Source organism: Homarus americanus, unplaced genomic scaffold (genome assembly GCF_018991925.1).
Source record: "Homarus americanus isolate GMGI-L3 unplaced genomic scaffold, GMGI_Hamer_2.0 scaffold43186, whole genome shotgun sequence".
Classification (NCBI taxonomy): domain Eukaryota; kingdom Metazoa; phylum Arthropoda; class Malacostraca; order Decapoda; family Nephropidae; genus Homarus; species Homarus americanus.
This window is the reverse complement of record NW_024713409.1, coordinates 41,785-113,873: the sequence shown is the minus strand read 5'-3', so window position 1 is coordinate 113,873 and position 72,089 is coordinate 41,785. Positions and strand designations below refer to the sequence as shown.

The following is a 72,089-nucleotide window of genomic DNA, read 5'->3' as shown; positions in this document are numbered from 1 at the left end:
AGAGGGCACAGCAATAGGTGTTAATATCTTCGAATTTTAACATTTTCAATTTAGCAAAATGTTCGTAAGTGTGATCAGTTTTTTAAAGTAGGTCATTGTCCGCTAGGAAGGGAGGGAACATATGGTCGGGCCTAGTAGGGAGGGAGGGAACATATGGTCGGGCCTAGTAGGGAGGGAGGGAACATATGGTCGGGCCTAGTAGGGAGGGGGAGGGAAACATATGGTTGGGGCCTAGTAGGGAGGGAGGGAACATATGGTCGGGCCTAGGGGAGGGGAGGAACATATGGTCGGGCCTAGTAGGGAGGGAGGGAGGGAACATATGGTCGGGAGTGGGGAGGGGAGGGAGGGAACATATGGTCAGGCCTAGTGGGGAGGAGGGAGGGAACATAGGGTAGGGCCTAGTAGGGGAGGGGAGGGAGGGAGGGAGGGAGGAGGGAGGAACATAGGGTCGGGCCTAGTAGGGAGGCAGGAGGAACATATGGTCAGGCCTAGTGGGGGAGGAGGGAGGGAACATAGGGTAGGGGCCTAGTAGGGAGGGAGGGAGGAGGGGAACATATGGTCATGTAGGAGTCAGGCCTAGTAGGGAGGAGGGAACACATGGTCGGGCCTAGGAGGGAGGGAACATATGGTCGGGCCTAGTAGGGAGGGAGGGAATATATGGTCGGGGCCTAGTAGGGAGGGAGGGAACATAGTAGGGAGGGAGGGGCCTAGTAGGGAGGGAGGGAAACATATGGTCGGGCCTAGTAGGGAGGAGGAACATATGGTCGGGCCTAGTAGGGAGGGGAGGGAACATATGGTCGGGGCCTAGTAGGGAGGGGAGGGAACATATGGTCGGGCCTAGTAGGGAGGAGGAGGGAACATATGGTCGGGACTAGTAGGGAGGGAGGGAACATATAAGGGAACGGGGCCTAGTAGGGAGGAAGGGAGGAGGAAGGGGAGGAGGGAGGAGGGAGGGGCATAGTAGGGAGGGGAGGGTAGGGGGGCCTAGGGAGGAGGGAGGGAACATAGGGAGGAGGGGATAGTAGGGAGGGAGGGAGGGAAACATAGGTAGGCCTAGTAGGGGAGGGGAGGGAGGGTGGGGAACATAGGGTAGGGGCCTAGTAGGGAGGGGAGGGGGGAACATATGGTCGGGCCAAGTAGAGAGGGAGGGAGAACATAGGGGTAGGGGCCTAGTGGGGAGGGAGGAACATAGGGTCGGCTGGGGGAGGGAGGGAGGGAACATAGGGTAGGGGCCTAGTAGGGAGGGAGGGAGGAGGGAACATAGGGTAGGGCCTAGTAGGAGGGAGGGAGGGAACATATGGTCGGGGCCAAGTAGAGAGGGGAGGGAGAGAACATAGGGTAGGGCCTAGTAGGGAGGAGGGAGGAGGGGTAGGCCTATAGGGAGGGAGGGAGGGAGGAACATAAGGAGGCCTAGTAGGGAGGGGAGGAGGGACAGGGCCTAGTAGGGAGGGAGGAGGAGGAGGAACATAGGATAGGGCCTAGTAGGAGGAGGGAACATAGGGTAGGGCCTAGTAGGGAGGGAGGGAGGGAGGGAGGGAGGGAGGGAGGGAAACAGCCTGGGACTGCTGGTGGTGTCCCTAAAGGCTCTCCACTAGGCTCCTCCCTCTTTTATGGTGACGCCCAGTTGGCTCAGAAAGTTCCACTGACTTTCACCAACAAGTATTATCCTGGCGGCGTACACCTGTTGGGGGAACGAAACATCCCGCACACTTCACGGTCATGTTCACTGATAACTTTACCTGTGGGAGACAAAAACATGGGAAAAATACAAGAAAATAAGGCCAAACACGCATTCATATCCAGAGAGACGTGTCAGTGGGAGGGCGTGGAGTGAGCGAAGAGCTGTGAAACGAAGCGACCCAAAGCGGACAATAAGACCATGATTATCCCATTAAGTTTGACTCTGGGCATCCGATTCGTAAAGGGCGGGCATGGGTAGGATGGGCGCCAGTCTAGCCGTGGGCGGTGGGGGGCGAGCTGTGGCCAGTGCTGGAATACCCTGCACCACACCTCACTCACCGCCTCTGGGGAATCAGTTCTTCCTTCTGGTTAAAAATTATTGTAATATATTGGTCGATCACCATCCTGGCACACCTCTGGGGATGTTGGCGAGGACTTCTCAGGACATTGGTGAGGTTTACCACACGTCAACAACACCTGAAATATGTGTCTCGTAAATAAACAAAAAATATATACAGAATATATCGGTATATTTATAAAACACCGTCAGCACGAATATTGAGCAGCATCTGGCGTTCCCTTCCACCCGGCACTGACACATCCATGAAGGCTTGGCCCGTCTGCACCCTGCCTCCAGTGACACTTTTTGTCGGTATGAAACGCATGACGTAATCTTCCTGACCAGCAGGTGATGACAGCACACAGGTAAGTGACGTATATGTCTCAGCAACCAATTATAATCTAGTCTTCAGCTTGGCCTGTGATTGGCTGTATACTGATAACTCTGCGACCAATGAAAACAGTGTTTGTTCGACACTATAGTAAGATTGTCCACTGTACTGTAGCAGTGTTGAGCTGGTCTGATACTGTAGCAGTCACCAGTTTGGTCTGATACTGTAGCAATGTTGAGCTGGTCTGATGTAGAAGTGTTGAGCTGGTCTGATGTAGAAGTGTTGAGCTGGTCTGATACTGTAGCAGTGACCAGTTTGGTCTGATACTGTAGCAGTGACCAGTATGGTCTGATACTGTAGCAGTGACCAGTTTGGTCTGATACTGTAGCAGTGTTGAGCTGGTCTGATGTAGAAGTGTTGAGCTGGTCTGATACTGTAGAAGTGACCAGTTTGGTCTGATGCTGTAGCAGTGTTGGGCTGGTCTGATGCTGTAAAGTGACCAGTTTGGTCTGTTCTGTGGCGGTGACCAGTTTGGTCTGATGCTGTAGCAGTGACCAGTTTGATTGATGCTGTAGCAGTAGTGTTGGGCTGGTCTGAATGCGCAACCCAGCGGTGACCGAAGTTTGGTCTGTCTGTAGCAGTGTTGAGGCTGATCTGATGCTGTAGCGTGACCGAGTTTTGGTCTGATACTGTAGAAGTGACCAGTTTGGTCTGATACTGTAGCAGTGACCAATTTGGTCTGATACTGTAGCAGTGTTGAGCTGGTCTGATGTAGAAGTGTTGAGCTGGTCTGATACTGTAGAAGTGACCAGTTTGGTCTGATACTGTAGAAGTGTTGAGCTGGTCTGATGTAGAAGTGTTGAGCTGGTCTGATACTGTAGAAGTGACCAGTTTGGTCTGATACTGTAGCAGTGACCAATTTGGTCTGATACTGTAGCAGTGTTGAGCTGGTCTGATGTAGAAGTGTTGAGCTGGTCTGATACTGTAGAAGTGACCAGTTTGGTCTGATACTGTAGAAGTGACCAGTTTGGTCTGATACTGTAGCAGTGACCAGTTTGGTCTGATACTGTAGAAGTGACCAGCTTGGTCTGATACTGTAGCAGTGACCAGTTGGTCTGATACTGTAGCAGTGTTGAGCTGGTCTGATACTGTAGAAGTGACACAAGTGACCAGTTTGGTCTGATACTGTAGAAGTGATCAGTTGGTTTGATACTGTAGAAGTAGTGACCAGTTGGTCTGGAGGGAGAGTGCCGGAAAAAAAATCAGCCAGAACTTTGTGTTGGGCGACCACCCTGCAAATGACGGTCATTGTGAATCATCGTCCCAGACTGATTCGGGGAGGCCACAGTCATTTACTATAATAAATAAATAAATAGAAAAAATGATTTGATGAGATTAATTGAGATTTTCTATTTATTTCTAACTAATCAATTCGTTGTATTTTTTTTCTATATCTCAAGTGAAATTAGCTGCGTCTGGGAGTAAATAGGGGATGGGTGTTCTCTCTTCAGGAGTCCATACAATTATTCATAACAACAAGAACGTAAGAACATAGGAATGGAGGAAACTGCAGCGGGCCTATGGGCCAGTACTGGGCAGTCCCGTTTACACCCAACTCCTATTGCTCATATATCTGTCCAGCCTATATTTAAAGCTACTCAGCGTGTTCGAGTTAATGATGAAGTTTGGTAACTTGTTCCATTCATCCACTACTCTATTTCCAAACCAATGTTTACCTATCTCGCGCCTAAATCTAAATCTGTTTAATTTAAAACCATTGCTACGAGTTAGCTCCTGGTTGACTAGTTTAACTACTTTTGTAATGTCCCCTTTGTTTAGCCCTGACTTCCATTTATACACCTCGATCACATTGCCCCTCACTCTGCTTTTCTCGAGGGAGTGCAAATTAAGATGCTTTAACCTGTCTCTGTACACAAGGTTACTAATGCTCGGGATTAGTCTTGTCATTCTCCTCTGAATGCTTTCTATAGGGATTCTATATCCATTCTGTAGTACGGTGACCAGAACTGAACTGCGTAATCCAAGTGAGGTCTCACGAGCACAAGATATAATTTTAGGATGACCTCGCTAGTCTTGTAACTAACACTCCTTCTTATGAATCCAAGTACTTTGTTCGCCTTGTTTCGAGCAAATACACATTGTTTACTTGGTTCAAGATTCCTACTTATCATTACTCCAAAATATTTCTCAGTAACGCAGCCTCTTAACATATGTCTTGCACAGATCCAACGAAAACTTAGATTTTCGACCGTAAGTTGTCATAGTATTGTATATGAAGTAAGAAGGCATGTACTCTGTTGATCAGTTTTGTGAACTTTGTACTTAATAGTCTCTAAATGTTGAGATAGAAAGTACTTCTCGTACATTTTACTAAATAATACTGTACTGCCCCATCTGTAGACAATACCTTGCTACTAAACTCCAGTAGTGTTTGAAAGAGAACGGACTGCCTTTATAACAGTGCTGTGCCGTGCCGGGAAATGTTCACACCCACCTAGTTTACACTACAGGTGAACAAGTGGCGATATTATAGATGTTTATGAGCACCTCAGAGGACACAAGGGTCCGGATAATTATGCAGTTAAAAATGGCTAAATATGCAGCAATAGTTGGTGATAAATATACCTTTTGAAATACTCGTAAGTTAATATGTTACATTTCAGTCAATTTAGTGTCCCAGAGAGGATGTCGCCCGAAGTAGGATTCCTTAATGTAGGATTAAATACAAGAAACAATAGACTGGCATAAATTATTATTATTTTTTAGATTACTGACAAAATACTTTATTTTAAGAAATAGAAGAAAAAAGTTTTCTTACTTAAATAGTACTTAACATATTCACATATATTAACAAAATGCAACAATTATGCTACTTATTATTACGTATATGTTGAGAAAAAAAATAATTGTGTGAAAATTGAAATCATATTATTTTAATGAATAATGCGAATACTAAATAAATAAACATCATTAGCAATAAATAAACTATATTAACACCACGGCGTCACCAACACGTCTCTCAATATATAAAAATAGCAGGAATTTTTTTCACTACGTATGTTATAACCAGTTACTCATACACGTTCATTAACAATAACCAGTTACTCATACACGTTCATTATCAATAACCAGTTACTCATACACGTTCATTAACAATAACCAGTTACTCATACACGTTCATTAACAATAACCAGTTACTCATACACGTTCATTAACAATAACCAGTTACTCATACACGTTCATTAACAAATCAATCATATTATTAGATTATATTTAGTCACAATATAAAAATACGACCCAAATTAAGTGATCATTTTGTGAGGGAGGAGTTAGGTCAGGAGGTGGGAGTAGAGAATTGGGGGGGAGGTGGGGAGGTTGGGGGTGGTGGTGGTGTGGGGAGGTTGGGGGGGTTGGGAGGTGGGGTGGGGAGGTTGGGGGAGGGGTGGGGATAACTCACAACAGTACTGCCGGGTTGCGTCAGACACCCAAAAGGAAACTGATGGAGCTCGCGCCTCTGTTTAGCTGAACACGGACCTATCACTTTATTGAGTTTTATCCTCTTCATCACTGATCGGTTCGTTAGTTAGCCGCTTGGGCGGTCGGTCACGTCTCTGTTACGCACTGTTGCCAAGTACTGTTCTTGTCAATTGACCAACCAATCATGGTCTAGCCTGATCGCAGCCATACAGACTGAATTATCTTCCTTTTGGACTTTATGACTAAGTATCAGAGAAAGACGAATAATTTATTATAATGACTTAGTATTTTCCAAAAATAAGCCTTATAAAACATACTTTATATATGAGTATACACTTTAACTAAAAAATGGCTAAAATATGGATTTGCATATGTACTTATGCATAGCTAGAGTTAACAGATGCCAGCACCACTAGCGGTCACATCCACAATTTAAAGAAGCCACAAGTACAGATAAGTGGCAGAGCTAACTTCTCTGGAGTATGACTTGTGAACTCTTGGGATAATCTATGACGGCATCGAGTGTGATCTCCCTCAGGACCAGACTGACCAAGACTAGCTCAGGTTTGGGCGCCTTTAGGGATACAATACAGAGAGTATCAAGCATCAGACCAATCCCCCGAGCGGCTACTGAGCTCACCAAGGAAAGAGGATAAATGAATAACTATTTTATTAAACTATTGCCTTCAGACAACAGAGTGTCTGAGGACTTTATTGTGCATTAATATGCCATTATATTCCCAGAGAAGTTTCCCTCTTCCGTTAAAATAGAAAACGTAACTCTCACTCGTGTTTAAAAGAACACGGATCAATAATTATACTAAACGGGGACTAAGGTGAAATGGTAGTAGTTTGGGCGGTTGGTCCGTACTTTGTTATGAACTTTAATTGTCCAACGGCAGTACAAGAGGAAGCTGGAATACTTGAAGGAAACCTGTGATGTTTGGTAGTGAGGGTCACACTAGATAACCCACTTCTCATATCTCTTATAGGGTTCTCGGCTAGATATACTTTATCTCATCTTCGTCACTGATCTGCTCGTTAGCTGTTTGGGGGGTCGGTCACGTCTCTGTTACACACTGTTGACAATTACTGGACATGCACTGAATGTACCTGTACCTGTACTAGTGTTGGTCAAGTCTGGTCTTGAAACAGCTCACACTCGGTGCCATCACAACACTTTCTGACAGGTTGTCCCAAGAGTTCACAATTCTCACTTCGAAAAAGTTTACCCTCACAGTTTTCTTGACTTGTGGCTTCGACCTGAGTCTGCGACCTTTAGTGCGGCGGGCATCCACTAGGTATGATAACTCGACTGAATTGTCCTCTGAGGTGTCTATAAACTTCTATTAAGTCACCCCTTGCCTGCCTAGAGTATAAGTTTGCCAACTGCAGGCGCTCTAATCTTTCAGGATAACTGAGGTGCCGTAATGCAGGACACCAGTCTGGTGGCCGTCCTTTGGACATTTTCAGTCAACTGACAGTCTCAAGCATACAGTATCTCGGGACCAGACGGGATGACAAAGACGGGGAAGCACTTCACTCTTTAAGATTGTTACGAGGGACGCCGTCTAGATATATGAACGACCTTCTTATAAGACCTACTAGTCTAGTTGCTGGATTCACCTTCTCACAATGGCCCGAGAACTTCAGTTTGTGGTCAACATACACACCCAGGTCCTTTACCGGTGTACCATAGCCGTATAAGAACTGTGCAGTGATATGTGCAGCTTTATCAATAACTCAGATAAATAGAGTCCCTCCGCAGTGATGTCAGAAGTGTAGGAAAAGGTCAGTAAGGTCATGATGATGAAACATAGGAATTTAGTTCAAGTGTCGTTTATGCACTTCTCAAGATTTTCAATGTTCATGTTATTTACTTCATTCAAACAAAGAGAAGCATCATCACAAACACATACAAGGAGGAGACACTGGAATACAATACAAATGGAGTTTGAGCTTCCTGCTAGTGGTCACAAGGCGGTATGGGTGGGAGCAGACACTTAGTGGAGAAACACTTAAGTAAGAAGATACTGTAGATATCTGCAAATTGTGTACATGGTTTATCAACGTAATCATTTGCCGAGCTTTGGTAGAGTTAATTGGCAAGAAACACATTTAACCATCCGTGAAGCTAAAAGATTAAAAAAAAATGCAGCTTGTTAGGATTTGGACCATCTTCCGCGGGAGAGGGTCGGACACAGGCTAAACATATTCCATCATATAAATAAAACTAAAGTTTATTTAGAAATTGTTAAAAATTTCTTGGACCCATATCGGACACCTCAGCCTTTAGTCCATTTGCCATTATGGTGATCTATAAATTGTTACTAGTATAAAGATTTTTTAGGGAGGTTATTAAACTCTGATCCACGGATAATAATTTGTTATTCCTGGGCCAATCATAGCAGAGGTCTAAATCCAAAATGGCTGCCCTGACGACCAGCCAATATAAGGAGTCGGCGATAACTTTTGGTCGGAGTGTGTTAGAACCCTGTTTTGGGGGAAGCCAATGGATGTATTTGGAAATTCATCAAATGTTGATCATGTGACCAGATTTATTTGTGGATTAGAAATAAATGAAAGAAATGGTAGAGCAATAAAGCAAAACATTACAGGGGCAGTTTACTTATTTTCTCCATTTATCAACTTCATCATTTTCTCTCACCCAACTTCTGTTCGTCACCTTCGATTTCTTCCTCCCAAACTTCACCCTATCCTCCCCTTCAACCTGTTTAGTGAGAGTTGCAGCAATGAATTCTGTCAACACAAGAGGTAATAATACGTGCAGGATATTGCAGCCTATCGACAACTGCTTCCATGGCTACAGCATACTTTCCCCTCAGTTTTGTATCGATAGCTGATTACGTCAGTGAGTTCGGTTGGAGCACTAGGTCCTGATGCTGTACACGGTGACGGAACTCTGTCCACAGTTTCCCATAATTGGTGATATCAAAAGCTGGTGGGTTCTCCTATTCCGCGGCCTGCCATAGTATCACTGAGAGATGGGCGCGCAGCACAGCACATGAGACGAGAGGTTGGTGGAAGCGACTTTATCGACGGAGATTTACCCTTTGATTTCCTCGACTAGTTCTCATACTTGGCTGCACTCCTGCCTTCAGCTACACCACGGAGTGCAACAATGAATGCCTGCCCCGTCATCATGTCTTCAAGAATGGCACCCTCCTCTCTAAGAACAGTGTACAGGCCAAGGGGTGTCTCGTGACATTAGGGTCTTCAGAGCGCTAACTTATCCACGGTTGAATGGGTAGGACACGGTATTACATCCCGACAGTGCAGCGTCTAAAACAAACGAGGCTCCATTAGCTGATGCTCCTCTACGCTCAACCTATCGACCAGCACCGCCTTGTTTCCTCTCCGCAGACAACCTTACTCGTCCATGAAGGACGGTGGGACTACGCATAGTTCGTCCTCGACCCCCCGCCCCCCCACGTATGCACCCAAGTCGTACACAACTTGCCGTCCACCTTTACACAGCACTTGATGGATTCCTTGGTCTTCTCTCTGTGAGTGAGTTGGGAGTGGAAGCCATCTGACAATGAGGACTGAAAAGCTTCAGCCACTTCACTAGTCTGCACAGTGAGGTCAGTACTCGTGACCTTGTCATTTACGATGTGGTAAAGGTTGGAGCTCTCATCTATGAGAGGATGGGAATGTTGTGTCAACTCGTCTTGTATCCGCTTTCTGTCTTCCCTGTCAGGCTTCTTCCTCCTTTGACCCTCCTCTTTGTGTTCGTCTCCGTCTCTGCATCTTCTTCAGTTGAGTACATTGAGTCCATGGCCAGAGTAACGTGGCCACAGATGTGGTAGGTCTCAACCCAGAAGCCCACCTGATCAGCCGATAGCGATATACCTTTGAGCCCTCCATGAACCTCTGGATAAGCTTCTATCATACACAGATGCCGCCATTTTGGATTTGGGTCACGTGATCAACATGACGAATTTGTAAATAGATCCTTTAGAGTTCCCCAAAACAGGGTTCCAATACACTCCGATCAAAAGTTATGGCTGACTCCTTGTATTGGCTGGATGTCAGGGCAGCCATCTTGGATTTAGCCCGTCGTTATGGTTGGCCCAGGGACCCCAGGAAGTATCACCAATCAGCTATCAAATTTTATGCTACTAAAAGTTTCTAAGTTCACTGAAGACTACAGCAAGGGACCAGGCGTCATGTTCACTTCTTTGTCTCCAAAGGTGAACTTCTGTCCTTATCACCGTTATATATCCTTACATCACTCTGTATATATACAACATTTATCATTATTTTGATAAAAAGATAAAACAAATAGTTTAGCTCATAATAAATAACCTGAAGAGAAAAAGACCAACCTCCTTCACTCACACACAGACCACTCTTGAATATCTCATCACGAGGCATCGTCTCGGTCACCATATTGTACTGTGCAATTTTGGGGAGGCACTAGACGCTCTCCCACCTCACACTACCCTGGAGCTGACGATACGAGTTTATTTACCCCCAAAACACCTCTGGGTGATCTGATCAGGTTAGGTTAGGTTAGGTTAGTTTAGGTTAGGTTAGAATATTAAATGGCTTAGTGGTGAAGTTGGTGCTGGTGATGATGGTGCGATATGTGGTTACTTCATCTCAAAGTGATCCGTTTATGGAAGTATTACAACACTAAACCATTTATGGCGACGACACTGTATGCTGTTAGTTCACTTTATCGTAACTCTACACTCGTTTTGACCGTTGGTGATAATAAGTGGACACTGAATCTACCATATGAGGGAAGAAGGTTATTTATGCGACGGGTTTAGTTTTGTGTTATATTAAGAGCGACGGTCGGGTGAAAACAGTACTCGTCTTATGTCATTGGTTCACGACTAGTATATCCCAAGTTGGGTAAAGTATGAATAGGATAGCCCAAGTTCGGTCAGGTATGAATAAGATATCCCCAATTTCGGTCAGGTATGCATGGTAACCTTCCCATACTGCTGGGAAAGTGAAGTCGGTCGAGAACAGTCCTACAAAGCCTGTAACGGGTCGTCAGGCTCACTGGATCCACTGTCATTGCCAGTTAATCCCCTACATTCATTGGTAGCCAAAATTTTCACCATCACGGACCAACAGAACGAAAAAAACCTAAGGACCGGTAACTGTAAATATCTTCGAATTATAATCTACATAGTCCATACACAGTAGTTGACCCTTGGTGTTTTCGGAAACTGAGACGGTTTGGTACGTTTCCTATGGGTACCAAGTTTTAGTCCACAACGCGATGTGGTAAGCGTTATGTTGCCCAACACAACAGCCTTACAGTAAGGGTCACATCAGGGGCTCCCAGTTGGTGTGACATACACACACTGGGCGGTGTTTGGCTCTATAGTGAGAGTGGCTCTTGCCCAGGGCAGGGAGGTGCTCCACATGACCAGGGCAGGGAGGTGCTCCACATGACCAGGGCAGGGAGGTGCTCCACATGACCAGGGCAGGGAGGTGCTCCACATGACCAGGGCAGGGAGGTGCTCCACATGACCAGGGCAGGGAGGTGCTTCACATGGTAACATTCACTTTACAATCAGTTAATGGGAGACTCAACAAGTTTGGTTGATATATACGAGTACAGTTACCCACTAAAGTCTTCGCCTCCTGAACTACGAACCCCGAGATTCAAATTCGTGAACCTGAAGCAGTAGACATTGATGCATTATTCTGTCCATAAATACTTTGGATTCACGAGACTGAATCTTAGGATTCGTGATTCAAGAGGAGAGGCGACAGGACTTTTGTGGGTGACGATGCTGTACAGTTGTTATTGTCAGGTGCGTGTTGGTATAGATGTCTCTCAATACACTGTGCATGTTACTGTGCTCTCCTAAACAATGTCTCTACTCGTCGCAACTTTGAGGCTCGTCCAATGCTTAAGTGATCTTCTTGCATACTTCGGTAATTATTAACGACTGACCCGCCGGCAATTTAGCGTAGTATTTTATAGAGGACACTGTCGTAGATCCTGCAAATGTTTTTTTTTTACAACCCAACCCAAGCCAAGCCAAGCCCACCCAAGCCAACCCAACCCAAGCCAACCGTAACATAAAACCGCCAAGAAAACAAAGTAGTGCGCACTTTAGGCGCCTAAATATCTACCAAACGAAGCATTTGCACAAGAAATTATTATCTAACCAGAACTCACTGACGAAAATAAAGTAAGAAATTAAACACCAGAACAAATAAATTATCGTTGGGTTAATCGTCAATATTAACTCTCACTTCATTACCCTGTGCTTGTTGGACTGCCACGAGATCTTCTTCTGTGGAGTTCTTACACAGTCTTATTCATGACCCTGAGAATATGTGTGTGTGTGACAGCCTCTCTCTCTCTCTCTCTCTCTCTCTCTCTCTCTCTCTCTCTCTCTCTCTCTCTCTCTCTCTCTCTCTCTCTTTCTCTCTCTCTCCTCCCTGGCAGAGATCTCCAGCATTTTCTTCACCTGTCTATATATTTTTTGTTTCATTATCTCATGTATAAAGTCCATCACTCCCCATATCCCCATGGTTGACTCTGCCACTCTTCAACACTCATCTCAGTTTTTTTTACTGTTTTTTTACCGTTTTCGCCGTTTTATACCGTTTTTACATTTTATTTTGTTATTTTTACCGTCTTTACCCCTTTTAACCGTTTTACCGTATTTTATCATATTCTTGTCGCTTCCTCCATATTTCTACGTCACAAGTCTCCAGGAAGTATACACAAATATCAAGAAATCTTTTTCATTCTCCTTGTTCCTATGACAGCCACTACAGGTACAGTCACCTCAAAAAGTCCCTGTCCTCGGTAATCAGAATAAACCGCTGGAGCGAACCCTGTGAGTCCTCTGGTTCAGTTTGGATTTTCTACAGCACGAGTCAAACAACACGGCGTCTAGTACAGTTGCCGGGAGTGTCCCAACAGGTGAAGCTGGTCACGCCCAGAGACTTTATACATGAATAACTAATGTTGGCGCAAGGTTAAATAATAAAAAAAAAGTCAATTTATCATAGTAGCCAGGTTTCGACTATTCCATAAAAAACCCGTATTTTCGAGTATTTTAATAGATAAAATTACCAACAAACAATATTACTTGTTCAAAGTGGGCAAGGCTTTGAAGTAGAGGGAAAATGTGAGGTAAAATACTAAAAGTAACACCAAACAAACCTTGGAAAACATTACCTAATGTTTCCTAACTTGTAAAAATGTTAAGAATCACTTGAGTTTATGGATCACTCCTCAACTGAACACCGAAAACAGCACCATCACCTACTTAACACCGAAAACATGAAGAAGATAAACCTTTTAAAGTTTTATGATTTTTAAGGGATCGGAAATATTAGGTCAGGTTAAAAGGTTTGAGACTAATACTGTAGAAAACAATATTTATCGTGAATGTACAGAGAAATGTTACCACGCAAGCTACCACATTATGTCGGGTCACTGTTTGGCATTACATATTGAGTGTAGCTTTTTTTTTTTTTACATGTCAGACTTGTCATTAAGTTATGTTGTAATGTATCAATATTTTATCACATTTTCCATCATTATTAAGTGAGCAAAACCTGATGACTGTCGTATCTTTAAGTTCGTAACTTGGGAACTAGCAATTATGAAATGTTTACCTAACAATGACCAGGTTAATATTGTATGCTTCGAGTCTCACATTCTTGAGGTGTTATGATGTCTCATGCATTATCTGGTGACGTTAAGCTACACCAGGACATTGTATGGGGCCCCATCCCCCCTCGAGAGTATGTAATAATTATATAACACAATTACATAACCAAGGGCACATAATATAATCACTAGAGCAGTACTGATATACAAAACCTGAGTAAATGTTCCCCAAGTTCAACAAATGTATGTCTGCCTTACTGGAAGTCCCGACCATGTCTGTTTTAGTCCCCAGCAGCCCGACTGAGGATCCCAGGCTTACCCACAAACAGTAACATTACACTTTACAGTATATAAACAACAACAGAAGCAATATCATCTTATATCAGTATAATTTACATTCAGAAACATTTAGAAAAGCTAACATTAAACCCAACCACCAAATCGAACACGTATACCAACGCACACGCACTGTAGGTAACCGCTCAACTTCAGTATTTGTAACAATTATTAACCAACGTTTGTGAAATATTACCCAGTTCATGAACTGGTCAATTTGTGTAAATTAAAGTTACTAAATTCATATAGGAAAAATCACTGTCATTCGCATTTACAAGAAGCGGTAAACACTCGGAAAAGGTCGACCACTGAAACTACTAACAAAAATAGGTTTTCCTAGTGTTTTGTGGTTCGGGAAAATGTGGGGGAAAACACACTCAAAACACTGACGCAACGAAACCTAACGAAACCTCCTAACTAGAGAAACCAGAAGGGCCTCACCTGACCTGACCTTCTAGCACCCTGGACCCCCGTTGTGTAAAAAACTTACCTTAATTAACAGATGCTAGAGGATAAAGTGATGCTACTTGCAGGAGGACGTGGTGAAGTATAGTTTTGTGATCGTTGTATTCGGCTTTGAACATGTACAGAGCGAAACATTGTTCATAATGCTCCTTCTTATCGCCGGCACGAAGCACTAAACTCTTGATATCCTTCCACAATCGTTCTATATTTTGCGTATAAGCGCCTGTACACTTTACAGAGGTTGGCAGAATACCATGAGCCTTAAAAAATGTCAATGGCGGCGGCTTTGTTTTCAAATGCACGATGAATGGTTTGCCAATCTGAGACAGAACACCAGTGCAGAGAGAAGCCGTCTTGCTACTAGCCAAGTAGAATTCAAACTGAGAGTGACACCAACAGCAACGCTGATTGTCTAGACTCTAAATCCATCACCTCGACAGATACTCCGTGTGGGAACAATTATTCCACCTTTTGTGCCTATATTGTTTGCACTTTGTTCCTTAGAACGCACCTGTGGTAAGGTGCCATTTTGATGGTGTCATGATAGGTACTAGTCATTGTACAAACCGAAGACCATAACTCCACTGGGCGCACTTATTATCGCACCATCATCCAGTCCTCAGTTTTGGCTGCCCGGTGCACCTCTCACTGCACCGAGGTTGATGGTATTACCGGGTCACTATAGTTTGGGTAGCCGCTCGTTTGGGACGAGCTGTGTGCACTGCTCCTTGCCCCCGCGTCTGTGAATCGTGTGTGGGGGTCAGACCACCACACTAAAATAAGTAAATTCATATAAAACAAGTGATCCAATCTTTTAGTAAACATAGGGCGTGAAACTGTTCTAAACATCCCCCGCCGCCGGGAGAGATTTAGCTGGTGGTGGACGATAAGATGTCACTTGGGTCTCATCTGCTTTGACTATATTATATTACAATGATTAAGATGTGAGCTGACTGCACTGTAAAGTTGTTAGTAAATACACATGAGAATGTTACCATGATTATCACTTTTTGTTACTATTTATTTATTTATTTATTTATTTATTTATTTATTTATTTATTTTTACATTTATAAGTATATACATATTTTACAATGGAGTTGATAAAATATGATAAGGGCGGGAACAATACAACATGGGTTGGACTATATTACTATGTGGAACTCCTGCCACATCAGTGTATATCACCCAGTCTCATATAACAGCAACAACAATAATGATGATAATAATAATACCAATAATAATAATAATAATAATATAAAATCGTGTACCCTAGGATCAAGGACGCCACGTACCCTAGGATCAAGGACGCCACGTACCCTAGGATCAAGGACGCCACGTACCCTAGGATCAAGGACGCCACGTACCCTAGGATCAAGGACGCCACGTACCCTAGGATCAAGGACGCCACGTACCCTCGGATCAAGGACGCCACGTATTCTAGGATCAAGGACGTGACCGCCTGACCCGCTCCTAAGTACTAGTGCCGCAGGAGAGATGTTAATAGACTCCTGCTGCTCAAGTACTTATCAACGGGGGGCGCCTGCTGCTCATGTACACTGCTGCTCATGTACACTGCTGCTCATGTACACTGCTGCTCATGTACACCGCTGTTCATGTACACTGCTGCTAATGTACACTGCTGCTCATGTACACTGCTGCTCATGTACACTGTTGCTCATGTACACTGCTGCTCATGTACACCGCTGTTCATGTACATTGCTGCTCATGTACACTGCTACTCATGTACACTGCTGCTCATGTACACTGCTGCTCATGTACACCGCTGGTCATGTACACTGCTGCTCATGTACACCGCTGTTCATGTACACAGCTGCTTATGTACACTGCTACTCATGTAAACTGCTGCTCATGTACACTGCCGCTCATGTACACTGCCGCTCATGTACACTGCTGCTCATGTACACTGCTGCTCATGTACATTGTTGCTCATGCACACTGCTACTCATGTATACACCGCTGCTCATGCACAAAGCTGTTCATGTACACTGGTGCTCATGTACACTTCTGCTCATGTAAACTGCTGCACATGTACATTGCTGCTCATGTACACCGCTGCTCATGTACACTGCCGCTCATGTACACCGCTGCTCATGTACACTGCTACTCACGTACATTGCTGCTCATGTACACTGCTGTTCATGTACACTGCTGTTTAAGTACACTGCTGCTTAGGTACACTGCTACTCATGTACACTGCTGCTCATGTGCACTGCTGCTCATGTGCACTGCTGCTCATGTACACCGCTGCTCATGTACACTGCTGCTCATGTACACTGCTGGTAATGTACAGTGCTGCTAATGTACACTGCTGATAATGTACAGTGCTGCTCATGTATACTGCTGCTCATTTACATTGTTGCTCATGTACACTGCTTCTCATGTACATGTACACCGCTGCTCATGTACATTGCTGCTCATGTACACTGCTGCTCATGTATACACAACTGCTCATGCACAAAGCTGTTCATGTACACTGCTGCTCATGTACACTTCTGCTCATGTAAACTGCTGCTCATGTACACCGCTGGTCATGTACACTGCTGCTCATGTACACCGCTGCTCATGCACACTGCTGTTCATGTACACTGCTGCTCATGTACACTGCTGCTTAAGTACACTGCTGCTTAGGTGCGGCTGCTCATGTACTGCTGCTCATGTACACTGCTGAGCATCACACTACTGCTTAAGAACACACTAACTGCTCATGTACACTGCTGCTCATGTACACCGCTGCTCATGTACACTGCTGCTCCATGTACTAGTACTCCATTTTCTGCTGCTCTTGTACCTGCTACTCATGTATACCACTGCTTATGTACACTGCTGCTCTGCTGTATATACACTGCTGATCATGTGCACCTCTGCTCCTTATACCTGCTGCTCATGTACAGTGCTGCTCATGTATACTGCTATGTATATCTCATGCCACACACTGCTGTTCATGTACACAGCTGCTCATATACACTGCTGCTCATGTGCATTGATACTCACGTACACTGCTGCTCATGTACACAGCTGCTCATATACACTGCTGCTCATGTACACTGCTGGTCATGTAGCCACCTTTGCTCATATTACACTGCTGGTCATCCTTGCCCCTGCTCATGTGCACTGCTGCTCATGTACTGCTGCTCATGTACACTGCTCATGCTTACTGCTGCTCCTTAACGCCGCCTGCTCAGTGTACACTGCCGCCATAACCTGCTGCTCATAGCCACACCTCTGCTCGCCATCCTGCTTTCATATACACACTGCTGCTCCATGTATATTGCTGCTCATGCCTGCTGCTCATGTGCACTGCTGGTCATATACACTGCTGCTCATGTATACTGCTGCTCATGTACACCACGCTGCTCATGCACCATGTTCATGTACACTGCTGCTCATGTACTTCTGCTCATGTAAACTGCTGCTTATGTACATTCTGTTCAAGTACACTGCTGCTCATGCACTGCTGCTCATGTACATTGTTGCTCATATACACCACTGCTCATATACATTGCTGCTCATGTACACTGCTGGTCATGCACATTGTTAACTCATGTACACCACTGCTCATGTACAAAACTGTTCATGTACACTGCTGTCATGTACACTTCTGCTCTGCCTGCTCATGTACACTGCTGCTCATGTACACTGCTGCTCATGCTTACTGCTGCTCATGTACACTGCTGCTCATGTACATTGCTGTTCATGTGCACTGTTGCTCATATACACTGCTGCTCATGTATACTGCTGCTCATGTACACCGCTGCTCATGCACAAAGCTGATCATGTACGCTGCTGCGCATGTACACTGCTGCTAAGTACACTCCTGCTCATGTACACTGCTGCTCATGTACACTGCTGCTCATGTACACTGCTACTCACGTACACTGCTGCTCATGTACACTGCTACTCATGTATACCACTGCTCATGTACGTTGTTGCTCATGTACACTGCTGCTCATGTATACTGCTGCTCATGTATACTGCTGGACATGTACGCTGCTGCTCATGTATACTGCTGCTCATGTACACTGCTGATCATGTATGCTGCTCCTTATGTACACTGCTGCTCATGCTACTGTTGGTCATACCTGCTGCTCATGTATGCTGCTGCTCATGTATACTGCGGCTCATGTACACTGCTGCTCAAGTATACTGCTGCTCATGTACACTGATGTTCATGTACACTGCTGGTCATGTACACTGCTGCTCATGTATACTGCGGCTCATGTACACTGATGTTCATGTACACTGCTGCTCATGTATACTGCTGCTCATGTACACTGATGCTCATGTACACTGCTCCTCTTGTACAGTGTTGACAATGTACATTGCTGCTCATGTACACTGCTGCTCATGTACATTGCTGCTCATGTACATATCTGCTCATGTGCACTGCTGCTCATGTACACTGCTGCTCATGTACACTGCTGCTCATGCTTACTGCTGCTCATGTATACTACTGCTCATGTTCACTGCTGCTCTTGTACAGTGTTGACCATGTGCACTTCTGCTCATGCACACATTTGACCATGTACACTGCTGGCCATGTACACCGCTGCTCATGTATACTGCTGCTCATGTACACTGCTACTCATGTACACTTCTGCTCATGTACACTTTTGACCATGTACACTGCTGTTCATGTACACTGTTGCTCAGGTACACAGCTACTTTTGTATACTGCTGTTCATGTACACTACTGCTCATGTTCACTGCCACTTATGTACACAGCTACTCATGTATACTGCTGCTCATGTACACTGCTGCTCTTGTACAGTGTTGACAATGTACACTGCTGCTCATGTACAGAGCTGCTCATGTATTCCGCTGCTCATGTACACTGCTGGTCATGTATACTGCTGCTCATGTACAGTGCTGCTCATGTACACCGCTGGTCATGTACATTGTTGCTCATGTACACCGCTGCTCAAGTAAACTGTTGCTCAAGTACACTGTTGCTCATGTACACTGCTGCTGAAGTATACTGCTGCTCATGTACACTACTGATTATGTACACTGCTGCTCATGTACACTCTGCTCATGTACACTGCTACTCATATACACTACTGCTCATGTGAACTCTGCTTATGTACACTGCTGCTCATGTACACTGTTGTACACTGCTGCTCATGTACACTCTGCTCATGTACACTGCTGGTCATGTACACTGCTGCTCATGTACACTGTTGTACACTGCTGCTCATGTACACTCTGCTAATGTACACCACTGGTCATGTACACTGCTGTTCATGTACACTGCTGGTCATGTACACTGCTGCTCATGTACACTGTTGGTCATGTACACTGCTGCTCATGTACACTGCTGCTCATGTACTTTGCTGCTCATGTACACTGCTGGTCATGTACGCTGCTGCTGTACTTTGCTGCTCATGTACACTGCTGGTTATGTACAATCTGCTCATGTACACTCTGCTCATGTACACTGCTGCTCATTAAAATGTTGTATTAATAATTCAATAAAGGGTGAAATAGGAACCGAGTCTGTATGTGTAGAAATCATGAAAGGAAGAGAAAAACAAATTATGGGAGTGATTTACAGGCCCCCAAGTCTTGGGAAGGAAGCAGCTCAGCCTAAATGGCAGGACATGAGTAGGGCAGCAAAATATAACAACCTGTGCATTATGGGGGATTTGAACTTCAGAAATATTGACTGGGACAACTAATGTTTGGAAAAGCAGTTGACAAAATACCATCTTTGGACCTCAGCAAAGTGGAGATGTTTGTCACTGACCTGTCAGATTCAGAAGACAAAATGTCTTTAAATTGCATAAACTCATCTAGAACAGATGCTTCCAGGTCACTGCAATAGGTACTGACAACCAATTCCAGTTGGGCTTTGAGATCATCATATTTCATACTGTCATACTCCGTTAAGAAGCTAAACAGCTTCTTTATTTCTGAGTAGGCATTCACTCTGTGTTCTAATTCATTCCTAAAGCAATCTAATATGGTGTAGAAATTGTCCACCTTGAACTTCTCACGTGGATCAAGTTGAGTTTCATTGCCAACTGATTCATCAAAGAAATGTTTTCTCTTTTTTGTTCTTTTTGTTGTCTCTGTGTAGACAGGCTCAGCAAAAGCCCTAGCCTGATCTTCTATTTCATCAAACTGACCCTGTCTCGTTTCTGAGACGAAGGAGATCAAACTCTCATACAGTTTCACAACTGACAGAAGGTTGGTCTCAACTTTTTGAAGTGATAAGCTGGTTGCATTAAACCTTGTTAAGATTTTATACCATATTATAGTAAGAAGTGCTGTTTCAAATGCTTCCATATGTTCTCCAGTGCTGACTTTATCTCAAGGTATTGTAAAAACACTGCTTTAACAGCATCAGCCCTCGCACTCCAGCTTTCAAGTGATCCCATCTATATGTGGAAGCTGAGAAGAAGTTGTATAAGGCATGCAAAAATCTGGAATATGAAACAGACCCAAGGCAACTGCTGGCAGCTGATGTTCCTACAAGGTTCAAGGAGTGACCTGCACAAGGGACATAATATGCCAGGGGATTCATAGCCTTTATTTTGGCTTGGAGACCAGTGTAAATGCCTGACATATTGGCAGCATTGTCATAACTCTGCCCTCTCATGTCACTCAAATCAAGATAAACATCTTTAATTAACTGAACAACAGTTGAGGCTATGCTCTCTGCACCATGGTCATGTATGTCTATGAACTTTAGAAATCGCTCAACAGGGTTGCCATCAGGTTTGACAGAACGAGCTATGAATGTAAGTTGGTCAGTATGACTAACATCCGGTGTGGAATCTACACTAACTGAATAATATTTGGATTGTTTCACTTCACTTATGATAATTGAGTGAATTTCTTCCGCCATCAGATTGACCATTTCCTCACAAATCGTTTTTGAGAGATATGACGTCTTTCCACTACCTACAGCACCATACTTCTCCAGATGCTGTGCAAGAAAAGGGTCAAATTTTGCCAGGAGTTCCAGCACTCCAAGGTAATTCCCATTGTTGCTAGAGTCTATTCTTTCATCACTACCTCCTAGAGGAAGACCTCTTGATGTTAAAACATTTTAGTGTTTCAACTATGCGCAATAGAACTTCTTTCCAGTATTTTCTCTCAAATTCTACTTGCAAAGCCAAAGTGGAATCAATTCGCCTTGCTGTAATTGCCCTCACACCCCAAGTAGTAACTGAGATTTTATGCTCTTTGCTACTTTCATGTTCAGCAACTCTACGCTGGCAGTTTCTCCAGTCGCTAAACCCACTAGTAAACAATGAGACTTGCTTGCTGAATAGCTTACATGGAACACAAAATACATCTCCAGTTTTTGGAGAATACACAAGCCATTCCCTTTTAACTTTTTCATCATTTGCCATTTGACGTGTAAACAAGGATTGGGGTACATATCGAGCTCTTTCCTTTTCACCCACATTTTCACTTCTTGCAGATCTTGAGAAGTCACCTTGTTCACAATTTAGATCAAGAGGATGGTTTAGTAAATACTCAATCAGTTTATCATCAATTGTCAGCCAGTCAGCTGGATCACTTGATACACACAAATCAACACTGACACCTCGTTCCACAGAATGTTTCTTATAAGTCAACAGAGATGAATCGGGTGAAGCTCCAGTCACAGGTGGTACTTCCATTGCTGTAGGTGTTGATTTACTTAATCTCTGTGACTGACTCAGCTGACCTCGCTTCGTCATCTGAATCATGAAAGTGAACATCTTCTGTGTCATCCCCTGGGAGTTTACTGTCACTGGTACTTGGCTCTGAATCTCCTTTTGGTTTAAAAAATTTTGTCAGCTTTGGAACTGATTGCAGTTGTGCAGCTTTGGCTGCTTTTAACTTTCTCTTTTGTGAGCCACTCAGATATTTTTTCAGGGACGACATATTTATCTCATGAGAATCCCCAAGAATAATCTGTAAGCAAAACAATAGTGTAAGTCTATAAGAGATACCAATATCACAAAAAATGGACACAAAAACAATTAATGCAGCATGTAAAATATCATTAGTTAATAATGAGTGCCGCGTACACAATAAAAAGTATGACGGAGCTGAGGCTGAGAAGATACTGACTGGCTGAGCGAGCTGCCAGCAAACCAACAGTAAACCTGACACGTACTGAACGTGAAACGATCCTGTCCTTCACACGTCAAGGCGCTGAAGGTTTCTTGAACTTTACTCTCTCTCTCTCTCTCTCTCTCTCTCTCTCTCTCTCCAGTGGTATATGTATGTATAGATAGATAGATCGATGGTGGGACATTGACATTTAAAAAATGTATATATATTTTTTTTATTATCTTATTTTATCTTATTTTCTTCACTTTACTATAGGGCCTAGTCCGTGGCCCACCTGAGAACCACCTCATGGCCCACCAGTTGAAGATCACTGCGGGCCTATACTTACTGTACGGGGGCCCCATACTCCGGGCCCTATACTTATTGTACAGGGGCCCCATACTCCGGGCCCTATACTTACTGTACAGGGGCCCCATACTCCGGGCCCTATACTTATTGTACAGGGGCCCCATACTCCGGGCCCTATACTTACTGTACAGGGGCCCCATACTCCGGGCCCTATACTTATTGTACAGGGGCCCTTATGGTTGTGAATATAAATGAAATACTCGGTGTACACTTGAAACAAGGTTATACGCTGGCACGCTGCGCGACAAATTAGTTTCAGTGGGCCCCCAGATACCGGTGGGTCCTAGACCAATGGCCTACTTGGCCTATTGGTAAATCCGGCCCTGGGTGGTGGAGCGCTTGATCCTGTGTTTGTTCAGTTGTCTTGCTACTGCTAATTCTTCCACTAGGCTTGTGGCTGGTAGGTAAGCAGAAAGAGCGGTTGTGTCAAGCCGGGGGAGCGTCTGGCATATAATTACGAAATGGTTGTTAGATTGCTCAGCTGCGTCACCTCACCATTAGTGCGATGTGTGTGTGAGAGAGAGAGAGAGAGAGAGCTGACTGGCGCCATAGTGTGACTCACGCAAGACTTTCCTTAGTCACGCTAACATTCACTCAGTCATTCACCGTCCTCCTCTCTCTCTCTCTCTCTCATATATTATTTTGGTTCTGGCTGGTGGTACATTCATGCTATGTACCTGTCTTACTGCCTGTATGTGCACACACACACACACACACACACACACACACACACACACTAAATAATCAATGCTGTTCTTTACCATACGGTCCCAGCCAGCCAGTCATCCATATGGTCATCCAACCATACAGACATTCAGTCAGCCATCCAGCCATCCAGCCGGTCAGTCATCCAGCCAGACAGACATCCAGCCTGTCAGTCATCCAGCCAGACAGACATCCAGCCGGTCAGTCATCCAGCCAGACAGAAATCCAGCCGGTCAGTCATCCAGCCAGACAGACATCCAGCCGGTCAGTCATCCAGCCAGACAGACATCCAGCCGGTCAGTCATCCAGCCAGACAGACATCCAGCCGGTCAGTCATCCAGCCAGACAGACATCCAGCCGGTCAGTCATCCAGCCAGACAGACATCCAGCCGGTCAGTCATCCAGCCAGACAGACATCCAGCCGGTCAGTCATCCAGCCAGACAGACATCCAGCCGGTCAGTCATCCAGCCAGACAGACATCCAGCCGGTCAGTCATCCAGCCAGACAGACATCCAGCCGGTCAGTCATCCAGCCAGACAGACATCCAGCCGGTCAGTCATCCAGCCAGACAGACATCCAGCCAGCCAGTCATAAGAACATAAGAATGGAGGAAACCGCAGCGGATTGACCCATACTAGGCAGCCCCATTTACACCCAACCCCTATCACTCATATATCCATCCAACCTATATTTGTAGCTACCCAGCGTGTTGGAGTTAATGATGATGTTTGGTAACTTGTTCCACTCATCCACTACTCTATTTCCAAGCCAGTGTTTACCTAGCTCGCGCCTAAATCTAAATTTGTCTAATTTAAAACCATTGCTACGAGTTCGATCCTGGTTGGACAGAGTTGAGTACCCTTGTTATATCACCTTTGCTTAGCCCTGACTTCCATTTATACACCTCTATCATATCGCCCCTCACTCTACGTCTCTCGAGGGAGTGCAAATTAAGATGCTTTAACCTGTCTCTGTACTCAAGGTTCCTAATGCCCGGGATTAGTCTTGTCACCTTCCCCTGTGTGCTTTCATGGGATACTATATCCATTCTGTAGTACGGTTACCAAAACTGAACCGCCTAGTCCAAGTGAGGTCTCACAAATGCAAGTTATAGTTTTAGGATAACCTCGCAAGTCTTGTAACTAACACTCTTTGTATGAACCCAAGTGTTTTGTTAGCCTTGTTACGAGCAAATACACTTTGTTGACTTGGATTAAGATTCCTACTTATCATTACCCCTAAATCTTTCTCACAGTCGTTTTTCTTCTATATCAACGTTGTTCATCTGGTATCTGGTTTCTCTGTTTACATCTCCTAGATTAAGTAATTTACATTTGCCTTCATTAAATTTCATCTACCATTTTTCAGACCAGGTGAAATTTTTTTTCAGATCTTCCTGTAGTTTTGAGAAGTCCTCGTTAGAGTTAATTAGTCGCAAATTTATTTAAGTTGCTGTCTTCGCCTGTATCTATGTCGTTTATGTGATGGCCCAAGTACTGAGCCTTGGGGTAAACCCCTATTGACGTTACCCCAATCGGATTTAGTGCAGTTAATGTTTACTCGCTATTTTCTGTCCTGGAACTCACGCCCTAATCCATTTTATGATATTTCCTCCAGCTCCATGAGCCTCCACTTTTCGTATTTGTCTTTCGTGGGGGAATCTGTCGAAGGCTTTGCTAAAGTCGAGATATACCACATCATAATCATGCCCGTCATCCACTGACACGAACACATTTGAAAAGAATGTTAATAGATTAATCAGACATGAACGCCCACTTGTGAAGCCATGTTGGGAATCATTAATCAACTTGTGCTTCTCCAGGTGATTTTGAATAGAGTTTGAAATTACTGCTTCCAGCAATTTGCCTACAATTGATGTTAAGCTGATTGGATGGTAGATAGATGATAGTGATCTATCTCCCTTCTTGAAAATTGGTTTCACAGTCGCCTTCCTCCAGGATTCTGGCACTACACCTGTTTTCAATGACATGTAAACAAATTTTCTAAGGCCCATACTAAGTTCTTCCTTACATTCCTTTAATCTCTGACAACTATCTTATCAGGGCCTGGTGACTTATTAGGCTTTAGTTAGTCTATTTGCTTACTAACATCGTTACTAATCACCACTATTTCGCTTAATCTGTTTTCTTCACCATCCCTGTATAGAGTCCGTGCCTCGGGTATCATATTTAAATTTCTCCGTCGTTATCCATTAGCGCGCCGGTATCTGACTGTATTGATCCAATCTTGTCATTTGGAAGAATCCCTTGGGTTTGACTTCGCCTCCCTTGCTACCTTCAGTTCATTATTCCTCTTTGCTTTTCTTATCTCAGTCTTATCCCTAGCGGTAAATACTTTATAATAATCTCGGAGGTAAACTTCACCACGATTTATTCTCTTACCCATAGCCTTCCTTTGTCCAATAATATTTTTTAAATAATTATTTCTCCATTTAGGGTCATTGTTAATTGATCTGAGTTTTTTGTATGGTATGTTCTGCCTTTGTGCATTAAGTAACTCATTATTTAAATTGTTGAGGAACTCGTCAACCTCAGATCTCGTGGTCAAGTTACCCTCAAAAGTCATATTTTGTGAGGATATCGTTGTTAGGTCACCAGGCAAAGTGAGGTCGCCCTCTATGGGTACATTGTTTTAGGTCACCTCACTTGAGGTCATGTAATTCACCCCCACACGTGATGTTCCTTGTTTCAGCTGCCTTTTCATCCTATCAAAGTTTGCCCTTATGAAATCTGGGACTTTAATGGAATTTTCCTTGTGACTGACATGTTTTATTTTGAATCTCACTTCTCTGTGGTCGCTGTTAGCAAGTTCGTTCCCTACCTCGACAATACTAATGTTTTTTTTCTGTTTGACAGAACTAAATCTTGTATATTATTACCCCGAGTGGGTTCGGCTATATGTTAACTTAGGAAACAGTCCTGAACTGTTTCAAGAAAATCCTCTGATTCTGAGTTACCCATAAGGTCGGTCCAAACTATTTGACTAAAGTTAAAGTCGCCTACTATACAGAGTTTACTCTCTCTGGATGCCCTGCATATTTCAATGCAAATAAGTTGCTCATTAACCCTATCGAGATTAGGAGGTCTATATTGCTCTTATGATTAATTTTTCCCTACCATCCGTTAATGCTATCCAAATTGTTTCTGTATTCAGTTCAGTTTTTATTTCCTTGTTGATTGAACACTTCAGATTATTCCTGTTATAGATTGCTACTCCGCTTTCTTTCCTAATCTTCCAATCGGTATGGAATAATTTGTGACCTGTAATTTGGTATTCGACAGGTAACTCACGTGGATCTAAGTTTATCCATGTTTCGGTGAATGCTATTATATCGATTTCTTCTGTGCATACCAACGCCCTGATTTCATCCATTTTGTTTCTCATACTTCTACTGTTTGCGAAGTAGACATTTAAGTTAGTCGTGATCTGGGTCCTCTCTTTGACGCATTTGGGTTTTAACTCCCTGCCTAATTTAGTTTTGTAATAATTCCTAGCACTATTTCTCTGTAGTCTTTCACTTTGTTTAAGGCTCCCACTGCAGTCTCCTCCACCCCCGTGCTCATATGTTTCCCAAGCAGTTTAAAGACTTCGACATCTTTTGAACTTGCCTCTCGAGAGAACCAGCCAGGGTTGTCACCCCAGCCCTAGAATAAAGGTCCCTTCTGCCGTAAAAGTTGTCCCAGTTTTCAATGAATGGGACTGATATTGACTTGCAATAACTGTTAAGACGGCCGTTGACACCAACTGCCCTTGACAACCATTCATTGCCAACCCTCCTTCTAGGCAGGACACCTCCTTTCACCGCAATACGTTCTATAGCTGTCTTGAACTTATCAAGAAGCTCCTCACTCCTACACCGGCCAATATCATTGCCTCCTGCACTGAGGCAGATAATGGGTTTGTTCCCATTACCAGACACGATATTGTCCATCCTGTCAAGTATATCCCCCACCCCAGCTCCTGGCAAACACATCCTCATCCTATTTTTATTTTTACCACAAAAAGCTCTATCCAGGTACCGTACCTGGGAATCACTAACTAAGGTCTTCTTACCTTCCTTGTCAGCCTTGTACTTGACTATGTTGCAGTCCATTTCGTCTACCAAAGGGATAAAAACGTTAGTACACTTAGCTGTTGTCGTTTCCTTGTCATTTGTCACAACCAGTGTGGTAGTTCACCTTCTCACAACCCTCCACTTTCCTGTATTGTGGCTAGACACAGACTCTCTGTCTCGTGTCTTCCTCCTACAGCCTCGTCAAATAAACACTCCACAAATCATTACATTTAGATATTTGTTTTCATATTGTGTTATGCCGTAACTTAGCAACTTGAATTACGTTAAAGATAAATATAATAATGAGGGCACATATGGCAAAAAAAATGAAAAAAAGGCAACTCAGCACAAGTTAGTCCTTAATATTTATCACTTAAAATTAATGTTACTTCAATACACGACAAACAATGTTAAATGCAAAAGTTACAAACACAAATAAGGACGAAATTGTGCGTCATGGGTTCAATCACAGCCTCTTGCTTTATCACAACAGTTCAGGAGTGAAGGTTGGGAATTATACGTCACGAAAGATTAAAACAAAAATTAATAACAAAAGTTAATAAATGTGCAGGTTAAATAATGGATGGATAAATTAAATCAAGAGAATAAATAATATATACGATCACTGACTGAAAATATTTAACATAAGACGAAACATCGTAGACAATGACTCCTTACAAAGTTAAAATGGACTTGATTTTCCATCCTTAATAAACAACTAAGGTGGGCACAGTATATAAACCATAAACCACATCACAACACAATAATTGATTGTACTATACACACAATACGTAATAATCGAGCAGCACTGAATATATAACATCCAACTAAACCATATTAGAGAAGGTATCCACCACTGACAAACCCAGACATCCTTTCACCTCCAATGCCAGCAGTGACTGACAAAGCACACCGTGTTACCGTGTACCGGTGGACTACAAGCCTAACAGCACTAATATAAAACAACTCCTATATTAAGCTGCAAAAATAGTTAAACATACATACACACATACTTTTTTTAAATTTTAGGTATCACGTACCAGTTTTGCTCACAAATAATCTAAAAATTTTTTTTTTACATACATACTGTACATCCCGATAACAAGGCCAACACCACACTGAAGGGGAGGGCAACGAGAGCAAAATTTTCGCCTTGCATTACGACATGCATTACTGTGCATTACGACATGCATTACTGTGCATTACGACATGCATTACTGTGCATTACGACATGCATTACTGTGCATTACGACATGCATTATTGTGCATTACGACATGCATTACTGTGCATTACGACATGCATTACTGTGCATTACGCCTTGCATTATTGTGCATTACGACATGCATTACTGTGCATTACGCCTTGCATTACTGTGCATTACGACATGCATTATTGTGCATTACGACATGCATTACTGTGCATTACGACATGCATTACTGTGCATTACGCCTTGCATTATTGTGCATTACGACATGCATTACTGTGCATTACGACATGCATTATTGTGCATTACGACATGCATTACTGTGCATTACGCCTTGCATTACTGTGCATTACGACATGCATTACTGTGCATTACGCCATGCATTACTGTGCACTACATGCATTATTGTGCACGACATACTGTGCACGATGCATTACTGTGCATTACGCCTTGCATTATTAGCGACATGCACTTGCATTACGACATGCATTATTGTGCATTACGACATGCATTACTGTGCATTACGACATGCATTATTGTGCATTACGCCTTGCATTACTGTGCATTACGACATGCATTACTGTGCATTACGACATGCATTATTGTGCATTACGCCTTGCATTACTCTGCATTACAGCATGCATTACTGTGCATTACGCCTTGCATTACTGTGCATTACGACATGCATTACTGTGCATTACGACATGCATTATTGTGCATTACGCCTTGCATTACTGTGCATTACGACATGCATTACTGTGCATTACGCCTTGCATTATTGTGCATTACGACATGCATTACTGTACATTACGCCATGCATTATTGTGCATTACGCCATGCATTACTGTGCATTACGCCATGCATTACTGTGCATTACATGCATTATTGTGCATTGCACCATGCATTACGCCATGCATTACGACATGCATTATTGTGCATTACGCCATGCATAACAATTGTTTTACTTTGATCCCATGATATGTTTACAATTGTGAGTTTCCTTCTGTCGAATGTAAACAAACACAGCCCTGTCACACTGCACTAAACCTGACGAGCCCCTGTAAACACACTAGTGAAGGGGACTGTTTAGTATTGCACTTGTAGGACCAGGAGTTAGAACAGTGATGACTTATGTGGAGGGCAAAGGGACAGTCTGTTGACGTGTTAATGCGTTGTTTAACTTCTCTGTGAATTATAAACACTTGAAAGAAGACAACAGAGAGAGAGAGAGAGAGAGAGAGAGAGAGAGAGAGAGAGAGAAGTGTGTATGTGCGTCTCTCACTCTCTAGGGTAAAGCCGTCGGCCACTGTCACGACACAAGTGAGGGAGTGTCGCTGTGGCAGTGTGGCAGTAGGGGAGTGCCGCTGTGGCAGTGTAGAAGTGGGGGAGTATCGCTGTGGTAGTGTCGCTGTGGCAGTAGGGGAGTGCCGCTGTGGCAGTGTAGAAGTGGGGGAGTATCGCTGTGGTAGAGTGGTAGTGTTACTGTGGTATTGTGGTAGTGTCGCCGTGGTAGTGGATAATAATTAACATCAGTTCACCACGTTGAGGTGATGTGATGTTATGAGAAGCACAGTGATACAGTGAGGTGATGATAACGACACACAGCGAAACTGAAACAATCACCACCACCCAAGAAGCTCTGTGGCGTCACACTGCCGTCACTATGTCGAAGGTGAGTGAAAATTATACTTTTCTTTTGTGTGTGTGTGTGTGTGTGTGTGTGTGTGTGTGTGTGTGTTTGTGTGTGAGGTACTGTGGGCTGGGTGTGGTGTTAAGGTACTGTGGGCTAGGTGTGGTGATGGAGCACTGTGGGCTGGGTGTGGTGTTGAGAATGTTACCACCAAACTTCCAACATTCACAGGGACATCTCACCACTTTCCTTATTATATAAGTATTTTCACAGGGAGTGTTGTGGCGACTTACTGTTAACACCACCACCACAACCCAGCCTCTGTCACCCTACGAGGGCATCTGAGAGGCCCCCCTGACTTCTCTGTCGAAATTTTATTCTACCGAACCTCTATCGACCAAAAGTTATCTATACCTGGACTATATTACTGTGTGGAACTCCTGCCACATCAGTGTATATCACCCAGTCTCATATAGCTTCAGTCTCTGGCAGGGGAACGCCTCTGTGAACACGTGTGATAACGACCCTTTGTTTCATTTTCTGTGCTTATCATTGGTCAAAATATTCATAAATGAGTGGCTAGTTTACTGTGCACCCAATAGTACACAGTGATAAGCTAAGGCGTTCGGTCTTCGTCTAATTCTACAATAATTCATATAACATTTCCTATGATTTAATATTTACTTGTGCGATAATATACTGTACAAGTTGTTGATATAAAGGTTGTGTGTTACGTTATGTTACAGTTGCTCGTGATTCCCTGTCTGTCTGTCTGTCTGTCTGTCTGTCTGTCTGTCTGTCTCTGTTGTTAGTCTTCTTGTAATCTTGACCTCAATTCACTCTACTGTGTACAGGGAGAGAGAGAGAGAGAGAGAGAGAGAGAGAGAGAGAGAGAGAGAGAGAGACGGACACATGTCTGACGTCATTGGGCAGTATCGAACAACACTGAGTCCTAAGATTATTGAACGGTAAGAGCACACACACACACACACACACACACACACACAGAAAGGTTATACTGTACTGTATCTTTGTCTGGGTGTTGATGATTATGGATCACCTAAATATTAATCTAATTTGTTTATTTTAACACTACCTGGGAGTTAGGTTAAGTTAGGTTAGGTTAGAACAGAAGAAAATTGGAAAATAAGGAGTCTACAATAGGCCGGTTGACCTGTACATGGCAGCTCCTGTCGCGAGTTACTACCATGAATCTATCTAGCCTCCTTTTGAAACTTTCCAGCGTTCCAGCACTTACTACAAGGTTGCTAAGCTTGTTCCACTCGTCCACCACCCTATTTGTGAACCAGTTTCTTCCTATCTCCCTCCTAAACCTAAACTTATCCAACTTAAATCCGTTGCTCCGAGTCCTAACCTGCTCGGATATTATAAGAACTTTATCTATATCCCCTTTATTGATTCCTTTCACCCACTTAAATACTTCTATCATATCTCCCCGCACTCTTCTTTCTTTCTAGGGAATGCAAGTTTAGTTTCTTTAATCTTTCTTGATATGGAAGGTTTCTAAGTCCCGGAATCATTTTCGTCATTCTTCGCTGCACCGACTCCAGTGAATTGATATCCATTCTATAATAAGGGCACCAGAACTGAACAGCATAATCGAGGTGCGGTCTGACGAGCGCAAGATATAGTTGCAATAAGACCTCTGCACTTTTATTACTTACACTTCTAGATATAAAACCTAATACTCTGTTTGCCTTATTTCGAACATTAACGCACTGTTTTATAGGCCGTAAGTCCGGGCTTACAAGTACCCCTAGGTCTCTTTCACAAGCCGACTTCTCTAGGTTAATGTTGTTAAGGCTGTATACATTGACAGTATTTGTTCTTCCAATATTAAGTACGCTGCACTTGCTGGTGTTGAATTTCATTTGCCATTTTTCTGACCACTCCTGCAGTTTATTTAAATCCTCCTGTAGTGCATTTGCATCCTGCCCTGAATTAATCTGCCGCCCTATTTTGGTGTCATTCGCAAACTTGCTTTTGTCACTGCTCATCCCAATATCTAGAATTCTAGATCGTTTATGTGGATTATGAACAAGAGTGGGCCCAGTACTAACCCCTGGGGAACCCCACTGGTTACACAGCCCCACTCAAATTTATCACCATCTACGCTGATCCTCTGTGTTTTATCGGTGAGCCGTGATTTTATCAAGTTTAAAACTTTCCCCTCGATTCCATGAGCCTTAACTTTTCTCAGAAGCCTCTGATGCGGTACTCTGTCGAATACTTTGCTGAAGTCTAAGTAAATAACATCGTAATTTTCGTCATTATCTACTACCTCGAAGACTTTCCTAAAAAAACGTCAGGTTAAGTTAGGTTTGGTTAAGTTTGGTTAGGTTAGGTTAGGTTAGGTTAGGTTTGGTTAGGTTAAGTTAGGCTAGCATGAGGGTGGTTAGGTTAGGTTAGGTTAGGTTATGATAAGTTTGGTTAGGTTTGGATGGGTTAGGTAAGTTTAGGATTGGTTATGTTAAATTGGGTTAGGTTAGTTTTGGTCAAGTTAATTTAAATTAGGTTAGGATGGGTTAGGTTAGGACAGGTTAAGTTAAATTAGGTTAAGTTAAGTTAGGTTAGGTTAAATAAGATTTGCATTAGGGTAGTTAAAGTTCAGGTGAAAAAGCCAGGATATCTACTCACCAGGTGATCCATCAACAATATTATGGGTGTTAAGAGACTTGTTTGTGTTAGTGGTGGTCGACGGGTGTTGAGGCAGCCGTGACGTGCGGGGTGTGCTCGGAGCTCTACCTGGCTGGTGTGAGAGAGCCGCTGATGCTTCCGTGCGGCCACACCTTCTGCTGCGTGTGTCTGGCGAGCGTGGGGGAGGAGATGAAGGGTCTTACTTGTCCTACCTGCCGCAGTACACACCTCTCCCTCTCCTCCCATCACCTCCCTGTCAACTACACCGTCCTTGACCTCTCTCAACAGTCCGGTGACCTGCAGGTACTTATACTTATACATTCTTGTTCATGTAGTAAGGTTGTCATGATATATATATATATATATATATATATATATATATATATATATATATATATATATATATATATATATATATATATATATATATATATATATATACATACAATGAGGTTCACGGCGCCATCAGCTCGATGAACAGGCTTTGTGTGAAATATAACAGAGTCTAGGACTGCTTTTAGTGTCCTTGTGGGTTGATCGGTAGCATTCCCTAGTCCCACCCAGTAGGTCGAGGGTTCGATTCCTGGCTGGTGAGGTCGTTGATTATATGTTCAAAGTCCGCGTGTTATATGGACTAAAAATGAAGTATATATATATATATATATATATATATATATATATATATATATATATATATATATATATATATATTCCATACTTATTTTATACTATGATCAATATTAGCAGTGTGACGTTCAAGTGGATAAATCGCTTACCTCCTTTTCTAACGGCCACTGGTTCGATTCTAGGGCACTCCCAGTCCACCCAGCTGTAAAAGGGTGCCTCACTTTACACTCGGGCGGTCCAGAGTAGTACCGGCCATGCTGCCTCCTGGTGTACCGAAGGCTTAGTATACAGTGTGCTATATCCACACTGTCCCTTTACGGGCAGTCGTGCCTATGGGACCCCGTTTCACTTTACAGTACATGTTCAGTGGTGGCTTGATTTAGCTGCCTACTGCTGTGTTCTGTGCAGGTAGAGGAGCAGCGAGGGTTATGCAGCAGCCACGGGGAGCCGCTGTGTTACTGGTGTCGTGAGTGTGCTGTGCTGGTGTGTGGTCACTGCCTGCTCGACCAGCATCTGAAGCAGGGCCACGACGTTCTGCACGCCGCAGACTTTGTCCTGGAGAGGAAAAGCTCCATCCAGGCCCGCGTACAACACCTGCAGGCAGTGTTCAGAGACAGCAGAACCAGGACGAGGACGTGTCTCCACCACTGCCTAGTCCACCTCGTCTCGCTGTGTCATGAGAGCAAGAACGTCTTCGACCTCGACGATGAGCTGTTTAGAATCTCTTCAGAAGCAAAGAACTTGAGAGACGTGGAGGCCGTGTTGATCTCCGAGACCCGACTGAGGAGCCTTCATCGCCGGGGGACGTCCCCGGCCCTGGGCCTCCACAAGACGCCAGTTAAAAAATCCCTTGAAACACGGGCTAGAGATCCCTTAGGTGGTAGTGGTGCAGCTGGTGGCACTGTAGGTGATAGTGGTGCAGCTGGTGGCACTGTAGGTGATAGTGGTGCAGCTGGTGGCACTGTAGGTGATAGTGGTGCAGCTGGTGGCACTGTAGGTGATAGTGGTGCAGCTGGTGGCACTGTAGGTGATAGTGGTGCAGCTGGTGGCACTGTAGGTGATAGAGGTGCAGCTGGTGGCACTGTGGTGATAATGGTGCAGCTGGTGGCACTGTGGGTGACAGTGGTGCAGCTGGTGGCACTGTATGGTGATAGTGGTGCAGCTGGTGGCACTGTGGTGATAGTGTGGTGCGGCTGGTGGCACTGTGGGTGATAGTGGTGCAGCTGGTGGCACTGTGGGTGATAGTGGTGCAGCTGGTGGCACTGGTGGGTGATGTGAGTGGGGTACAGCTGTGTGGTGACTGTAGGTGGTGCAGCTGAACTGTGGGTGATAGTGGTACAGCTGGTGGCACTGTGGGTGATAGTGGTGCAGCTGGTGCTGGCAGGGTGGCACTGTAGGTGGTAGGTGCTGGTGGCACTGGTGACACTGTGGCAGCGATATATGGTGCAGCTGAGGTGGCACTGTGGTGATAGTGGTGCAGCTGGTGGCAGCTGTAGGTGATGTGATGCAGCTGGTGGCGCTGTGGGTGGTAGTGGTGCAGCTGGTGACAGTAAAACCAGTCATGGTGGTGACAGACGTGGTGAAGGCGTAGAAGGAGGAGGAGGAGGAGGAGGAGGAGGAGGAGGAGGAGGAGGGAGGAGGAGGAGGAGGAGGAGGAGGGAGGTGTGGGTGGAAGAGGAGGGAGAAGAGAGGGTGACGGGGCCTGGTGGTGGTGGCCTATGACTTGCCGGGCTGTGAGCAGTGATGGACGCCAGGCAGAGCTTCGCCGGGAGGACGACTGCCTGCTGGTGGCTCCCCTCTCTCAATGCCTCACCACACCTCACCTCACCATACAGGTAATGACTCTCACCATACAGTACTACCTTCACCGTACAGTACTACCCTCACCATACAGTACTACCCTCACCATACAGTACTACACTCACCATACAGTACTACACTCACCATACAGTACTACTCACCATACAGTACTACACTCACCATACAGTACTACACTCACCATACAATACACTCACCATACCTCACTCACCATACTGCACTACCCTCACCATACAGTACTACCCTCACCATGCACAGTACCTACCATACCATACACACACACCCCATACAGTACTACACACACCACATACTACCCTCACCATCACCATACTACCCTTTCCCCTCAGCCCCCCTCACCATACGGTACTACCCTCACCATACAGCACTACCCTCACCATATAGTACTACCTTCACCATACAGTACTACCTTTACCATACAGCACTACCCTCACCATACAGTACTACCCTCACCATACAGTACTACCCTCACCATACAGCACTACCCTCACCATATAGTACTACCTTCACCATACAGTACTACCCTCACCATACAGTATTACCCTCACCATACAGTACTACCCTCACCATACAGCACTACCCTCACCATACAGCACTACCCTCACCATACAGCATTACCATCACCATACAGTACTACCTTTACCATACAGCACTACCCTCACCATACAGTACTACCCTAACGTAACCTAATTCACCCTAACCAAACTAACAATCCTGGAATATTTTTTAAGTTATGTCAGATAAGATCAATTTGGATTCAATTGTTTGTTTTCTCTCTTATCAAATGCAGTACATGACAGTGGATATTTCTCCCATCTATAGGACGTCACTTTACTGATATTCAAGTTCTTACAGGATCACACAACACTATTTCTTTTGACATATGGCGGCTGTGAGGCTACGACAGTATACGTAAATCATTTGTGAAAGCTGACAAGAATAAATCTATTTTAAATTAAGTTAAATTAGTCCGATTAAAGAATAATTTAAGGTTCTTAAGGTTGGGTTAGATTCGTGTCATGTTTAATAAATTAAGTGCAGTAGTCTCTCAGGCCAACAAATGTCAACAACTGACTGGACCGTGTTATTATCTTGCTTATGTCACGTGATTGTTATCAAGTTTGTCAATGTCTGTCATCCATGTGTCTCCGGATGATAAATAAATATTTAGTAATTATTATAGAAAAAAAGAAACTAAAACACTAAATCAATTACCAACAGTACATCGCCTGGCATAGGACCATGTCGGTCCACAAACGCGGATCTCATGGCATTTGTTGACCATTTTGTTTCATCATAACCTTATCTTACAGCTGTCACTGCTTGAGAGTGTGGTGGAGACTACAAACCCTCTGGTCTACCTGGAGCTAAGTGCCAGCCACCAATATCTGGGCCGACTCACTGTGCGACTGTGGGGTCACCTCCGTCGGGCTCAGCACTTCAGGGCCCTTTGCCTTGGCACCTTCGGCCCCTCTTTTGTTGGCTCCAAATTCGAATACGTTGGGAACCGAGGCCGACCGGGGGAGTATATCGTCGGCGGCAGCTACTTGACAGCTACAACGTCGGATGGGGGCGTCAGAGGTCCCTGGCTGGGGACAAGGACCACCAGGGGGTTGATGGAAGGACTAGAATGGGGAGGAAACTTTGTCGGGGAGGACAGGGAGGGCGTGTTACAGGGGGCCGGTGGAGGACACCCTGAGTACGACTCCCTCTTCTGTGTCTGCAGCAGGAGCGACCCAACCGGGAAGTCACAGTGTCCTTTCGGTGAGGTGGTGTCCGGGATGGGGGTGGTGAGGACTGCCATCCTCCACGACCCTGTATCAGACCTCACCATCACGGGCTGTGGCCTCCTTGTTCCTAATGTCTGACCTCACCATTTTGATGTCTGATGCCACCATTATATCTGATGTCACCAATATGATATCTTACGTCACCATTATGTCTAACCTCACCATTATAATGTCTGGCATCACCATCACAACACGCCACTATCGTTCTCGCTCCATCATTAATCACTATTTTACTTCAGTGTATCAGTTTTTAACAAATAAGATGGTGGGGTATACCTACTGTACACTAGCATTATTACCATTTGTTTAACCTCATTTATTTAGTCAATTCTCCATCTGTTGCTCTATCCAACTAACTATCTACAGTATGTGTACACACATTCTTATCACCTGTTTTATCACTTACCATATTCCTATATCAATGTAGCTGTTAATTATAATAACTATTAATAATTACAGAATGTTTTATATAGACAAAAAACAACAATTAAAAACAATAAGTGAGTTTCCATTCTTACCTCCATCCTTAGTGCGAGATCTACATAGCCTATGCTACCCACTCTGTGTGACCAGCCCACTTGTTCTACCCCTACTCATATGACAATCCAGGCCGGCCACGCAAATACCAACGTAAGCCACTCTGCAACGCTTGATCCCTAAAGCCCTTAAGAAAAACCTCTTTCAAATTATCCTACCTACTGGCTACTTGCGTTGGGGCTACTTTAACCATCTCCTCACGCAGCATCTCAAGGGCATCTGAATAGGTCCACACATTTTCCAATACACCCTGAGTCCTCTGATAAAATCTAAGATGGAGCTCCCCCAGCTTCAGGTTTTTTCCATAAGTATCTTTTAAAACTGGGAGAACCCCTTCACTATTACTAATTTTTCTACCCTTTTCAGAGAAGGACTAGTGAGAAATTTAAGAATATAGTTGACTGCCCCTCTACCCTTGTAGCCAAGCAACCTTATGTTATGCTTGGCCTCAGCTATTCACTTGCCTACACTAATTTGGTCTAAATTATCAGGAGTCCCTGAAAAAATCCCGAGCTTCATCTCATGGGCTACCACTTGAGGGAAAAGATCAACACTGTCCTCTTTGTGCGTAGGCTCACCCCTCTGCTCAGACTGTGAGACCCAAGTTTCCCTTTTAACACTCTTAGTGGGACTTCTCACCCCTTGTTCCATCTGGTTTGTGGGTTTTTGTACTTGATTACATAAGGGTAGGATAGTCTGGTGATACAATTCACCTATCTCCGAGCTTCTCAAGTCGGGGATGGGTAACTCATGCTTGGCTGCTTCTAGATCCGCCCTCCTCTGCGTAGCTAACTGCTTCACCGGCCCAAGCTCTCCCCTCCGCTGTCAATCCTCAGCAGGCGGTGGTGCTGTGTTCCTCCCCGGGTGATTTCGGCTGTAATAACTACTGCCTGGGCGCTGCTTGTTCTTTGCTCTAAAGGGGCGAATCCCTACTTACTCATGCAAGCAAATGCATACCCCGCATCTCCACCAAGTGTAGCAAGAACAAAGCAGGGAACTCCCATAGCAGGGATATGACACACACTTGTAGTTTTCGCTACTTTATTTACTCTAGAAATCACCCGAGGAAGGAAAGGCTGGGACCTAGATCAGACATAACTAGTTATTCTACAGTGTACTCACAAAACAAGCATCAACTGTCATTATACATTGTAAATACAAAGCAAGCATCAACTGTTGTCATAATCACATATTTGGTACCACACAGTAGTAGGAACTAAACAGTACATAATATACCCAACCCACCAGCATAACACAGGGAGGTGGCTGTTAGTGTAGATTCACTTCAGGGTGAATGTCTGTAGAGCAAAGCTAGTATTAGCCTTATTCTGGCTTACAAACTACCTCCACGAATTCATCACATTCTTCATATAACACTTATTATGCTTAACCTATCAAACACACCCTAACAGAGCTAGAAATACATGGGACACACACCTGTTACTGGGCCCAGCTGATGAGCCTTCGTAATGTAAACAAGGACGTAGCGTCTCTGCCCCCGGGCTGGGATGCATTCGCTGGAAGCAAATTCCATTTCGAATCCACAAAATATATTTATTTTTTCCTCCTCGGGGCTTACAAAAATACATATCCATATGAAAAATATTCTAAATAACAAAATAGTTGTCTCTGGAGTTCCTCATACCACATCTTCTCACCCACGCAGGTGTACGTCGAGAGCGTAGGTAGTCCCGAGGGATAAGTAAGAAATGCACGGCCCATCCATCATCGCCCTCCTGTGAGGCACCCACGAGTTACTGTGGGGAACGCTGGTGGCCACCCTGCAATCTCCCTTAAGGGTCATGGACATCTCACATATCACTATCTAGAACATAAGATAATGATTGTCTTATATGGAATGATTCACGGTGGCCACTTAAGCGACTCCATGATACCGGATGCTGAAATAGTCCAGGTATGACTACCCTGGGAAGTATCCCATCTACCTAGCGGGGTATCTATTATGTGTACCTGGGTGATACCGAAAAGTTCCATACTTGTAGGTGTGGAGTGTACCTAATATGTGGTGCGATATAGTATAACTGTGCGTACAATCTGATGTGTTGTAACTGAATGCATTATTTTTTTATTTGGAAATAAATAAGTTAAGTCATGAATGATGTTTCACCCTTACTCCCACCTTTGGTTTGATGAATACAAACATACACCCAGTGCCTGGCTTGTTCTGCCAGCTACCTAACAAGCTACATACTGTCCAGGGGGTCTGGTGGCAGCGACCTTAAAATTAAGAGTAGAGTTAAGTTATCCCCTTAGGATTAGTGACCCCAGAGTGGGCAGTATACCCGCTCCATTGGATGTAAGATCCCGTTGGTGTCTATTTACGACATCCACTCCGATTCATTTAATTTATAACCTGAAGCCTGTGAGTTCGTGTTTTTCATTAATCAAGGTTTAGGGTGGAAGAGCGGGTGAAACACCAGCCAGTATCCTTAACTAATTTATTTTAGACACATTAAAAATACTGCACTCAGTCACAATACAAAAACAATTGACCTTCCTCGAGTAATTAAGGTCACTACACCATCCAAACCTAACCGACCTTCTCCCAAGAATTAAGGTCCCTTCTTCTCCATACAAAACAACTGACCTCCTCACTTAGTTCACTCCTTCCCAATATCCGAAACACTCAATAATACCTGAATAAAGGAACACTCAATAATACATACAAGTAATGCAGCTTATTCTTAGCACCAAGGTACACACCGCAGGTACCCGTCTCACTCTCTACTCTTGTAAGGTAGACGAGATCCTTCCCAGACATTCATACCGGGACTAGATCTGTGTCCAGCATAATTAGGTTGCTACATGTAGCTCACTGTCGCTACTTGTAGCAACAGTGAGCACTTCGAAGTAGCACCAACACATCTTTACACCCAGGGTGCTGAAAGCGTGAGATATCCAGAGATAGTTAGGGGAGGTTCCACAGTGGCCACAGGCATTACCCACGACACCAGGTGGGCTCCTCAAAACACAACAGTTGTTGCTGGGCCAGGCATTTCCTCCGACCTCACTTGTCTCTCTCTATGGTCTTCACCACTCACCCACTCACACACAGGCACATACACCTGTCCCTGTTCATATGAGTTTCCGGGGTTACTGAGAGTAATTAGATGTGTTTACTATACCAATTAGCCTTTGTACTAGCACACACTGACAAAATTTATTAACTAACTTACAATATAAAACTCTAGATACACCTTTTTAAGTAGTCTGAAGCAAGACCAACTGGTACTGAACTGTCCATATAAGATTCCCGGAGTTACCGAGAGAGAACGATAAGTGCCTTCACGTGGACCTAAACCTGTAGGCGTAAAGGTGCCAATGCTTACAAAACACCTTGTCTTTATTCTGGCTCCCATGAAAACACTTTCTTAGATATTGTTGTAAGGGGCCCTTTTTCTTTTTATAGTGTCCTTCAGATTTATTCTATTTCATATATTTCTTCTCTTTTATTTTATTCTTTCTTAAATACTTATTTTCTTGCTTATATCTCTCTTTTATATTAATCTTTTCTGGTGTACATAGTTTAATAATTTCATATTCTATGTCTTTCTCACTAGAATATCTTGTTCTAGCTATATTCTAAACCATGGATTAGTCTGGAACCATGTTATTCTTATTATAGCACTTACTATACTTACAACGGTAGCCTGCCACCACCCAGACTCTTATTAGGATATAACATATCTTAGTGAACTGTTAGGTAGCGTGCTAGCGAGTTTCTAGACACGTGAGTTACTAGTTATTTTCTGAGAACCAATGTGTAGAAGGAATGGAGCGGTGATACTCGTAGTTTACTAATTTAATATTTATTAACATAAGGAGTGAATAAGAGGTTAATTAAGTTCACTCAGACCAGACTGGACCACTTAAGACTTACTTTACAAGTAACAAATTAAATCTTCAATTCTTATTACATATTTAAAAAACTGTTGTATTATTTCTTTGACAAATAAGCTGGTTATTTTACACGTTCAGATAGGACTGGACCCACAGGTCTTACTTTACAAGAAACAAATTCAATCTTCAATTCTTGGTTACAACATTAAACAAGCATTATATTATTTCATTGCCAATACAGATGGTTATATGACACTTGACAATATCCCAAATTAACTTATAACATCATGTTCTTTCAGCATGAATAACATGGCACTTTTCCGTCAGTTGATGTACTCAACTCACGTACATATTTACTGATACTATCAATTGTTATGGGATCACTATTCAACCTGGGATAACTAAAGTTCGACTAGTTATCCCCAACTATATACAACAATAATACTAGATAGAGCTCAGCTGGTAGGCCATGTGGAGGATGCACTCCCAACAGCCCTGATAACACGGTATTACTGGTAATACCAATACTGCTCGGTACATATAACGAAGATCAATGAACCAGACAATACTGAGCCCACTGGGTGCGGGTAGTTGACTACACACAGCCAAGCCGAGGCTCGCTCACTAGTAACGCCCGTGGTAGACTCGCTGTAGTATTATAACACGGTCTTTCCTGGCTGTTCTTGTACTCCGATTCTAGTTTTGCCTTATTAAAGGAATCCTTCCATGACCATCTTGCCATAGGCGGCTACCGAACCTCAGTAGTGGCGCCAACACAGACAGTGCCGGAGATGCGTTGAGGAAGAGTCACGAAAGTGTTAAAATGGTCTAACTTCAATTATACATAACATACGTCTGGCAACGATACAGACGACACTTACTTTACTCGAATTACTTGGCATATGATTATTTCACTATGTTAAAACATGAACACTGATATTCACAAAATCGACGAAGTTAAACTGACTTAAAATGGCGGCGGGAAACAATCGTTCACATACCTGGAGATGCATTGAGGCAGAGTCACTAACGTGTGATTCTTCCTTTTGCATTCGTATATATGTGAACCAGGGGCAGTTCCGGCCTACACATACATACCAGAAAGGACAATCTCACCAACAACAGACCTTCTATTCAACTTGGTCGCTGTACACTCAGCTATGAACTTCAGTGTCACGGGTCAAGCTATTTTTTTATGTCTATTTTTATAATCTAATCATAGAATGAGTCTGTCAGGAAAAAGTGAAATTGACGTTAAACACGCACTAACAACTCTTCTTACAGGAAACAGCAAACCACAGCCAAGGAATTCTTCCTGGGGAGCCGTTAGGTTTTGGAGATTTTGAGTTTGACAGAATCTTTTCAGGAGATTAATGACTTTCTGAAATAGACAACAGACACTAACTAAACTACAAGCATAAGATTCTCTGATGTTTGGGCATCAAAATAATCTAACTTCAGTAGCACTTTGGAAACTCATGGCTATCCCCAAGGACGATATAAGGATATGCCACTCATACTGACAGACTCGATGCTCACTTACTTGACAAGTTTTACTAACAATAAGGACAGTTGAAGCTTTCAACATCACTCACAATGGATCTTGAATGTTCCAACTGTAATCAGACATATATAAGTTGCCTCAACATATACCACCACAGTTGCAATTTCAAATTCTGTGTCATTACTAAGGAACAACGAAGTCTCGGGTGCACTCTAAGATTGAAAGAAAACGGAGGACTCAGACGTCCTGAAGCGATGAGAAAACGAACTCCTCAGACGGGGGACTCAAATAGAAAGAGCATAGCTACATGTTTTGTGGGCTATTGAGCGCAATTTGAATCGTCTGATTTTATGTTAACTGACGTGTACGACCGTGGTCATTACGTTGTGACTTTATGAATTGTAATTAATTACCATAATTCTAAATTACACGCTACAATAAGCGTCAGTTGTCAAGTTCTGGTAAATTTCTTTACCCTGAAACTGTGGCTCTCAGGGGATTTAGGCGCCAGCACAACAAAGGCCTTGATTCTTGGCTTGGCATATCCACTTCACTGTATTCCCAATGTATGGGTCATCCCCACACTTTGCAATTGGTTACCACTTTCATAAAATTCTCGAATCACTGCGCTGTTTGTGGTTATTCGTCACATGAGAACAGTGTGTTTTAACCTCACACAGACGTATATAAGACAGACGTATATATGAGATTTTCCTTTTACCATAGTTTATGGGTCAACCCCACCACGTCACATATGTCTGATACACTTATCATTTGCAGAGATCATTGTTCTCATATATTTTCATCTGACACCCAAGGTGGCTATGTTAATTTATCGTACACAGACGTAAATTCGGTCACACTTTTTCACAATATTTCACTAGTACGTACCAATTTGGACTTCCCAACCATCATACAGGTACTATGAGCTCTCCCTTAACACTATATGTATACAGATTTAACATTATATGCACAAATACTGTTATAACTCGCATAAAACAAGATGCAGTATGCGAGTTACCCCTTAAAAGAGCTTACTGTTTTCTGTGAAACTACTCAATAGAAGAGTTAGACACTCCCATAATGGGGTGAGTTTAAAAGTTGTGCAGTTGTAATACGAGTCATAAAAAGATTGTAGGGACCTATTACTAACGTGCCCATAATAAACGACGCATTCATTTTTGTCGAATTTTCCCCAACATGTTGCATCGAATAACAGCAGGTGAATCGTGGAAGTATTACATAGTTACCCCCTAAAATTTCTTTATCATTGAAAATAAAACAGTTTTCTGTGGTGGTGTAATGGGCTAACTTTATTATAGAGAGCATCTTCTTTTTTTTTCAGGTTAGAATATTATTTTTACGAGTCAATAACAGAGTTGTAAAGTAACGAAATAAATTCACTTGAGTAATGTACTGTATTCAATTAAAAATTTCGGGTATTTACTTTTTAGAAAGTAATCAAATTTATCAGTACTTTTACTATTACTTAATTATAGTTCTCTAATACCTTTACTCCAGAACACTTGAATAAACAACAAGAGTTACTCGTTAAATTCCCCAAACAATAGAGTTTTAAATCTCCAGTCATAGTGTAGGGGCGCGTGTTATATATATATATATATATATATATATATATATATATATATATATATATATATATATATATATATATATATATATATATATATATATATATATATATATATATATATATGTAACCGGTCGGAATTACTGGACATTAATTTCTCACTTGACTCGGGGTTTATTAATTATGGCCGGTTGGCCTGTGCATGGCAACTCCTGTCGAGAGTTACTACCACTCTCTATCATCCATGAATCTATCTAGCCTCCGTTTAAAACTTTCCAGCGTTCCAACACTTACTACAAAGTTGCTAAGCTTGTTCCACTCGTCCACCACCCTATTTGTGAACTAGTTCCTTCCTATCTCCCTCCTAAACCTAAACTTATCCAACTTAAATCCGTTGCTACGAGTCCTATCCTGCTCGAATATTATAAGAACTTTATCCATATCACCATTATTGATTCCTTTCACCCACTTAAATATTTCTATCATATCTCCCCGCACTCTTCGTCTTTCTAGGGAATGCAAGTTTAGTTACTTTAACCTATCTTGATATGGAAGGTTTCTAAGCCCCGGAATCATTTTCGTCATTCTTCGCTGCACCGACTCCAGTGAATTGATATTCATTCTATAATAAGGGCACCAGAGCTGAAGCGCATAATCGAGGTTCGGCCTGAGTAGCGCAAGATATAGTTGCAACAAGACCTCTGCACTCTTATTACTTACACTTCTAGATATAAAACCTAATACTCTGTTTGCCTTATTTCGAACAATAACGCACTGTTTTCTTGGCCGTAGGTCCGGGCTTACAAGTACCTCTAAGTCGCTTTCACAAGTCGATTTCTCTAGGTTGACGTTGTTAAGTCTGTACACATTGACAGTATTTGTTCTTACGATGTTAAGTACGCTGCACCTGCTGGTGTTGAATTTCATTTGCCATTTTTCTGATCACTCCTGCAGTTTATTTAAATCCTCCTGTAGTACATTTGTATCCTGCCCTAAATTAATTTGCCGCCCTATTTTGGTGTCATCCTCAAACTTGCTTTTGTCACTGCTGATCCTAGTATCTAGATCGTTTATGTAGATTATGAACAAGAGTGGGCTCAGTACTGACCCCTAGGGAACCCCACTGGTTACATAGTCCCACTCAGATTTAACACCATTTACGCTGACCCTCTGTGTTCTATCGGTGAGCCATGATTATATCCAATTTAAAACTTTCCCCTCGATACCATGAGGCAGGACGGTGTGGTGCAGATGTTCAAACCCTGCCCAGTGGTAAGGTCGTGGTAGTTGGGGACAGCCAGGTGAGGTTCTTAGATAGGACTTTTTGTGCAAGAGATAGGAAACGTAGGACTAGGGTCTGTTATCCTGAGACTGGGATAGGGCATGTAGCTGAGAGGATAGATAGAGTTTTATTAGGGGAGGGTACCAAGCCAGTAGTGTGTCTTATTATAGGATGTAACAACCTAGGAAAAGTTAGTAGTGAGGAATTTTTCCAGAGGTATAGGGAGGCGCTAGGGAAGGTTAGAGATAGGGGAGGGATCTCGAGAGTATGTGGTGTCTTGCCTAGAAGAGGAGTTGGTGGTGAATAGCTGTCCAAGGCAATTGCTATAAATTGTCGACTGGAAAAACATTGTGCAAGCAATGGTTGGGCGTTGAACTTCAGAAATATTGACTGGGACAACATTGTAGGAGACTATGAATCCAAAGACTTCCTCGACGCAGGGGAGGGGAGGGGAGAGAGTGTGGTGCACGGGGAGGGGAGAGAGTGTGGTGCACAGGGAGGAGAGAGTATGTGGTGCACGGGAGAGACACAGGGAGGGGAGGGAGGAGAGTGTGTGGTGCACAGGGGAGAGAGTGTGTGGTGCACGGGGAGGGAGTGTGTGGTGCAGGGAGGAGAGTGTGTGTGCACGGGGAGGGAGAGTGTGTTGTGTGTGTGGTGCACACGGGGAGGGTGTGGTGCACGGGAGGAGAGAGTGTGTGGTACACGGTTGGGAGAGTGTGGTGCACAGACATGGGGAGGAGAGAGTGTGTGGTGCACGGGGAGGAGAGGGGAGGAGAGAGTGTGTGGTGCACGGGGAGGAGAGAGTGTGGTGCACGGGGGAGGAGTGTGGTGCACGGGGAGGAGAGAGTGTGTGGTGCACGGGGAGGAGAGATTGTGTGGTGCACGGGAGGAGAGATTGTGTGGGGCACGGAGAGGAGAAAGTGTGGTGCACTGGGGGGGGGGAGGGGGGGCGATTATCAAGTCTCGTTACATTTGCTGTCCGGGATGTCGGGGGTGTCAGGGGTGTCGGGGGTGTTGGGGGGTTTGAGAGCGAGTGTATATAAGACTCCCTGAACGGCATCCATCCTCGCAGTGTAAGTGAAGACCCGGCGTCTTAACACACCAATCTACACAGACACGGAGTTATTTCCCACAAACTGTACAACACTGAAGGTAAGAATGCAAGCACTGTACAGTCTTTAGATTTAAAAACTGCGGCAGGATATTACATACAATGAATGTATAGTAGGTGCAGGTGATCCATGTAAATGCCGATAACCACACAGGGAAAGAGAAAACAAGTTCCCAAGCGCTTCGGTGTAATTCACATCTTCAGGGGTGAGTACAGACTAAGGAGTAATACCTGACAAGGCTGATATATACAGTAGAGGAGAGTGAGATCAAGTCCCTAGAGACAGTATGTGTCCACCATATTCAGGTCATAAAGTAATGATCCAACCCTTTTACCTGGTTACAAATCTTAATGACAAAACTATCCAATTTGTACATACCATAACTGAAATACATGTTGACAAATTCGGTATGCTTAATGAGAATAGATTCTCCAATGTTCCTACTGATAATTGAATTACAAGGTAAGACTGAGGAGGTATTAGTCCAGTCAATGCAATGATTACATTCTTTGTAAGGATCCTTGTAAATTCATCCACCTGCATTGCTGAGAGAGTTCTTAATTAACATTTGTTTTACAGTGCATGAGTTACTGTTGTATATCATGGGTAGGTTGAAGACCAGTTCTATAAAAAGATTTTTTAGTGATGTTAAGGCATTTGTCTATAAAATATCTAGGGTATTTTAAGTTCAAACCAATATTATCTAATATACTATAGCGCTATCCGAATGTATGTCTCTCTCTCTGTTTGTCTGTTCTGTGCAGCCGAAACAGCACAATCGTTTTTCATCAAACTTGGTGGAAAAATTGCAAAAAAATCGTAGAGTGGAACAAACCTGGACCCATGTCGATGGTTTATTTAGGAAGGCATTAATTAACAATTTTATTTACGATGGAAAAAAAATGCAAGTCTACGGACTTGGCGCACTCTCATTCGCTTTACGCTGTCAGCCGGATACAATACAGGAACAATACCATACAATACCATGCAATACCATACCACACAATACAATACACAACGAACTATAAATATTTGTAAGATTAAAACATAATTATATAGACATGTAAGACTCACAATTTGATAAGATATCCGTAAGACATTAGCTATTGGAAATGTGATTAAATGTTTTGTTATTAATCCAGTGTGAAATGTGTCGGTATTGGTGGTACAATCCTAATGGTCTCTAATCCTGTTGATTAGGTGAGGTTAATCTGGGTTTATAGAGATTAAAGATAAGGTGTGGGGTTTATTCTACCTGTGTTAGTCTCAAGTACGACCCTTATTGTAACAACCACGACCATGATTATAACAACCACGACCATGATTATAACACCCACGACCATGATTATAACAACCACGACCATGATTATAACACCCAAGACCATGATTATAAGAACCACCATGACCATGATTATAACAACCACGACCATGATTATAACAACCACGACCATGATTATAACAACCACGCCGATGATTATAACAACCACGACCATGATTATAACAACCACGCCCATGATTATAACAACCACGACCATGATTATAACAACCATGACCATGATTATAACAACCACGACCATGATTATAACAACCACGACCATGATTATAACAACCACGACTGACAACCACGACCATGATTATAACAACACGACCATGATCATATATTATAACAACCACGACCATGATTATAACAACCAGGACCATGATTATAGCAACCAGGCCCATGATTATAACACCCACGACCATGATTATAACAACCACGACCATGATTATAACCACGACCATGATTATAACAACCACGACCATGATTATAACAACCAGGACCATGACTATAACAACAAGCACCATGATTATAACAACCACGACCATGATTATAACAATCACAACCATGATTATAACAACCACGACCATAATTATAACAACCACGACCATGATTATAACAACCACGACCATGATTATAACAACCACGCCCATGATTATAACAACCACGACCGTGATTATAATAACCAGGACCATGATTATAAAATCTACGACTATGATTATAACAACCACGACCATGATTATAACAACCACGATCATAATTATAACAACCACGCCCATGATTATAACAACTACGACCATGATTATAACAAGCACGACCATGATTATAACAAGCACGACCATGATTATAACAAGCACGATTATGATTATATCACCCACGACCATGATTATACCAACCACGACCATGATCATAATCACGATCATGATTATAACAACCACGACCATGATCATAGCAACCACGACCATGATTATAATAACCAGGACCATAATTATAACAACCACGACCATGATTATAACAACCACGACCATGATTATACCAAATCCACGACCATGATTATAAATAACCACGACTATGATTATAAATAAATCTGGTGACCATGATTATACAACCAGGCCTATGATTATAACAACCATGACCATGATTATAACAACGACGACTATGATTATAACAACGACGACCATGATTAAAACATCCACGACTATGATTATATTATCCACGACCATGATTATAACAACCACTACCATGATTATAACAACCACGCCCATGATTATAACATCCAGGACCATGATTATAACAACTCCGACCATGATAATAACAACCATGACCATGAATATAATAACCACGACCATGATTATAACAACCACGACCATGATTATAACAACCACGCCCATGATTATAACAACCACGACAATGATTATAACAACTGGTGGACAATGATTATAGCAACAGCACCACAGATTATAACAACCACGACCATAATTATAACAACCACGACCATGATTATAACAACCACGCCCATGATTATAACAACCAGGACCATGATTATAACAACCAGCACCATGATTATAAATAACCAGCACCATGATTATAACACCCACGACCATGATTATAACAACCAGCACCATGATTCTAACAACCAGGACCATGATTATAACAACCAGGACCATGATTATAACAACCACGACCATGATTATAACAACCAGCACCATGATTCTAACAACCAGGACCATGATTATAACAACCAGGACCATGATTATAACAACCACGACCATGATTATAACAACCAGCACCATGATTCTAACAACCAGGACCATGATTATAACAACCAGGACCATGATTATAACAACCACGACCATGATTATAAATAACCACGACCATGATTATAACAACCACGACCATGATTATAACAACCACGACTATGATTATAACAACCAACCACGACTATGATTATTACAACCATTAATGACCATGATTATAACAAACACGACTATGATTATAACATGACATTATTACACCACGACCATGATTATAACAACCACAGCGATTATAACACCTACCATGATTATAACAACCACGACCATTTTATAAAAACCACGCTATGATTATAACAACCACGACCATGATTATAACAACCACGACCATGATTATAACAACCACGACTATGATTATAACAACCACGACCATGATTATAACATACACACAACCACGACCATGATATAACCACGACCATGATTATAACAACCGATTATAACAACCACGACTATATTATATCAACCACGGCCATGATTATAACAACCACGACCATGATTATAACAACCACGACCATGATTATAACAACCACAACCATGATTATAACAACCACGACTATGATTATATCAACCACTACCATGATTATAGCAACCACGATCATGATTATAACAACAACGACCATGATTATATCACCCACGACCATGATTATAACAACCACGACTATGATTATATCACCCACGACCATGATTATATCAACCACGACCATGATTATAACAACCACGACTATGATTATAGCAACCACGCCCATGATTATAACAGCCACGACTATGATTACAACAACCACGATCATGATTATAGCAACCACGACCATGATTATAACAACCACGACCATGATTACAACAACCACGACCATGATTATAACAACAACGACTATGATTATAGCAACCACGACCATGATTGTAACAACCACGACTATGATTACAACAACCACGACCATGATTATAACAACCACGACCATGCTTATAACAACCACGACCATCTGGAAAACGATGTCACTGTAAGCTGTCAGCCGGACCTGTGGTTGCGCGCTGGCCAAGCAGGAGCGTTCGAACTTTTAAGCCTCTGTAAACTGTACCACCGGACTCGCCACCGGGCACGAAGGGCCCACGATCACTTGTAGATATTTTAGTGGGTTTTCTCCTAAATACTGAACTTAAAGGTGTTACCTACTCTGTGGATCACACAGTCTAGCAATGGTAATTTGCAGTCACTTTCTAATTCCAGGGTGAATGTGATCGAGGGGACTAAGTTGTTAATCTCCCTTGAAACAGTAAGTGAAATTTACCTCCTTAGAATAGTGAGTTAGGTTTATATCTCCCTGAACTCAATGAGCTAAATTTATCTCCCCATATAGAGTGAGCTGAGTCTTCTTTGCCTTCGTGATGACCGACCCCTTGACTCGACTGTTACTGGTGTTGATGCTGACCGTCTCCTGTACACCCACACCTCAGAATTCAGCTGACCACAGTGACTATGTTGACTATAGTCAGTATGGTGACGGTGATACGTCATATTACTACGATACCGTTCATGATATTCGTAAGTATATGAAATAATTTCTGTCTCAGGTGGATAATGTTCACGGCACACCTGCTGAGTGCTGAGTCGTCAGTAATGTCAGGGTGAGCTTTTGTTAAGTTGTGAAACATATTTCAACCCTTCTCAATTTATGCAGTTATGGAAAATGCGTAAATCGAGCCAATTCTGAGCGAACTATTAGGAACAATAAGAGAGTAATAGATGAATGTAAGTAAAGCTCAACTACAAGTCTTCCATTATAAATCTTTTAATGAATATAATAAAAATAAACATCAGAAGATTAGTCTTCCACTTCTACAAATACTACTATTTTGTGGTGTTTAAAGTGAGATCTGAAATGACCCAGCGTTGACCCACTTTAGAGCCTTAACGTACGGTAACCTGTCTTCCATTACAGCACAAGCTAATATTGGTGGAATTGACGCAGTAGCACCAAACTCGGTAATGTATAGAAAAGCCACTTTCGTCAGTATTACTTATCATAACCTCATTATGGATAATTACATCATTATACTTTACACATTAAAAATTATGATACCAATACATACGAGTACTGTGCTCTTGGATACCATAACAGTGTCTTAACAACAGTGTTTATTAGTATTGTTAACAGTGCTTTCTTCCGTGGATAGGGAGCGTTGATTAGTGCTCCTCCAGGCAACACAAACCGCCCTACAATTGTGTTCGGTCCCAGACCCATACAAAGGCGGCCTTTCTGGTTCACTCGAAACCCGACCAACCCGTTCAACACACAGAGGATCAACCCGTTCAACACACACAGGACCAACCCGTTCAACACACACAGGACCAACCCGTTCAACACACACAGGACCAACCCGTTCAACACACACAGGACCAACCTCAGCAACTAGTGAGGCCCTACAGTAAAAATACAACGCAAAAAGCACATCCCAACCACTCACCAGTCCCATTAAACACCCAATAGCAGTCAACCTTTACTTAACTAACCTAACCTAATCAACTAATACTTTCAATATACTGTACACCGCCCCCATGTCATATGAACAATGTATACCACCCAATATCATGTAGTGAACAATGTACAGTCCTCCATATTAGTGGCTCGTCAGGTTTTGTGTTGTGTGGCAGGGCTGAGTTTGGTTATAGGAAACTCGCAATAAAAATGAAAATACAAATATTAAAAAATATATATAAATGTAAATATTTGTGAAATGTTTGTATGTTAAATAAAAAATGCATTAGATACACTGTTTTTAGATCGTATCTTTTGCCCAGTGGACGATGTATAGCCAGGTGAAGTGACGTGGGGTGGGAGGGTGGTCAGCAGGGAGGTAAGTGGAAATAGGTGCCCCTCTACCTACAGTAATTGAGGCTTAAATTTACATCTATCATATTTATTACTTCCCTGTCTCCTATATTATGCAGATAGCATTTATACTGCTCATGTTAAACTTTGGCCACAGTGTGAAGAAGAGGAAGTTTGAAGTTAATTGCAGTGATTCAGTACTGTATTCACATGTGTTTGTTGCTTGCTATACTAATACTATACTAACAGAGTAAATAAAGCATTTAATAATAATAAGAGTTTTGCAATCTGTCTCAGTATCCGAGGTGCATGTCACGTCTGGTTGTGTAAGGATGGTGAACTGTAGATGAAAATATATTTTTTTTCGAAGCACAACTACAGTAATTCCCTTTCTATAAGCTATATCTATTTCTTTAACTGTTAAGGAATCAGGGCCAAGCGAGGGGTGTGAGTTGACTGATCATTGATAACATACCGTAATAAGTGTTTGACACTTGTGTCATTTAAGAAATTTTCAATCAGTTGTAATTTCAGACATTTTGTTTTTTGTAACCATTATGAAGGTAACAATAGGTGTAGAATATGTTTCTAAATAAATTATATGCGGTGGAGGAGACTTCAGACTTCTGTCCACCACTTTTATTAAAATGGAAACATGTTGGTAACACTTGAGGTGCCAATGCAACATTTCATACTCATTCGTCACAGGGAACAACGGGAGGTTTTCTTATTGCTCTAGCATTTTGATGTAATCATTATATCGTGATGATGAATCGTGTATATAACCGATTTTCAATGTAATACACAATGAACTATATAAGATAATAAATTATCAATGACTACTGTACGGCAGTTTATGTTCCATATTGACCTCGCACATCACACACACACACACACACACACACACACTACTACTACTATTTTGCTGTCATTCAGAATCGAGTAAGCGATCATCCAGCTACGATAGAATGATATGAGTTACTAAGGATGTCACCTTCGTGGGTGAGTTTTAAGGTGACTAAAGAGGCCGATACGGGACCGGCAGAGTCAGTCACAGATGTTGCACATGTGGATGGCTCCACCTAGTGCGGGAGGGGCGGTGGCAGCGTCTTTCCGGTGCTGGCGCTTGTCTGCCTCGGTTTGCAGTCGGGCTATTCCGAAAGTATTGACACCTTCTCGTGTGGAGTCTTAAGACCATCCTTATACCTTTTCACATGCCCGTCAGCGTTACCATTTACTATACGTTGGATGACCGTAAAGTAGCTGCTTTGGCAGTCTACTGTCGTCCATGCGGGTAACATGACAAGTCCAACGTAGTTGTTCTTGGATAAAGGTAGCCTCGATGCTCCTACGGGTGTAAGCGAGAATACTGGCATTTGTTATCTTGTCTTCCCAATAAACTATGAAACAACTAAGGAGCAGGAAAAGTGGAGGACATCAAAAAGTGGTGGGACCTGGTGACATCATATGGTCCACAAATAGGGTATCAGCCAAATGGCAGCAAGTCCTTCCTCATCGTGAAGCCAGAATAGTATGACCGGGCTATAGAGGTGTTCAACGGAAGTGAGGTCAAAATAACAAATGACGGCCAAAGACATCTAGATGCTGTAATTGGCTCGAATGATTTTAAGACCAAATACATACGGGAAAGATAAATGAGTGGGTGAAGGAAATCCAACCACCGTTGGATATTACTAAAATAGAACCACATGTGGCGTTTGCGGCATTCACCTACGGAATGAAGCATCGTTGGAATTACCTGATGTGCACTATCCTTGATATCGGACCCTTCCTCTATCCTCTGGAAGAAGCCATTAGGATAGCTTATATTTTAATACCAGTGAAACGCTTTTAATTAACCCAAACAGAAAGGTCACTCCTTTCACTACCACAGAGACTGGGAGGAATAGGAATGACTAATCCAGAGGAGCTTGCTGCCACCGAACATCGAAACTGTTATGCTCATAGTAGCCTTCACTAAGCACATAATAGCTCAGAATGCAGCAAGTGAGGTGGATACCAACGAATTAAACAACATTGGACGATCCATTATAACAACGACAGCACACCCGAAGTGATAAACTGCAATAACTGATGCAGCAATTTTCAGAGAACTTGAAAAAAAAAGTAACTATAGTGCCTTGAACAGGCTAACAGTGTTACCGATAAGTATTTACAAATAGCATTGTTCTAAGCCAGTGAAAGGTTTGCCCACCCAATGCGTGTGTGACTCATCCTATGACATCAACTACACCTTGATGTTCAAGAATGGGGACTTCGTATGCATGATGCATGGCGAAGTAAGGGATCTCACAGCAAATATGCTGAAAGAAAGCTGCCATGACGTCACAGTGCAACCGTGAGAATCTTCACCACAGGACTTTCAACACATCCAATGAAGCCAGTGTGGACGTCAGCTCTCGAGGATTTTGGACGCTGGAACAGCGAGCCTTTTTTTGACGTCAGGATATTTGACCCCATGGCTGCATGTCACTGTAACCTGTCTCTCGAGGCTGCACACAAGAGGAACGGGAACGACAATAAAAGGGCGTGTTTGGAGAGAATTCAGAAAGTGGATCAAGGCAGCTTCACTCCTCTGATGTCCACAACCTCTGGTGAGATGGGATCAAGTGCAAGATGCTTCTATGCAAGACTGGCCGAGGTGTTATCTGAACAGAAGCAGCAGCCCAGAAGCTATGCTGCAGCCTGATTGAGATGTGGACTGCCCTTCTCTCTCTTTAGGTTTGCAGTGCTTTGCAGATATTGACGATGAGGCAACAGTCACTGAATGCCTCTCAGATCTGTGACTAAACTAATTGAACTCAGCTAGGGTAGCTACTTTTGTATTAAGATATTAAAATATCATGGTAATAAAATGGTGGTTAAGGTGTGACCATTAGGGGAGACTTGAGGCCACTTTGATTAAAAAAAACGATATTTTTATTATTATTATTATTATTATTATTATTGTGAGGTTTGAAAGCTTTCAGAAATGAGCTAATCAACTAAAAAGAATATTTAATAATTCTACAATAAAAGTAATATATATCGTGTTGCTTTCTACCATTTCATTACTTGGTCCTGTTTAAATGAGACCATACCCATACACCATGGTACCATACCCACACACCATGGTACCATACCCACACACCATGGTACCATACCCACACACCATGGTACCATACCCACACACCATGGTACCATACCCATACTGTCGTCACATCAACAGTAGAAGCGACCAGCCTAATTCCCGAAGCTGATGATGAGTCGCATGCCATAGCAGGAATAACCTCTTGGTACTTGTTTAAATATATTATGCATTTGATTTTCATTGCTGCCAGGGTAAGTGAAGCTATAGGTCAACACGCTCAAATGGAAAAACAAAATATTTCCCCAATGAACATTATGCAAAGTGAAGAATAATTTATCATAATTATTATTAAACATTCATAAAATACAGATTTACTACACAGGATAATTTACACTACACTGCAAAATCGAGCTTAACATAACTTTCGACAACATGTAAGTGACCATGTCTTTTCAAGGCTCGCCTTGAATATATACTGTATGTCGACTTTCACTGGAGTCATACAGGTCACCACTCAGCAAGAAGTTCGCCTTGGCTGACATAAAGTTAATCACACACACACACACACACACACACACACACACACACACACACACTGGAGACGAGTGTCTTGTTTCATCACCTGGGGTTCTCTCAATGTACCAGGGTTTCACCTGAATCTCACAGGATATCAGGGTACAGGATATCACCAGGATCCTTTCAGTATATCAGGGAGGTGCCGACTGTTCCTCATAGGGAACTGACTACCATCTCACAAGGAGAAGTATATCTGTTATCGGGTATTTGGTTCACACAAGTATTGTGATCAAAGAGCGGCCTTGTGGTTTGCTCTACGTTGGGCATTTGTAAAGTCTGTGGCTGGCACTGCACCCGGCACTTAACATTTGAAAAGTCTAGTGCCTATCCAAGTAATTCATCTGTCTCATATCCTGTCGAGTGATCCCTGCATGTATCCCCACAATATATCATGGTTACCATACACCATAGTAAGAGCATTTAATACCAATTAAAATAAACTAAACTACACCTAGGAACGATAAGCATGCATCAAGGAAACACTATATCTATCTATATATATAACAGTTAATATTTCATCGCGACAGGTTCATCTCAATCAGCGTCCGTGGTAATTAGTTCCTGTTGTAAGTATTGTAGATTCAGTGGTAAGTTTTTCCATGGTAAGAAATTTTTGTGTTAAGTATTCCTTGGTAAGTAGTTTCCTTGGTAAGTAATTCCCCTGGTGGGTGCATTCTGTAGTAAGCAATTTCTCTGGTAAGTAGTTTCCGTGGTAGGTAGTTTCAGGGATAAGTTGTTGCTGTAGTGAATAATTACCTAACATGGTAACTCCCTGGAATAAGAGCTGCATACCTCCACCAGTATCTTCCTGTTACCTGATCGGCCTACCTAGGTTATTGCTAGTATTAACCTGGATGTGTTCAAGGTCGGTCGCTTACCCTGTAAATATAAGTGCCAATAATAATGATAAATAGACTGTAGGTATCATCCTGCCCATTTATACTCAAGGTTATATGTAGGAAAAGAACCTAGAACATACGTCTTAGTAACTGAGCCCATCGTCCTTCTCGTCTCACCTTGGTCGCACCTGGTAAACAAGTCCCCAGTGCATAATAAGCGGTCATTACCTGATTCCGACAACTGTTCATATAATTCTGATAGCAGGTTGGAACAGATATACCGTGTAGGAGTACAAGGGACTACGATAATAAAAGACCTAAGAGTATCCATAACGCCTTCACAGTTTCTTCTCATTCAAAACGAACATGTAGAATATTTAAACAAGCGTAGAGGAGATTCAGGGAATATTCTAGGCCACAGAAAGGGCTTGGTAGGCACGGTTCAAGGTGGTTTAGCCTGGCTCAGGTTGTTCTTGCCTGTTTAGAGTACGGAATCCTGAAGGTGACTTTGGAACATAGGAACTGCGTCAGATGTATGTATAGTGTTACAATGATACATGTATAGTGCTACCATGATGTGTGTACAGAGTAGCATTACCATGATATATGTATAGTATCGTGTTACCATGATGCGTGTATAGTGTTACCATATTGTATGTACAGTATAGTGTTACGATGATGCATGTATAGTGTTACTATAATGTATGTACAGCGTAATGTTACCATGAAGTATGTACAGTATAGTGTTATCATGATGTATGTATAGTGTTACCATAATGTATGTATAGTGTTACCATAATGTATGTAGCGCTTAATGTTACCATAATGTATGTATAGTGTTACCATAATGTATGCATAGTGTTACCATAATGTATGTATTGTGTTACCATAATGTATGTAGAGCTTAATGTTACCATGATGTATGTATAGTGTTACCATGATGTATGTACAGTGTTACCATAATGTATGTACAGTGTTACCATAATGTATGTAGAGCTTAATGTTACCATGATGTATGTATAGTGTTACCATGATGTATGTATAGTGTTACCATGATGTATGTATAGTGTTACCATAATGTATGTATAGTGTTACCATAATGTATGTATAGTGTTACCATAATGTATGTATAGTGTTACCATAATGTATGTATTAATGTTACCATGATGTATGTATAGTGTTACCATGATGTATGTATAGTGTTACCATGATGTATGTATAGTGTTACATAATGTATGTATAGTGTGTTACCATGATGTATGTATAGTGTTACCATGATGTATGTGTGTTACCATAATGTATGTATAGTGTTACCATGATGTATGTATTGTGTTACCATAATGTATGTATAGTGTTACCATAATGTATGTATAGTGTTACCATAATGTATGTATAGTGTTACCATAATGTATGTATAGTGTTACCATAATGTATGTATAGTGTTACCATAATGTATGTATAGTGTTACCATAATGTATGTAGAGCTTAATGTTACCATGATGTATGTATAGTGTTACCATGATGTATGTATAGTGTTACCATGATGTATGTATAGTGTTACCATGATGTATGTATAGTGTTACCATAATATATGTATAGCGTTACCATAATGTATGTATAGTGTTACCATAATGTATGTATAGTATAGTGTTATCATGATGTATGTACAGTGTTACCATGATGCATGTAGAGCTTAATGTTACCATGATGTATGTATAGTATAGTGTTATCATGATGTATGTATAGTGTTACCATAATGTATGTATAGTGTTACCATGATGTATATACTTTATAGTATTGTTTTACCATGATGTATGTGTGTGTCGTAAACAGGGTAGTGAAATGTGTCTAGTGTGACAGCATTATATTAGTGTTAAGGTGCAAGCACTCCCTCTCGCCTTCAGTTGCCGACTCTAGCTAGCTCTCGTGGCGAACAGGGAAGCAACTTGCATAAGTCTTCCCCTGCCAGTACACAGAGTCTTCACCATCAAAGCTACTGCCGTGCCTCCTTGTGGCAACACACGGGAACTGGGTGCCTCGTGGGCCCAGGCTAGACCAGTAGGGGATCTCGGAGTAGCAGTGGGCCCCAGAGGAACAGCGCATAGGCACACTGGCATGTGGACACGTTCTGGCTCCTACCAGCCATCGCCCCGCTGCCTTGCGGATTAACCTTGGCAGGTATAAGGCTACAGGAGTAAACCATGAACGAAAAATCTGTGGTGTAGCTCCTCATCAGGCAGACAATGCCCAAACAAGACCCCAACGGCGGTATAGGCAGAAGAAGTGATCACCGTGGAAACCCAATGAGGAGGATGAAGGCAATGCCTGATGGACAGGCTACTAAGGCGAAGCCTAGCAAACTGGGCTATCTGCAGTCCAATGCAACTCTCCCTCTCTGCAGTCGTTACACCACTTGCACCACTTGATCAGGAAAAGGGAGAGCCAAGATGTGTGGTTGCATCCTGTGCTCCTGCCTCACCACATAAATCAACTCACGCACAGTTTATCACACCTCTCATCATCATCAGAACACCTATACCCCAAAAAGTTATATGGTGATGGTGTCAGGCAGAGATGACTGCCGGGGGTTTCTAGTCACAACTCTGCACATAGGCGGCACAGATAAGATGGTCATTTATGCACTGGAATCTAGGCAGTCATGCAATCTGGTCCTGTCTGTGCGACAGCCTTCTCGAGGAGCCACTCTGCTCACCCCACATGAGGAGGGGGCTAGAAAAGGTGCCCTAAACATTGCCTGCCTAAAAACAAAACTTGAATGGGCAACCGCACCGAGTAAGGTCATCCTTATGTGGTCCAAAACACAATCAAAATCACAAATCCAAACAAAAACAATCCATACAACCTCTTATGGTCGTTGCATGGAATATCAGGACCCTTCTGCATACTGGCACAAATGAGCATCCTGAAAGAAGAACTGTGCAGAAGAGCTAGGTATAACAGTTACATAGCAGCCATTAGTGAGTCCTGGCTCCCAGATGAGGGCCAACTTACAGAACGGGGGTCTGGATATACCTTCTTCTGGAAGGTTAAGCCTGCTGCAGAGAGAAACTGCTTTTATGGAGTTGGCTTTGCCATCTGCCAACGCATCCTACACAGGCTAACTGTCTATTGGGATCAACGAGCGCCTCATGATGCTTCCAGTCCCACTGAATCACTCACGTCATGCCTTTTTCATCAGCGCGTACGCCCCAACACTGGATGCAGAGGATGAAATCAAGGGGGGCCTTTTACGCCGACCTCGATTGAATGCTAACCTCTATCCCCAGAGAAGACTTCAAGGCCAGAGTTGGCAGAGATGCTAACATTTGGCAGGGAACCATAGGGAGAGGCCGACAAGATTATCGCCTGAGTCCTCCTAAACAGACTCGTTCCCGAGGCGGAAAACTTCCTCCCAGAATCTCAATGTGGTTTTAGACCATCACGTGACACCAGTAACATTATCTTTGCTGCCCACCAGATACAGGAAAAGTGCAGAGACCTGTGTCATGACCTGTACATGGCTTTCATCGACCTAACCAAAGCCTTCGATTCGGTCAACAGGGAAGCCTTCTGGTGGACCCTCAGACGTTTTGGCTGCCCACCAAAATTTATCGCCATTGTGAGGCAACTCCATGATGGCATGAACGGCAAAGTCCTGCACAACGGCACCTAGTCTGAGTTCTTCCACATCCAAACGGGGGTTAAACAAGGGCGTGTACTGGCACCAACTCTCTTTTCTATTTTCTTGCCTGCCTTCCTTACTCGTGCCAGTGCCAATGAGCCGGCGGGGTGGACATCGGGTACCGGGTGAAGGGGGGTCTTTTCAACATAAGACGACTCTAGGCAAGAGAAAAGTTGTCGGCAGCTTCCATTACTGAGCTTCAGTGTGCAAACGACCTCACCTTTGTTGCTCACACTAAACACGACCTACAGTTGATCGTGAACACCTACACAGATGTGTATTCACACTTCGGCCTTGAGGTGAATGTACTGTACGTAAGACTCAGATTCTCTTTCAACCTGCCCCAGGTTCAGACACACCTCCACCATCCATCCAGCTTAACGGTACTACCCTCCCTAATGTTACCCACTTTCGGTATCTGGGCTCCCACCTGTCCACCACCGCAGACATCAATGAAGAGATTCAGCATCGGATCAGATGTGTATCTCAAGCCTTTGGCAGACTCCGAAACCGTGTCTTCAGCTGTAGGGAGCTGAAATTATCTTGAAAACTGCACGCATATCGAGCAGTGGTCCTCCCCACCCTGCTTATGGGAGTGGGACATGAGTCACATAAGGAGGCACCTCAAGGCACTTGAAAACTTTCACCAACGTAGTCTACGTTTCATCCTCCGAGTTCGCTCGGAAGACAAGGGAACAAATGCCAGTATTCTTGCTGACACCAGCTGTAGGAGCATTGAGGCTACCATTATCCATGAACAGGTATGCTGGACTGGCCTTGTTACCCACATAGACGACAGTAGACTGCCAAAGCAGCTACTTTACAGTCACCTAACGAATAGTAAACATAATCCCAGCGGGCAATTGAAAAGGTATAAGGATAGTCTTAAGACAAACCAGAAAAAGTAAGGCTTGGAGAAGCACCACACAAGAAAGTGTTAATACTTTCGAGTTAGCCCGAGTGCAGACCGAGGCAGACAGGCACCAACGCCGGAAAGATGTTGCCGCCGCCCCTCCCACACTGAATGGAGCACTTCACATATGCAACGAATGTGGACGACCCTGAGGGTACCGTGTCGGCCTCTTTAGTGACCTCAAAACTCACCTCAAAACTCACTAACCTAGGTGACATCCCTAATAACTTATATCATTGAATCATAGCTGGATGATCGTCATCCTCGATTGTGCGTGACAGCAAAGTAGTAGTAGTCGATGTATGTATAGTCGGAAACCATAATCTCTAGCCCTCCTGGGTCGGTGCTGGAGGTTAGTACAGCCTCCTTTCTGGACGGGGGCCCACTCTAACTATCACGAGGCAACACACGCACGAACACACACAGTCCTTATGAACCATACGAAGCTTCACTCTGAGTGTATCATATTTTTAATCATCTTGCTGTATATAATGCTAAGCAGTCATAGTACGGCTGCATAGATGACATTATGTATAAGTATTGTATATGGCATTTTATACTCTGCATTATCTTCATTATATATGAACACGAAGAAAAATTACCATAGGTTGTAGTTACGAAATTATGAATGGAAATAAACACTTCCAAACCACCCAGTGACTCCACACAACGTTTACAGCGCTTGTGTGTGTGTGTGTGTGTGTGTGTGTGTGTGTGAGAAGGTTAATATATAATTAGTTCACATCCGAGACAGTTCAGATATAAGTTGGTCTGATCATAGTGCCAGACCACGATGCTTCCACCACATCCTTTGTTCGCGTAACTATATGAAAATGGTTTTTCATTTAAATACATATTTCAAAAACCTTAAATTACATGTGGATCAGTCACTCCACATTTGACACACTTATAGTTTAATACTTTGACCATCCCACCTGGGCACATGGAGGCCCACGGTAACTCTCACGAGGCAACACACGCACGAACACACAAGTTATGATATGAACCCTTCCAGGCTTCACTATCATTATCATGTTATGTTCATCGTGCTCTGTATCTTGGTACCTAGTCATAGTATCAATACATGACAGTGTTATTAGTATAATATTGTAACTTTTACCCTACAGTTATTGTTGTAAATCATGGACAGGAAGGATACATAAATTGTAATATCAAGTGTATGGTTCGCTCAAAGCCACCCCAAGTCAGACAACGCGTCACACAAAGTTACACTGTGTGTGTGTGTGTGTGTGTGTGTGTTCTGTAACATTAAGCTTCATCCTTAGTGGGTAAGATGTTTCATAAAGAGGTTTCTCCCATTCGTCACTTTGAGCATCGTCCCAGAGCACATTGTTTCCATCAAAACCATGGTTCATCCTTATTTCCCTTCTTCCGTGTAACTATATCCGTATGTCTAAGTGCTTGCTTTTCATTTCTTTATTTACCAAAATAATGTGGATCAGTTACTCGTTATTTAACACATACATGCACTTAGAGCATCAAGATTGTTTTGTAGGCATGACTATTGGTTAATTGAAACCCCCAAAAAATATTTATTATGCATAAACATTGTAAACATATCTATGTGATTATTGTAGTATATAACATATATTTAATGCCTGGACAGATTCCCAAGAGTTATGTGTATTAATGCATAGATTTTGTAAGCATATTTATGTGAAGTGACGTAAAACCACCTAGTAAAATACCTGGACAAATTTCTGAGAGTTAGGAAACGAAGTCTATGTGGCCCCAACGAGGTTACACCAGAGAGCTAACTCCCCCGCCACCCCCTACAAGGCAACGTAGTGGGCAGAGATTTAATTCTTGACCACAGGATCCCGAGGCAAGGCTACTACCACTGAGACACCTCGTGCCCACAGGTTAATACCGTGTCCAACCTCCATCTGCTGCTATAACTTCATGCAATCTGGTGGGCATGGAATCTACCAGATTGCTGCAGAAGTTCGGCCTCCTCCTTATTCCCTCCCACACATTATGTGCGTGTCTCCTCACTGCCTCACTCGTTTTCTCCTCAACATCCCATTCAACAACCATATGCGCCCATAGATTTTCTATTGGATTACAATCGGCTCCGTTAACATGAATTTGAGTAATGGTATGTACAAATTGGACAATTTTGTAATTAAGAAGATTTGTAACCGGGTGAGAAGGTTGGGTCACCTTACCCTCTGACCTGACTACCGACCGTTGCGGTGCTTTTTAAAGATTAGTAGGGTCATTACCTAATACCTGACCATTATGGACCTGATCTCACCCTCCTCTGTATATATACACCTTGGTTTGTATTTCTCCTTAGTCTGTACTCACCCCTGAAGATGTGAATTACACGAAAACGCTTGGGAACTTCGTGTTTTCTTCTTTCCTTGTGGTTATCAGCATATATATATATATATATATATATATATATATATATATATCGTTACGCCGTCTCTTAATTTACTTAAATATCCAGGTTCTAGGCGTAACCAAACAAAAATGTGAAGTAAATTAAAAGGGAATAAAAATAAATAAAGTAAACCTTTAAGAATTGAATTAATTAAATCTTAACACAATAAAGAGCCTCGTAGGCTGTCACAACAAATTGATTTACCATCGAAACATCAAAAGAATAAAAATAAAGCATTGGATTACGTTAACACTGCATAAACAAACAAAAACTAACACCGAAATTAACTTAAATGAAACAACACTGAATTACTTAAATGTAACTAAGCAAATACTGATGGACAGAAATAGAGACATAAATAGGTATTCACATAGATATACCACATTGGTGGCGACAGGAACAACACAAATAAATTAAGTATAAGTAACAGGTGACGAGTGTCACTCAAATGATGTGAACTGTATGACAAGAGGACTGAACTAACTCCGTCAGTTGGTGGGTCCTATATATAAGGTCGGCTCCCGGCACGCGACCCGCCGGTGGGTCGTTTAACGATGCAGATGGTCGTTAGAGAACAAAGAATGCTGGTTACAATACAAAATGGGTTTGAACAAATAATAACAGTTAAAACCTTAACAGCACAGGGTAAGGTGACTAGATTATATAATAGTAAATACAACACATCATTACAGGAATAATATGGAACATGGAAGCATGTTATATAAAAAAGAAAAGAAAAATACGACACGGTCGCTATAATATATATATATATATATATATATATATATATATATATATATATATATATATATATATATATATATATATATATATATATATATATATATTATATTTAACTCTTCTCAACAAATGCAAGGATGAATTATACAACTTACCCTTTGTGCAACCGTGTCCACACTGATACGGCAGGCTTCCCTACACACGACGTCAGGTCTGTCATTTCTATTTGTTTCAGTTCTTCATTTCGTAACTCCAGTGTGTGGTGGTCTCCCTCACGTCCAATGGTTAAACGAGATTTTTTACGGTTTGCAATAAAATGCAATATTACAGTATATTAATATAGATTTTCCTCCATGTATTGATACAATGACTAGTTACCAAGATACAGAGCACGATGAACATAACATGATAATGATAGTGTGTTCGTGCGTGTGTTGCCCCGTGAGAGTTACCGTGGGCCTCCATGTGCCCAGGTGGGATGGTCAAAGTATTACACTATAAGTGTGTCAAATGTGGAGTGACTGATCCACATGTAATTTAAGGTTTTTGAAATATGTAGTTAAATTAAAAACGATTTTTCATATAGTTAGGCGAATGAAGGATGTGGTGGAAGCATCGTGGTCTGGCACTATGATCAGACCAACTTATATCTGAACTGTCTCGGATGTGAACTAATTATATATTAACCTTCACACACACACACACACACACACACACACACACACAAGCGCTGTAAACGTTGTGTGGGCTCACTGGGTGGTTTGGAAGTGTTTATTTCCATTCATAATTTCGTAACTACAACCTATGGTAATTTTTCTTCGTGTTCATATATAATGCAGAGTATAAAATGCCATATACATAATGTCATCTATACAGCCGTACTATGACTGCTTAGCATTATATACAGCAAGATGATTAAAAATATGATACACTCAGAGTGAAGCTTCGTATGGCTCATAAGGACTGTGTGTGTTCGTGAGTATGTTGCCTTGTGATAGTTAGAGTGGGCCCCCATTCTAGAAAGGAGGCTGTACTAACCTCCAGCACCGACCCAGGTGGGCTAGAGATTATGGTTTGCGACTGTACAGTATAGCGTTACCATGTGTGTATAGTATAGTGTTACCATGAAGTATGTACTGCATAGCATTACCATTATGTATGTACTGTATAGTGTTACCATGATGTATGTATAATATAGTGTTACCATTATGTGTGTATAGTATATTGTTTGAAGACACATTATTAAATGGCAGGGAATTCGGTTGTCCTTGATTTATATCAACATACAGAATGATGACTGAGAGCTTCGGCGCGAGACATGGATGTACAGTAGTCTGTCTTTAGTGGTCAACCTACAGGGTGTTCATAAACGATCTGGAAGATGTGTTTCTTCATTATTTGCCACACTAATAAAGATATAAGGCTAGGAGCATCTGTAAGCGATAAAGAAACTATCAAAGTTTATAATTAATCGACTTACTTGACTACTGGCTGATTTATTGACAACAATTTTACTGATATCGTTGGATTGGTCTCCAAGATCACCGGATGTTAGGGCATTGGATTTTTTCCTCTGGGGTTTTGTTAGAGATGTTGTGTACAAGACCAAGGTTGTTACCATCCATGAACTGCGAATCAGGGTCAGTGATGCAACGCTACATGGCGAGAAATTGAATATCGATTGGATGTGTGGGCGACTAATGGCGCACTTGTTGAAGTGTATTAAACATGTATGAAAACCTTTAATAGTTTCTCTATTGGAAACACATAATTTTAGCTTTATATCTTAATTAGTGTGAAATATTAAAGTATCAAATCGTTCAGATGGTTTATGACCACCCTGTATATCTCAGCGTTGCTTGGAACTGAGCTGTGCTCTGTAGTATAGCATGACAGCACTCACCCCTTTACCCCACCCTTTGGAAAACACTGTAAGAGTGTTTTGGACTTAGCCTAACATGGCTAGAGTGTTTTCACCCTTGTCTCAAAAGAATCTGGTATCTTTTCCGGCTAGGCCAAAACTACTCCCCTCAGCAGTGTAAATCATCCCCCCTTTAACATTGTGACTAGTAACGATGTTAATAAGCAAAAAGACAAACTGAAGCCTAATAAGTCACCTGGTCCCGATGAGATATTTGCCAGAGTATTAAAGGAATGTAAGGAAGAGCTTAGTATGCCGTTAGCAAAGTTGTTTAACATGTCATTAAAAACAGATGTAGTACCAGAATCCTGGAGGATAGCGAAAGTAATATCGATTTTCAAGAAGGGGGATAGATCGCTATCCTCTAACTACCACCCAATCAGTCTAATATCAATAGTTGGCAAATTACTAGAATCAATCATTTCAAACTCTATTCGAAACCACCTGGAAAAGCACAAGTTGATCAATGATTCCCAACATGGCTTCACAAGCGGGCGTTCATGTCTAACTAATTTATTAACATTCTTTTCATCAGTTTTCGAATCGGTGGACGAGGGGCACAATTACGATGTGGTATATCTCGACTTTAGCAAAGCCTTCGACAGAGTCCCCCACGAAAGACTAATTAGAAAGGTAGAAGCGCATGGCATCAAAGGTAATATTCTTAAATGGATTAGGGCGTGGTTACAGGACAGGAAACAGCCAGTGAGCATTAACGGCACTAAATCCCATTGGAGCAACATCACTAGTGGAGTTCCCCAAGGCTCAGTACTTGGACCATTATTATTTATTATATACATAAACGACAAAGATATCTGCATAGATAGCAACATAAGTAAATTCGCTGATGACACTAAAATAGGACGTGTAATTAAATCTGACGAGGACTCTGCAAAACTACAGGAAGATCTAAACAAATTTTTCGAATGGTCGGAAAAATGGCAGATGAAATTCAATGTGAACAAATGTAAAGTACTCAGTATAAGAAAATGTAAACAGGGAAACCAGTTACCAGATGAACAACGATGCCATTGTGGAATCCGACTGCTAGAGAGATTTAGGAGTAATGATAAGTAGGAATCTTAAGCCAAGTAAACAATGTGTTTTTGCTCGTAACAAGGCTAATAAAGTACTTGGGTTCATACAAAGGAGTGTTAGTTACAAGACTAGCGAGGTCATCTTAAAATTATATCTTGCGCTTGTGAGACCTCACCTGGATTATGCAGTTCAGTTCTGGTCACCGTATTACAGAGTTAATATAGAATCCTTGGAAAGAGTCCAGAGGAGAATGACAATACTAATCCCGGGCAAGAGGAACCTTAAGTACAGAGACAGGTTAAAGCATCTTAATTTTCACTCCCTCGAGAGACGTAGAGTGAGGGGCGACATGATAGAGGTGTATAAATGGAAGTCAGGGTTAAACAAAGGGGACATTACAAAGGTACTCAAACTATCCAACCAGGAGCGAACTCGTAACAATGGTTTTAAATTAGATAAATTTAGATTTCGGCTTGAAATAGGTAAACACTGGTTTGGAAACAGAGTAGTGGATGAATGGAACAAGTTACCAAATATCATCATTAACTCGAATACGCTGGATAGCTTCAAGCATTGGTTGGATGCTTATATGAGCAATAGGGGTTGGGTATAAACGGGACTGCCCAGTATGGGTCAATAGGCCCGCTGCAGTTTCCTCCATTCTTATGTTCATATGTTCTTAGTGTGAAAACACTCCCCGTTAGTTCCCACGTTTTGCGTGTCTGTTCTCTTGACTAAATACTAATCACAAGCGCGTGATAAACACATGACAATTTAATTTTCCAGTAAAATTATTATTCAACATTCTTAGGGTGAAATAACAGGCCATTTTACCCCTTCACATAATTTTGCTTTGTATAAACAATATGTAATCTTTGCGGACGTTGGGAAAAATAATATATTACAGAGTTCACGAAACACTAATAAATTAAAATATTTGTTTATTCCTCAGAATTTTCTTTACCAGAGAATGGTTCTGTTAACAGTTACTGTAAAACTGTTCGTAACAACAGGGTTGCCACGGGTCAGGGATAGTCAGGGAAACCCGGGGAATTTCGTGGCAGGTCAGGGAAAATTGTGTTTAGAAAAGGCTAAGGAAGAGCCTGGAAATTGCATATCAACTTTGAAATTTTTTCTCAAAATTTTTAAGGAAAAACTTAATTTCTGAGAGAGATGCTTCAGTCCATGAAACTCCTTCCCTGATTAACAATGGGACTTGTGGACTGCCTGCTGTGCATGGTGCCTCTAGAACAGGCGTTGAAGGAACAGGATGGGAGATACCAAGCTTTTGCGGTCCCTCTGGTATCGGTTCATTGAGTCTCCTGGAATATCTGATTACACAACAATAACCGGCAACAAAGTATTTCCCCACTATTCTGTGGTACACGATGGGTTGAATATTGTACCGTCTTGATCTGGAAAAATTTCATAAAATACATTGAAAAAATGTCCAGTGGTCCAAAGAAGAAGGTTCCCTTAATGTTAATATTACTCTGTTGTTCATAAAAATATCAGTGATCCGTTAACTCTTGTTAAGCTTAGTCGTGAATTCCGTAGTTGTAGGAGGATAGTTCTTCACTCAATGCTAATTTTCATATTCCACCGCGACGATGGCGCCGCCATAGTGTGTGATAACACCGGGTTATTTATTTAACACGTTATGTATAGTCTATAGATTATTATTGACATCTAAATTTAGATATCCAGGAATAATTTCTCAAGGCAGCACATTGATTATTTTACATAAAAAGAGCGACTTTACACCAGTTTTACACCATTTAATATGAACTAAAATACACAACTTAGCAATGCATTATATTGTAGTTCTTTAGAACAGGTTACTACTTTAGTAGTGAGATGTTCTTATCATAGTTTTTACAAGTTGGTAACAGAATTGGCAATGACGCTACATTCTTATATCTCATTTTGTGCTCACTAGTTTATTGGTGACCAACATTTTAAGAAAATACAGGACAGCTTCAAAACTACACAACTTCTAATGTAATATTGGAAACTTAACACTGTAAGTTTTAAGTTTAGAGTGATGCAGTGGACAAAATAAAGGTCAGGCGACAGTATTCCAAGATTAATAATAATAATAATACCATAATGATATTAATATTTATTCGATGAAGTTCTCATACAGGTTTACAATTGTATAGGCATGTATATATACTATGCAGGTATACAGTTCAGCATGTATATAAACTATGCAGGTATACAGTTCAGCATGGATATAGACGATGCAGGTATACAGTTCAGCATGGATATAAACTATGCAGGTATACAGTTCAGCATGGATGTAGACGATGCAGGTATACAGTTCAGCATGTATATAAACTATGCAGGTATACAGTTCAGCATGGATGTAGACGATGCAGGTATACAGTTCAGCATGTATATAAACTAATATATAAACTATGCAGGTACACACAGGTATACAGTTCATGTATATAAACTATGCAGGTATACAGTTCAGCATGTATATAAACTATGCAGGTATACATACAGTTCAGCATGTATATAAACTATGCAGGTATACAGTTCAGCATGTATGCAGGTATACAGTTCAGCATGTATATAATACAGCATGTATATAAACTATGCAGGTATACAGTTCAGCATGTATATGTATACAGTTCATGTATATAAACTATGCAGGTATACAGTTCAGCATGTATATAAACTATGCAGGTATACAGTTCAGCATGTATATAAACTATGCAGGTATACAGTTCAGCATGGATATAAACTATGCAGGTATACAGTTCAGCATGTATATAAACTATGCAGGTATACAGTTCAGCATGTATATAAACTATGCAGGTATACAGTTCAGCATGTATATAAACTATGTAGGTATACAGTTCAGCATGGATATAAACTATGTAGGTATACAGTTCAGCATGTATATAAACTATGTAGGTATACAGTTCAGCATGTATATAAACTATGTAGGTATACAGTTCAGCATGGATATAAACTATGTAGGTATACAGTTCAGCATGGATATAAACTATGCAGGTATACAGTTCAGCATGTATATAAACTATGCAGGTATACAGTTCAGCATGGATATAGACGATGCAGGTATACAGTTCAGCATGGATATAAACTATGCAGGTATACAGTTCAGCATGGATATAAACTATGCAGGTATACAGTTCAGCATGGATAATGACGATGCAGGTATACAGTTCAGCATGGATATAAACTATGCAGGTATACAGTTCAGCATGTATATAAACTATGCAGGTATACAGTTCAGCATGTATATAAACTATGCAGGTATACAGTTCAGCATGTATATAAACTATGCAGGTATACAGTTCAGCATGGATATTAACTATGCAGGTATACAGTTCAGCATGTATATAAACTATGCAGGTATACAGTTCAGCATGGATATAAACTATGCAGGTATACAGTTCAGCATTGATATAGACGATGCAGGTATACAGTTCAGCATGGATGTAGACGATGCAGGTATACAGTTCAGCATGGATATAGACGATGCAGGTATATCGTGTATGTGCAGTATAGTTTTCTTTGAGCCTATAGTGCAGATATACAACATTGGTAAACAGTATGGTAATTTTACCAAAGATGGCCGACAAAAGTGACATGCTTATATCCAGGAGGGTCCTTTGTTTAGGCTAGGTAATTTCCTGTGGCGTATCTAGACATTTACAAGGGGGGAAATGTGGCCTACTGAACGGGAGCTGAAATAAATTCATTACCTTATTTACCTACTGTAATGGCGGCATCCTACTGGAGGGGTCATGAAGGGGAAAGG

The 72,089-nt window shown here is 42.3% G+C and overlaps 3 protein-coding genes across 4 annotated transcripts; all 3 read left to right on the top strand.

Moving 5' to 3' along the window:
- Positions 1 to 21,158: 21,158 nt before the first annotated feature.
- On the top strand, positions 21,159 to 35,206 carry LOC121872025 (tripartite motif containing 13-like). Its single transcript, XM_042374672.1, has 4 exons — positions 21,159 to 21,272; positions 33,040 to 33,291; positions 34,024 to 34,701; positions 35,096 to 35,206. The coding sequence occupies exons 1-4, from the start codon at positions 21,222 to 21,224 to the stop codon at positions 35,204 to 35,206; spliced, it is 1,092 nt and encodes a 363-aa protein (XP_042230606.1). The 5' UTR covers positions 21,159 to 21,221.
- An 86-nt stretch (positions 35,207 to 35,292) lies between these two features.
- Positions 35,293 to 39,972, top strand: LOC121872018. The gene is made up of 2 exons (XM_042374660.1): positions 35,293 to 35,450; positions 36,765 to 39,972. Exons 1-2 carry the CDS (start codon positions 35,334 to 35,336, stop codon positions 37,317 to 37,319), a joined length of 672 nt encoding a protein of 223 aa, XP_042230594.1. The 5' UTR covers positions 35,293 to 35,333; the 3' UTR covers positions 37,320 to 39,972.
- A 7,105-nt stretch (positions 39,973 to 47,077) lies between these two features.
- Positions 47,078 to 53,355, top strand: LOC121872007. Of its 2 annotated transcripts, XM_042374646.1 has the most exons (5): positions 47,078 to 47,168; positions 51,610 to 51,794; positions 52,192 to 52,235; positions 52,427 to 52,575; positions 52,624 to 53,355. In XM_042374646.1, exons 2-5 carry the CDS (start codon positions 51,638 to 51,640, stop codon positions 52,664 to 52,666), a joined length of 393 nt encoding a protein of 130 aa, XP_042230580.1. In that variant the 5' UTR covers positions 47,078 to 47,168; positions 51,610 to 51,637; the 3' UTR covers positions 52,667 to 53,355. The 2 variants fall into 2 exon arrangements, with proteins under 2 accessions (XP_042230580.1, XP_042230571.1); XM_042374637.1 differs by having other exon boundaries at positions 52,427 to 53,355.
- The last annotated feature ends 18,734 nt before the right edge of the window (positions 53,356 to 72,089 follow it).

Bases quoted from the DNA above. Each gene is read 5' to 3' on its own strand.
- LOC121872025 (XM_042374672.1), top strand. From the start codon at position 21,222: ATGCTGTGCAAGAAAAGGGTCAAATTTTGCCAGGAGTTCCAGCACTCC. The intron at 21,273-33,039 runs GTAATTCCCATT...TGTTTGTGTTAG, and splicing joins AGGAGTTCCAGCACTCCAAG to TGGTGGTCGACGGGTGTTGA. The intron at 34,702-35,095 runs GTGATAATGGTG...ATAGTGGTGCAG, and splicing joins GTGCAGCTGGTGGCACTGTG to CTGGTGGCAGCTGTAGGTGA.
- LOC121872007 (XM_042374637.1), top strand. From the start codon at position 51,638: ATGACCGACCCCTTGACTCGACTGTTACTGGTGTTGATGCTGACCGTC. The intron at 51,795-52,191 runs GTAAGTATATGA...CTTCCATTACAG, and splicing joins CGATACCGTTCATGATATTC to CACAAGCTAATATTGGTGGA. The intron at 52,236-52,426 runs GTAATGTATAGA...TTCCGTGGATAG, and splicing joins ACGCAGTAGCACCAAACTCG to GGAGCGTTGATTAGTGCTCC.
- LOC121872018 (XM_042374660.1), top strand. From the start codon at position 35,334: ATGACTTGCCGGGCTGTGAGCAGTGATGGACGCCAGGCAGAGCTTCGC. The intron at 35,451-36,764 runs GTAATGACTCTC...CTTATCTTACAG, and splicing joins CACCTCACCTCACCATACAG to CTGTCACTGCTTGAGAGTGT.